The sequence below is a fragment of the Corvus cornix genome, chromosome 13, assembly GCF_000738735.6.
Source record: "Corvus cornix cornix isolate S_Up_H32 chromosome 13, ASM73873v5, whole genome shotgun sequence".
NCBI classification, from domain to species: domain Eukaryota; kingdom Metazoa; phylum Chordata; class Aves; order Passeriformes; family Corvidae; genus Corvus; species Corvus cornix.
In genome coordinates, this window is record NC_046343.1 from 18,617,808 (window position 1) to 18,689,896 (window position 72,089).

Sequence of the window (72,089 nt, forward strand, 5' to 3'; positions counted from 1 at the left end):
AGAAATTTAAAAAAAAAAAAAAAAAAAAAAAAAAAAAAAAAAAGCTGTTTTATTTATAAAGTTCCTGGGCTCTGTCTGGAACATTACTAAGCCAAGCATGCTGGCCATACCTGCTAACCAAGACAAACTGCTTCAGGTCTTATCTGCCCTTATGGCCCATCTAATTTGTCCCATTTTCATGTGAAGTGGGCATAATGCTTTCAGTAGCAGTGCAGGAAGCAGCAGCCAAGACTCCATTTTCAGGTCACTGATAAAAAGAGTATAACACTGCACTCTGCTCAAAGTATCTTTTCAACATGCATTCAATCAGAATGTGTTTTTCTCTGAAAGTAGCTGGGTCAATAATCTACAAGACCTCAGAGGCCTTATGAAGTACCCAAATCTTGAAAATTTACTCAGTGACCTTTCTGTAGTTTACCTTCAAATTCTGTAGTCCCTATTCAAATTGTCTTTTGGCTAAATTTGCTCTAGTTGCTTCTTTTCAAGTTGAGCTGTCTTCTTGCATTAAAAATTACAAAAAAGGTCTCACTAACTCTTTTCTTTCAGATATTGCTGCAAAAGTCAGAAGTAGCATATGTGTTACTAGTCCCCTTTTCAGTACCACTTTAAGTATAGCAGCAGTTGAATAGACATTTGCTTCGCTGGATCAAGTGGCCTATGCTTGAACTGCAGGACACAACAGCCATTAAGCTTCTGTTTAGCTGGTGTCCACAGATCATGGCAAGAACTGACACCTGAGTCCCTCCCAGCCACCCCTCCAGTCCCTTGTGCTGCACAAAGCAGGTACACAATGGAGATGAAGGCTCAAGTTCTCCTGAGGTGATGGGGAAAGACCAGCGCTTTTAGATATACTGTGGATCACACCTCCTGTTCTGTTCAGATTCAGCTAGGGCTCTCCAGCATTAGCTCACTCCTGCTACTCACCCAGCAGTCCTCAAAGGCAGTGCTTGTCTGCTGTGAAGAGCTGGAGTTTGGATTTATCACACTTGTTACATAAACTCAGACTGGCTGGCACATGCTGTCAGCCAGTATAGAAGATTTCTTCAAAAATTTCAGAACTTATCTCTATGCCCATAAAGAATAAAAAGGGGTTTTGCCTTTCAATGACAGGTCCCTGTCCTACATGGACTTGATGATTCTGTGGCATTGTCAGTCTTCAGAAAATGAAGTCACTTAAGAATATTTTTTTTTTACCTTTTCCAGGCAATTAGCATAAGGTGGTCTCTCTAACATCAAGGTCAGGGGACTAGCCTAGAATAGCCTAGGCTCTGTCCTTCCACAGGGAAGGGGAGATCTCACAGTCAAATAGGTTTGTCACTTGGCAGTTGGACAATGTCCAAACAGTCTAGAAAGCAGCAAAGGCAACAAGTACAGGGAAAGAACAACACAGCAGAAAAAGAAAAGGGAAAACAAGTACAAGGGAAACAGAGAGACTGGTGCATCTCTGCATGGCCCTGCAGGTCTGTCAGCAGCCTGACTATGGCTAGGCCCTCTGCCCTCCCATTCATTGTCAGAGCCTCTGCTTTCTGGGAAGAGCTTTAGGTTTCCCTTCCAATTTCTGTTCTCTGCATTTCTGAGTGAAATTCTTATCCCCTTCCCTGAAGACAGCTAATATTTGTTTTGCAGATGAAATGACTGTATATCTGGAGAATCTCATGGGATATAAGTTGGATATATAAGTAAGTCTGATGTCAGAGATTCTATACTCTCTTGGTGCCCTGCATGTCTGAGCCGTGTGCGAATCCTTCTTTAAAAGCCTGCCCTTGGGCCTGGGCTGTGTGGGCCTGCCAGGGACTCTGCATTCCCTTCCAATCCAAGGACTGGGAATGACCCACCTGGTTTTTGACTCCACTTGTCTCTGATCTCGCAGTTCTACCTCTGGTAATCGCAGAATCATGCAGTGGTTTTTAATACTTTCATTAACAGCAGCATGTTAACATATTGGAAAGAATAGAAGCAAAAGAATAAATAGAAAAACAAGAACATTTTGGCTATCAATTTGAATACTCTACATCTCTGAGTTCTTGAACATACTGTTATTTAAGTACCACTTTCCAGCAAACAAGAGCTGTTCTTGGGTTCTTTTTGAAGGAGAAGATATCTCTATGTATGAAAATAGGAGTCTATCTGTAGACTGCCATTAGATAATCTTTTTCCTGCCTTAAGGATGTTCATGTCCCTTTTTAAAGCAGAGTTTGGAATGCTTAACCTAAGCTCAAAACTTTTTTTTTCCCTTCTCAGTCTGTTTTGAATGAATGCTTTCCAAAGAGCCAGTCTGGAAGCCAGGTATTTAGGGAAAATATCTTGCATCCTGAACCTCCTGCTGCGTTCCCAAGTACAAGTAAGATATGCATGTGCAGTGACATCTTGTATAGGACTGAAGGAATTATGATACTTTCTGAAAATATTTACGGAGCTTAGTTTCGATTAATAACAACGACTTTAATACAGCAAAATACCATTTACCTCAACCACTAAATGTGATTGTATATCTGCTGTCTCTTTCTTGACTTTCGTATTGAAGAAGTCAAGTTTGTCACCATCAGATGGGAGATGGGACACAGGCTGAACGGATCCATTGGGGAATGTTGTCAGCTGCTGCCATCATTAGGAGCTGGGAGCAGCTCAGCTTTTCCTTGGCCACAGGCTCCTCTTTTTACTGCTCTCACTGGAGGAGCCCTGGGCCTGATGGCCTCAAGTCAGCAATCAGGGAGGGCAGGGCAGCAGGACAGCCCAGGCTCTGGTCCTGACCCCCACAGCCAAAGTGGTAACTAAGGGCTAGGGCTGTGAGCCAAGTTTATTTTTTCCTTTCAGTTGTCTTTGAGGGTAATAAGGCATTTTTGCTTACTTCAGTGCTGAAAATTTTGTGCTGATGGATGAAATTTATTCCTGCCTTATTTCCTTGTGTTCATTCATTAATGAATATAATAATAAAAATATTCAGCTTTTTATAAAGGAAATAATTTTACCCTGAAAAACAGTCATTCTTACAGAGAATGATAGGATGTGTATTACTCTAAAATACAGTGCAATATTAACAGGGAGGACTGACAATAGCTTAATACCATTCTCTTAATATATGTTAACATTATTTTGGATGTTTAAAGGAAAAAATTCTACCATTTCTTCCAAAATAAGGATATTTTTTCTTTTATTACACCCATCTGGAAAAACTTGGGGAAGCTGAAATATAACTAATAACCTATTAAGACCTCAGCGTGGCATTTCCTGGGTATTCAAAATGCCAGTGTTTGCTAAAAGGAATATTTTAATATTCTGCAATGCAAACAAGGTCATAATGTCATGCAAATTAACTTCCAGATTGGAGAGGTCTCCCATTCACACATTCGTTATGCTTCATTTTCATGGATACTGATGACATCAAAGCTTTCAGTTAAACCCAATGTTTTATTGCAATAACCATCCATTGAAATTATCAGTGGGTATTATACCCCCCTAAGCACATTACTTACTGGCACATCAGCAAAATACATTTCTTAATATGAATTTGAAGGCTTATGCCTATTGAAATTAATGGTGAAACTTTTGTTGGCTTGATGGTCCACAAGACAATTTCAATAGTAGATGTTACATTGAAATGTCTTCTGAAATGAAAAAATACAGCATTGTTGTAATATTGAGCAATAAAGCAGAAAACGTCTTTGACAGTGAACTTTGTTAATCAAAGCTGCAGGGAAAAGAATTGAATATGAAATAAATTATGAATGCTTTTTTTTCCCCTTTTTTTTATTTTCCTGATGCCACATATGACAGCGACTTTAGGAATAGGAGAATAGTAGCTGTTGTTGAGGGTTCTGTAGAGGCATTGGTAAAGGGCTGTGTGATTTCTCCAAACCACCTGTTTGCCAGAAGTCATGAAAATTATGCCGCTGCAATGAAGAGTAAATGAAACTTCATAAATACGTGAGATGCCAGTGAGTTGTGTGAATCTGCGTAGGTCTCCTGTAAGTGAAGTGGAAAGTCATTTAAAGAACAAATAAAAAATCATGATCATTCTTAATTCTATGTAGAAATTTCTGCTTCAGAAAGTAATTTTAGACCATTCTTATCAATTGCTACCTGAACATGGTGGACTTGGTGTGTAGGGAGGTACTTTAAAATATGAGTATATTATTTGAATAGATCTTGTAATTGTGTGCTTCTCTATTCCCTGATTTCTACCCTAGCTCTGCCTGCCTAAACATATTCAAATTCAGAAGAGGTACTGTTAATTGCTAAAAGAAATGTCATTAGAGCCCTTCTCATCAAAGAACTTATGACTGGTTAACTCTGGTTTAAGTGTTCGAAGGATGTCTGCACAAACGGACAAGTCTTGGCGTTCTTTATCCAGATTAATTATTCCTGCTCTGTTTTCTGAAACCCTGTACTGACCACATACATTTCAATTGCTTTGGGAAATAATTATTCTTGAAGGAAAGGATCCCACAGTATTCCAACATCAAAATAAAAAGTAAAGCAAAATCAGATTTATGTACTACAGGGAAGCTGCTGTGAAATTAGTTTTAAAAAATTCTTTCAAGAAATACTAAAATGCTTTCAAAATATCAGGATACAATTACTAAATTTTAGTGATCAAATGCAAATATTGAACAACTACATATATGTAGTTTTCTGCTTACTCTATTAAAAACTTGGAAATTTAGGTCATTCTCATTTAGAGGTGTTAGAAGTATTTGTGTAGAACTGGGAATCAAAGCTGGTAATTTCATTAGAGAAAAGGTTTCAAAATGATGGGTTTGTTCCTTTGTTCCAAGTCTTAGAACTTGTTCTGAGATTCTGACTAGGACTGGACAATAGCAGCTTTGGTAAAAAAAAGCACAATGAAGTGTCTATTGTACAGACCCAAATTGTTGCCTGATTTCACCACAAAGAGCAAGAACCATGTTTTTATGTTCAAAGAAATGGAACTTCTGAACAAATTCTTTGTCTGGTAACTTTATCATATGGCACCATTAAACAAACCAAGTCTCTATTTCTGATGGTTTCACAAACTCTCAGCTTTTGATTAAGAAATAAAATGTTCCTAGAAGTTGTAATGGCCTAGTGTTGCACAAATGCTTTATTCCCTCTATACTAGATACAGGATGGCAATAGAAGTTTAAAGCAACTTACTTTACAGAGTTAAATGAATATTTCTTACATCAAGGGAATCACTAATTATTGTACTGAGGACCCAGTGGCAGGATATGAATTTCTTTCAAGCTCCAATTATGAAATTCTTAAAAAATTTGGAGGCTAGCAGAATGGCCTCCTATTTTGCACAGAATGGAGCTATGAAAGCAGAAGACTTTGTAACATCAAAAGAGGAAAAATACCAAGAATGCGTAGAATTTAGCAAAAGTTATAAAAAAAAGTTTGTAAATAAGATTTAGTAAGTGAAAGAATGAAAATAAGTACTGAATTGATCCTCTCTGGTTTTCATACCAAATTACTGCAAGATTTTTCTTTCTCTGCCAGGCTCTTACCCACTGTTTTCTTGATACAGACTTTTATAGGGACAGTTAGGGCATAAATACATCTATTCTGATGGAAACAGAAATTATTACCCATGACATTCCTATGTCTGTGTGATTGAAAGTCTGGTGGGAGAAAGAGTTTATAAATTGTTTATATATGAAGCTTTGGCATAGAAAAAAAAAATTTGAACACAGATGAAATAGATTTAGAATATGGATGAAATAGGTTTAAAACAGATTACACTGTTATTAATGAAGTTTTGCCTGGGAGCTGCTGCTTGTGCCATGGCAGAAGGGCCCGTCCGCTCATGGGTGCTGCAGCTGGAGGAGGTGGAGCTGGATCCTCTGTGCCCCACGGGGACATTCACAGCATCCTCAAGGCACAAACCCTTGCCAGGGCCTCAAGGGAGGGCAGGCTCCTTGGAGAGGCACAGTTACACCCCTCCTGCCAGGAGGGAAGCTGACTCCAAGATAGCGCTCTGATAATCTCCTCACTGGTGCAAAACTCTTGATTATTTTGCAGGAGGGTGCTCCAGAATCTTCCTCTAGGTGCCTCATCTGCTCTGTGAATGAAATGCTTGATGCCAGACTACCAAAATTAAAACCTGCTTGTATTGGTATATCGTGCTGAGCTCCCTTTCATTTCCAGCTCCAGCAGGTCACCAAAATCCTTCCAGGTGTCTGCAAATTATCAAACTCCAGACACTCATTCCAAGGAAACTGTGGTGGCTTAGGCTCACCAGAGCAGCCAGTCACAAGCTCTGAGAGAAGTTTTTAAAACTTCAGTGTGACAAACAGCACACTGTACTCTTCACAGCAAGTACCATGAGTCTTTGGCTCCCAAAGTTTCTCTACCAGTTTTTTTGCTCTTTTAGTTTCTAAATTATGTCCCCTTCTGATATCCTTGTTCCTTCCAAAACTTAATCTAAGCAAGGCAGGTGACTCATTTTATACTTACAAGGCAAGAAATTTTTGACATTGAACCTATAATGTTTGTGCTGTGAATTGATCCCCAGCATGCATGCAGTTGCATGGGAATTGTATTTAGTCAGCAATCCTCAGGGAAGGTTCCTACAGTTGTGAGCACCAGAAAAACAATCAGCAGACCCTGGAACCTGCTGACAGGGCATTACTTCAGAGTGAGCTGGGCTGGGTGAGAGTTGAAAAGGTTAAATGAAGGTGGAAAGTTCAGGGGAGTTGCACTGCAACCTGGTCTCAGACTAGCATATAATTGCAAGTCAGCATGGGAGGATGTATTTAACAGATGGTTCAGAATATTATGATTTGTGTTGTCTTCTGGATAATGCAGCTAAATTCCCCTTTCCCCAAGTTTTTTTTTATTATCTGAATTGAATCCTAAGTGTTACATTGCGAGAAACACTCTTTGCCTTTACTTAGAATTCCTGAGAGGGAAGAATCTCTTGCCAGGCAATTTTCAACTCCTGCTGGAGCAGGCCGAGTTGTTTATCTGCTTTTTACTTTTCAAATGGTTAATGATAATGAACTGTAATTGAGAATTGCTTTGGGATCATTAATATGCATGTTGTCATCCATTTATCTCCCTGTTTTCTTTGAAATCACCTTCTCAAGGGTTTGGAATGATGTTTCATATTCATTTTTTTCTTCCTGCCTTCCTGTTAATATTCACAGGTTCTATTTTTGTCCTTTTATAGAACTGCATTCTTCTAATTCTTTTTCTGTGTAAGTTTCTGATTCTCTCTCTTTTTTTTTTTTTTTTTTTACTGTTTCTGTAGGCCCCTTGATTTCTAACCACTCTCTTCTAGGTTTCTGAATGTATTTCCAGTACATAAATAAGAGCAGAAAAATCTTCCCAACCTAAAACATTCAGGTACAGCTTGCTTAGCCTCTTGTTATTAATACATCTACTGTTGCTGTCTTAAGATACTACTGAAAACAAGATGTCACTATTGTAACTTTTGTCTTGAGCAAAAACCTATTATGGAGTAAAAATGTTTCTGCGCAAGTGTTCTGGGTTTTGGTTTTATTTTGTGTTTGAGCAAGAGTGCTTTGTTATTGCTGCATACAAAAGAACTCCTGGAGACTCTTTCTTACCCATTCCTGGTGTCTCTCTGCTTCTCAGCCTGTTGGAAGTGCTAGGTTTACACTGAATTATTTTGGTGTAGCATGGACCCGCAGTGCTCATCACCTCCCTGATTCTGTATGAGTTAATGAGTGCTGTACACCTTCGATAAAGAGAATATTAGGTACTGCTGTAATGTTGTAGGGTGCAGGTTGCTCATACTGCTTCCTCTGTCATCCCACCCCCACCTCCTTTCTTTACAAGGCAATGGTGCATCCTGAGGAGCATCCCTTGGACCCACCCTGGGTTCATTTCTAAAGCATCTTCATCTTCTCTACTTCCACGAATAGCAAATCTGCATTCTGAAGCAATGCTCAAAGAAAATGGGAAATGTGAGCTCAGCTCTGAAAGCCTCATTAGTGTGTTTCAATCTGAGTGATCCCACATGAAAGAGGACTGTATCATTAGTAAGAGAAACAAATTTTGTCCATGATCATTCACAGTTAAATGGAGAGCTGAAAATAATAACTGATGAAAATTAATATAAAATTGTGTTTATTCTAGTTCTATTCATTCTAATTTTAGTTAGCCTTATGAGGGTACTTTTCAAACATCAGATTTGGAAGATACATTCCCATCTTTAAGAAAGCCAACAAAATATACATAAAGCAACAACAAAAAAATCCCGAATATCTGTAACTATTTTTATATTACATTGGTGCTTGTTTCCTGAAAGAAGAGTTTAGTTGTATGGTCTTAATGACAGCACTTTATTGTCAGCTCTCCTCCCTTGGCAACACAGCTCCAAACATCAATAGTGAGAGCCTGAAAACCTGCTTCTGAGAGCTTTTGACAAGCACAGCTCCAAAGATGGATTTGACTGTACACTCCCCTGATCTAAAGAGGGTGGTCATTCAGAAATATTAAGTCCTTATCTAATGATTCCCACCCCACTTTTCTTAACAGGGATCCTTTCTGTACATGTTCACATTGTTCAGGCTTCTGACCTGCTACCCATCACCAGGATGCTGGCAGAAAGGGTTACGTGCAAAAGTTATGTTTTATCTCTATCCTAAAGGTTTCCTTTTACTTAAGAACCTGCTTTTAAAAAAATATTTACTTAAAAGGGGTAAATTTAGGTAAATTATTACAGTGTGATACAGCATTTTATTCCATAAATAGGAATGACCAACTGAGAATTTTAGGATGCCATTCAGACAGTGAGTCTGAAAGGAGTATGACAATTCAGAAGGCTTATTGAGCTGCCTAAGTCTTTGTTTCACACCTTTCTACTTTATATTTGTATTAAGTATTTTAGAGTCCAAAACTGCAATAAGGGGTTCTTAATGAACTGTATTTTGAGGGAGAATATTTGTGCTGTGAATACCAAAACCAGCTGTTATAGGTTCTGCTTTGAGTACCTATTTGTTTACCTTCCAGTATTGTCAGGTACAAGTCAAGATGATGAGCAGTGCAGAACACTTTGAAATGTCCATCCAGGTGTGTTTGTGGCCAATGATGGAAACAGAGCTGCTCTGGCACACCTCCAATAAATAAATAAAGCTACCATAGGTTCCTGAATTCATGAACTAGCTGTTCTGTAAAGTGTCTCAAAGACAAATCATGCCCCTTCTGATTGCTGTGATTTATAAAGGAAAAATTTATATGTTTCATGGAATCTAGCCTTTGGCTTCAAATATTTCCTCATGTCATTTCTTTGCTATTACACCACTGTTGTGTTTCTTTGCATCAAATTACTTGACATCATAACTCTTGTCATTACTTTGGTTATAGATTAAGAATTGTTTTGACTACTGTTTCCGGTATGTGATGCTGATTCCATGTGTGCCTTAGTGAGCAAAACTTCTAGTTGTGCCAATTTGCTCCGCTTTCCCAAATGGAAAATAAGCAGGAGAGTGCAATTGCATAATTAGAAAATATACATTTGTCTCTTCTCCCACTGGTCAGAAAGCAGCTTTGCCACCATGGCTCTTGCAGGTGGAAGAGCAGATGTTTTGCAGTTGACATCCCTGCTACCCCTCAGCCAGCTGGCAAGAGAGGGCCATCATTGCCTCCCTCTTGAGTTCACGGATGTTCCTTTTGAGCCATCTTTACGCAGAGGGGGATCAAACTGTGCCAAATTTGGCACTGATGTTCAATCCAACAGGGGAGTTGCGTGTCTGTGAGCTTGTGTTTTGCTGACAAAAAAGCCACAGAACTGTGTCTGGGAAGTCACATGTAACGTAACAGAGACTCAAACAGGCAGATATATAGATTGAGATTCATGTAACTCCCATGGAGACTGTTTTTCACTCACAAAACACCAAAAAGACAGTGTCAACTTCAGTTCTCACGTTCCTGCTGCCTGAATGCTCCTTCTCAGCTTCCAGCAGCCTTGTGCAGGCCAATATTCCACAGGGATTGTCTCCCCTCTATTAAGCTGCCTCAGTTAGACACTCTGTCCAGCTTTTGGGGTTGAGAGGAAAGGAAGAACAAAAGATTTATAAGAAATTTCAGAAGAAGAGAAGAGGAGCAAGCTTGGAAAGATTTCATCCAGTACAGGGCATAAAGCTTACCACAGCTAGCAAAATATGTCGCCTCTATGCAAATTCAAATTAAAGCAGCCAAGTCATATACATGAAATCTCATTTTCGATAAGTAATTCCTGTTTCTAGCAGTGCTTCTGTGAGGAGTTCAGCTGCGATCCCTTGAGGCAGGAATGTGAGAGAGCCTTTGCTTTGGCTGAAAAGCTGGGACATCTCCTGCAGCAGGTACCAAATACTGCACTGCTCCAAGATGGCACTTCTGGAGTTCCTCATGCCTCCTAAGGAAATCTGCATTTATGTGGCTAGGAACAGAAAGGAGTCTTTAAAAATACCCTTTCAAATACTATAGGGTGGAGGAATCCCAGAGCAAGTCATTTTCCTTTCTTTTTTCCACTCCTGAGCTACTAAGCACTGCAATGATGTTTATCTAATAACTCCATTCTCCTTGAAGCATATTTTCTATTAATAGTAATTATCTATGACTTATAATTTGTCTTGAATTCTCCTTACTAGTGCAGCACTTGAACTGATGATGTACTCCCACCATTAGAATAAAAAATGATGTGACTGCATTCTTAATAACAGCTGCATATAAGTGTGTGCATAAAAATATCATATCTTCTGAAAGTGAGAGGTGTTTCTACCCACAGTGAGGTGGATGAATGTTCACCAATTGCAGAATTAGTGGGATGAAGAGGCTCCTGACATCCTCTTTAAAGAGATAAAATGTCTCCTGACATTGACTTGCATGATTTAGAATACTCAAATAATTCTTAGTGTGTTTATATATTGTGGAAACTCAGAGAATTATGGGATGGTACTTAACTGGGAATTTTTAGTGCAATAAACATGTAAGAAGGCACAGACCCTGATTTGAAGAGTTTACAGTGTATGTAGAAGAGACAGAAATCATTACTATGAGGATTTCCCAGATGTAAATTCCAGAGAAATCATTAACTTCTCAAGGTCATATGTGAGATTTTGTATCAGTAAAATAATTTATTGTTTAGTGTATTTACTTGAAACTTCACTATCTAACTGGTGTTCTTTGGGTAAATGAAAATTGGGTCCACACTGCTATACCTGAGCCTGGACTGTAGCTGAGAAAATTGTGTGTTAGTTCCTCACTTCTTCGAATGTGGGAGCAAATCCACCTATTGGTAGGTGAGTGCTATCCTTTGCCTCCTTAAAATCAGAATTCAGTTTTTGTTGAATACGCAAAAGAGGGTTGTAAAATTCCAGCTAAAAGAAGAGCAGGTGGACATTATTTTTTGCAGAATGTTTTATTTTGCAATGGTACGACACTTGGATTTCCTTGTATGGTTATTGTGAGTCTATTGGTAACTATAAAATGTGCTGTGCCACAGAGGAGTTAACTTATGAATTCTCATTTCTTTTCTGTCTTGACTCATCTGACCTTGGAAAATTGCATTGAGATCTGTAATTTTGAATGTCTTATGTCAGCTGAGATGTACCACAACCTTAACCTAAATTATTAAGAATTAGAATTTTCCAGTGCATAGGGTGCTGACTGTCATATTGAGCTGATGACCCTGCCATCTTTGTTTTCTCATCAGTTAAAAAAGGCTAAAAAACCACAAACAAACAAACATCCCCCCCCAAAAAAAAAAAACCACAAAAAACCCAAAACAAACAAAAAATAAAAACCAAAATCCAAAAAACCCTCCAAAAAACAAACAAAACCTCTACCACATTTGCATTCATCTCACAGGAATGATGTAAAATTAAGTAGTTTATATTGAAAAGTCTTCTGAAAAAACCTATTACTAAAATAGTTATGTTGTAAAACTGGCCAAGACCAAAATAATGTGGACTTTCTGAAATAATTGCTTTAATTTTAAGCTTTCTTTAAAAATACATATTAGGGAAAAGTGTCAGGCACTTTGGACCCAAATCTTCCAAGTTTTATGTTCAGAAAGCCCCTTGTTTCCAAAATGGATACTAATTTGCATCTCTTCATTTTATTTATAGACATAATCAATGCCTTTTTTCCAAAGGACATTGCTTATTCTTATTCATTGCAGCTACAGGTGTGGCAGTGGTAGAAGAAAATTGTCAATATTTGGATGTGCTGACTAGGTGAGGGGTGAACAATGCAGGCCTATCTGAATATCAATAGGTGTAGAATTCCCATGGGGAGAGACTTCAGTGATGTTGAGCCCACCCAGCAAATGAAACAATAAACATGAATTTGCATTTAACTGTCTTGAACAGATGTTCATCAACAGAATGTGGGTTTTTTCTTCTTTTAATCAAGAAGCATAGAACAAACATTAGTTTATTGGCTTGGGGGGAAGCAAGGGGGTATGTAAATCCATACTAAGACTAAAACAACTAAAAAGGTAGAGACCAAAAATCAGAGAACACTTCCATTTTCTTTTGAAACAAGCAGCCAGTAGAGTCTGAGTTGCCAAACAAACAATTATGGTTTTTTTATTAAGTAAGTAATTCATAACTGAAGATGAACAAGTCCTATGACCGGTAACTGCTCCATTTGGTGCTACCTGCAGTTACAATATGCTCAAATTACTGTTATATTTAATACATGTATAATCTTGCATGGAGCACTGAATTCACATTAATAGTCTCATCTTAAAAATGTTTAATACAAATGCAGGTTTTTATAATTACATAATCAAAGGTGCATCACGTCGAAGTAAATAAGATTATAAGAAATTATAATTAATTAAAAGGAATTCAACGGCATGCAGAATTTAGTTTTGAAAACTTTCACAATTATCTCTTGTGCTTTCGGAAACAAGACAGTGAACTATACAGCCAGTGTCTTCCAACACTTCCATATTGAGTTCTCATGCTCTGTGAAGATAAACGAAGGGGGCTTGGCATTACTGAAGCCTATTGAAAATCCCCTATTTTAAGGACACAGTGAAAATGGACTATGTTACATTAGATGTAAAATTTATTTATCAACATATGAATTAAATTTGCTTCTTCTAACCTTTGAAAAATTTGGTGGTTAAGTCTCAGAAGTGATGAATGGAACCAGCAGAGAGATGCTCTCCACTCACCCCTCAGGCTTTGCGCCTCTTTGCTAGCAAGAGTAGTACTGAGCACTTTTAATAAGGCCACCAAGTGAAAATTTCTGTGAAAGGTATGTTTATATATGAGTTTCCATAATTATCTTCTCATATTAACAAGTACCTCTGTCAATTTCTCTATTTAGCAAAATGAGTGCAGCCCCTGAGCTCTGTGCACAGTTTTCTTTTAATTAAAGCGGGGCTTTGATACCAGATTTTAGCTGCTAGTAGGTAACTGCAAATTTTGCACAATTTGCAGGGAAGTAATGAGACAGAATTAGAAGACCAACAAGCCTAAAACAGGAACACTGTTCTCTTCACAAAACCCTGTAAAGTTTAGTAACCTGAATTGCTTGAGAATTATTTTCCCAAATAGTGTTTCTTTGGCTTGGAAATTTTGAATACGGGCTGATTGTATAGAAATACTGTATTTTGCACCCTCTTTTTGTCTCATTTCAAATAACAGATCAATGCTGCCAGGGGGGTCTTCATGGTTAGTTTAGGATTATCATAGAGCTCATTGCCTGCTCCATTCCTGCAGTGGTGGGGAATGTCACCCTACAGAAAGATTATATGACATGGCAAAATTAGAGGTTATTCTCTTATGCTAGTGATCAGACTTTCATGAATTTGGCCTGTTTTGGTTTGGTGATTTTGATTTTTGTTGGATTTGTTCTTTGTTTTCATTTTGTGTATATGATGATGCCCTCATCCTCCCCCCATTGTCTGCCTCCCCTTGGCCTTATACTCAAGCAACATTTCAGAAATTATTGTGAAAATACTCTATTTTTACTGTCCTTATGCCCCAAACTGGGGGCAAAATGTCCCACTTGTAAGTTGTGCTTAAAGGTGAGGAAATAGAAGGTAGAAGATGATGGCTGCAGAAAATTAATTTTTTGCCAGTTTATTAGCACTGGAGGGACATTTTAGGTGTACCTAAACAGAAGCAGGTAAAATGTGTCCAATATGTTCTGCAATTTAAGTGACTGGACTATACATATATCTACATTTAGAAAGTATCCCATCACAACAAAGGCTATATAGCAATTTAACAAGTTTAGAAGGAAAAGAAACTTCCTTTTTGTTATTAAATTAGACATGTTTACTTTCTAGAGTTGGTTTTGCTAGTAATGAGCTACAGGTTTAAGCTGTCATGGTACTAATATAATAACTAGGACAATAAACCCATCTTAAAGAGCTTATAGCAGATAGGTGCTATATGATCAGCAGATAGCTGATAAAGAGGTACAAAACTGCTTTCTCTACAATGATAAATGCATCTAAAGGATCAAGCACTTGGGTTAACAAATGTGCAGAATGGATGCCAAGTAGATCAAAACAAGATATAAAAGACACTTTAAAGAAATATTCCCTCAGACCTTCCTCAGCATGACATTTGCAGCCAGATAGTTACCCAAGGCACTTTCTGAAGTGAACCACTTTGCTCTTAGCAGTAGAAAAATGACAACTCCATTTTCAAATTTCTCTAAATATTTTCAGAGAGAAAATACTGGTCATAAAAAGACCAGGTAAAGTTAATGGGTGTTATTTAGACCCAGTTTATCTCAATCTAATTTGATAGCAGACTGGGAGCTGAATTAGACTGAAAATCAGATGCTTAGTGCTGAACTTTTGACTCATCAGTGCTTCATGATGTACTTGAATACATTTTTATATCCTGCATTACATAATGTACAACCACAGCAATAAAACAAGATAGCCCTGGTATATTTAAAATTTACAAATATATTTCTGACAATCTTGTAAGCAATCAGGTAGGGGTTTTTTTTCAGTAAAAGATTTTAGGCATTCAAATTTTTTCTCTGTTTTGAAAAGGACCTCCCATCTCTCGTCTCCTTTACCTGTTCATCACAGATTATTTTACACTTTTTACATAGATAAAATTTAGACAAATAGTACTGGAGAGTTTAATTGCAGTTGTTAATCCATCTGTTGCATGATGAGATGTTTTAGATGCCTCTCAGCATATTTGCCTGTTCTACTGTTCTGACTGGAGACATTTAAATTCTACATTTTCTGCATTATTAATTTGTCATGAGATTAATTACTCTGTGCATTCACCTGGCACATACATACAACCCTAGCATTATTCTATTGCTTAAGTGCACTAACTCAGTAAGATATTGGCCTGAAATACTGTCTGGGTTGCAGCAAACCCTGGCATCTCAGTCAATAAACCAGCATTATGGGCACTGAATTTCATACACTGAAACATCAGATGAACATATGTGTGTCTACAAGGTAAATAAAAGTTCAATAAATTACAGGGCTATCATAATCCTTTTAATCAAAACATTTAATAGTGAAAGGTAGAAATAAACTCTTGGAGAAACTATTATGGAAAAGTAGCTTTGAGTCACTCGTAAAATATTTGTAAGACAAAGTGATGGCATCAACTTGCTAGGAGACTCGTACAAGGTTAAGTAACGGTGAATTAGTATTGATTTACTATAAATGTCTGTATTTGGATGCAATTGTGAAGTGACTTTCACAGAGGGGTTTCTTTCTGTAAAGAGATATGCATTGGATGGGCACATGTTTGGAATTTTGGGACTTGTAAAGGGCCTTGTCCTATTTTATGAAAACTTGAAATATCTCCACTCTTTTAAGTTGCCTCTCTCCTATTTAGAACTTGCTATGAGATGGAGTTAAAGGAAGGACTGTAAGAGTATGAAAACTGAGGGGGTGTGGCGCTAATGAAGAAAAGCTCACTGGCAGTATCAGAGGTGCCATTTTCTACAGTTTGTAGTAGCAGATAATTCATGTTTTAGCAGTTAGATAGAGATAAAGGTTAAATATATAATGCAATTCTTTTTCCATATTGTATGTGTCATAAAAAATTAAGGGGTCATGTAACTCTGCCCATGGAAAATAGTGCTGTATTTAAATAAAACCAAAGACATCACCGGTCTTTTCCTAAGCCTTTCTCTCTAAGGTGGGCTAAACCACTGTTTATGTGACAAATATGTACTATTAAAACCATGTTAATAGCCTTGGATGTGAATTTGCATTAAATTAGTGGTAAGGTAATTAAAGGTCTGTTTAAGATCTCAAATTGCTGTTGACTTTGCTTGTCCCAGTATATGTGCCCTCATGTTTTTGCAAAAACATATGTCTACAGCATCTAGAATAGCATAATGATTTAACAGAATTGCATACCCAAAAAGGACCATGGGATTTAGGGTGATTACTTGTCTGTCCTTAGCTACATAACTGGCATCATATTCTGGAATACTTTCTTTCTATCTTTTAAATAGCTATCAGGAGATATGCTAGTCCACCTTCCTTGTGGGAAGGCATTTATGACAATCTAACCAGAGTACACTGTCCTTAAAATGAACATAGCACACTGGATTAAAAAATAATATGCTCCCAAACTATTTGGTTTATAAAAATAAAAGCACACTAAAACTACTTAGTGCATATTGTTTTGCTATTTCTAGAGCTGGTTAAGAAGTAATAAATAAATATTCATTAATAATGTATTCAGCAGTTGACAAAAATATCAGAAAGCAGTGATTTGTGTTACTCAGCCACACGTACAAAGACTATAATGTGAAAAAAGAGATTAAGTGGTTGTATAAAGCAAGTTTGGGGTTTTGGCATTATGAAAGTCTTCATATTTTGGAACAAAATTCTTGAGTGCTGTTTTAGATAATGGGAATGAGATAGTGGGAACCACACTTGACAGAAATGAGGAAGGAATGCTGAGACTGACTGCTCTGGCCTTGAGTAGATGATAGTAGGTGATGGTACAGCCTTGTCATAAAAACCACAGCAATACCTATCCCATACACCTTAATGAGTTACAATGGAATTTGCTGTTCTTTTCATCATTTTTATTGGAATGAAGTGGAAAACAAACAAAACCAAAAACTGTGTGAACTTCAGCAACCCAGGAATCTGTGAACCAGTTGGTTTCACAGGACTGGAACATTTCTGGATGCCTCCTAAGACAAAAAAAACCTTTTTGGCAGACTCAGCCAGGTAGTTTGATGACTGAAATAGCTGAGGCTGCTTGATTTCAAATTTAAGAGAGAGTCAGAGTCCCAGCTTGTCCCAGCTAGCAGCAGCTCATCACCAATAATGAAGCATTTGCTCCCTCTCAGGGAATGTCTGGAACAGAAGACCTTTGGCTGTCTATGTCAGGCTATAACCACTCTCTGGAATTAGGTCATAATTCCTCACTGTTGTGCATGACTGTCCATACCTCCTCCTCTTAACCATAGACTGAGCAGATTCCATTGCTGGCACCTTTGTGGTGCTTTTTTCATTCAGTTTGTGTCCTTTTGAAAATCTCTTGACACCCTTGACTGTATTTTGTCTCTGTATCTTGGCAAAGTCTGGGATAGCTGCCATGCTCCTCTCAGTCTGTGTGGGTTCTTCTTCTGAAGACCACATGCTTTTTTACACTGCAGTTGCTACACTGGCTCTGCTATGTGGGGATAGCATCAGATATAGACAGTCCTATCAATTTTCTTTGTTTCATCTTCAAATTTGCAGCAGGCACTGCTGTCTCAAATTTAAGGTGTTCCAACCCACTGAATTTCTTCATAATGAAAGGCATGCCATCCCAGGAATAGTATTCTGGATGTGTGTCCTGCATTTTATCATTAATTCTACTGCGAAGTGATCTTAGTGCTATCATTAGGAAAAAAAATAACTTCCTTGAATGTCACTTTTTTACTTTCCCAACTCTCTTGCCTCTGTGATTAATTATAAATAAACTCTAATTTATTTGTGGCAATACTGGTTTTCAATGGAAAATTGGTCTGTTCAACAAACAAATTTTTGTTCACTAGAGAAGGTTTTCAGGGGTTTTTTTGTGAAAAAATAATCCAGCATCTTTAAGGAAGATGTGGTGGGGATGGCGATAGAGTTTGGACCCAAACCTAAAAAATTTTAGCCAGAAGAATCAAGATGAACAAAAGAAACAATTTTGATAACTAATGTTTTGATTTTAATAAAATCACAACTTATGTGAATGCTCTGATTTAATCTGTGCTGATCAAACTCTCACAGGGAGGGAAGGCAGGCTCATTTTTCTGTCCAGTTCTACATTTAAGCTTTCTAGTGCAAGAACGACTTCTCCCGTGTCTGATCCTCAGTCTTTTTTTTCCCCTACTGGAGAATCCATCCAGCAGCCTTTGTGCAGTCCTGTCATGCAGATGCAAACAGCTTTGGCATGGGACAGGCTGCACTTCACAGAAATAAAAACCTGACTCAGAACTCCTCCTAGACAGAAGGACCTGCATTTGTATTAAAAATGGCTTAAGAGGGAATGACACATCTGTGGTGCCACTCCTGGTGACCACAGACTGACCTAACCTATCCAGTTTTCTTTAAACTGCCTAGAAAAGCATGCAGAATAAAATGTGAAATGACAGAGGAAAACTGTGCCCTGACAATTTCTGAGAAAATTTTTTACTGTCTCTAGAATGAAACATTTTTCTTTGAAAGCACAGTTGTGCTGACTTGAGTACTTTCTGCTTACCTTTGTTGATGCTAATTTTTATGTGACATTTTGGCTTCCATGGACAATGAAATGTCAGTGAAAGAACACTTAGCAGCACGTGCTTGCACTGCACTCAAGTCCAAGTGTTAATACATTTCTGCTGCTCCAGTGATTTGAAGGAACTAGAAGGCTCCCTATCCTTCAACATCATAAACAAATGGCTCTTTGCTCCAAGTTTTCTATGTAATCATGCCAAAACCTTTTCAATCTTCTCAGCCTTTGAGGAAATGTTAGTGTGGCCAATCAGGAATACGGTTCAGATGGTAAATGTGAGTTTTAATTTGTCTGTAACTGTCACTGTTCCTTTTTGGAGACCATCACAAAAGACATTTATTTGAATAATCTTAATGAGCAAACTGTCCTTTGCAAAAATATAGAATGACAAAATCCAGTTTTGCCTTCTCATTTTAGTACTTAAATCAGAACAGTTTCCAATTACTCTTTTCCCATTAGCAACTCAAGAAATTATTTTTTCCTTGCAAGGGTGTCATGGGAGATGTTTTGAGTTTGTTGCACCTTCAAACAGAACTTGCAGGGAGAAAAAGTCTTAGCTTGCACATCACTGACCTGGATATTTTCCTGGTGATTTCAGAACATAAAGGTGTTCACTTATAAAATTTGTGACTCTACGATCAGCCCGCAAAGAAATGTTACCTTGTGAGTGAATAAGTTACTTTCAAACCTTAAAATAAAGGCAAGCTGTTGGAGTCATGTGGATCTTAACTTCTAGTGCAGCTGGAATGATAAGATCACTTAGCTATGTTTGCTCCTTATTGGTCCTGAGTAGAGCACATTTACCCAGCGGTTTTAATTTATTTCAAGCACACAATAATACTCCTGTGACTGCTCTATAATGAGCTATTAATGAACAAATCTCAAACATAAAAAGTGGATTTGGATATAGAATTTTTGCATGCAGAAGTACAAATAGGTTCACTCTATATAGAACTTCTTATAAAGACTCTATGTTTCTGAGGTGTTTCTGGCTTCTAAGTTCCTGCACCTGTGAGGGTTTTGTCTTTTATTCACTGTTATAATCTCCTCATGCTGCCTTCATATGGCACATAAACAATGGCTTGGGTTGTTTTGTTTTCATTCTTTATAAAAAGTACTGTAATAGGCATTCTTACTATAGCATTTGCATTAATTCATGTAATTACTTGTTGGGTCCCTTCCCCCCGCCATGTAGCCCTGGGAGAGGGGCCCTGAGGGGAGGCACGGGGTTTCCCTGCCCCTGGTCAGCCTCGTTCCCCATTGGTTGTTTTGTGTTTCCCTGCGTGGGCAAGGACCCTCAACCCAGACTGTGAGAGTTCCTCGGCAGAGCTCTGGCCATGCGGCTGGGGAAATAAACATCTCTGAAACATCTACCAAGAATCCGTCCATATATATTTCTTTTCCACGGGCCTCCTGGTTTGATATATGCGTGTTACAGAATCCCCACTGTAACAAATGGTGGTGAATTGAGAGCAGAATGATCCCTGATCCCTAAGCAACTGATTTGTGTGAGTAAACCCTAGAAACTTTTGATTCCTTTTCTTGTTTTTGTTTTGCTATTCCATATCTAAACTATGGAAGAACCATGGGAAGGCTCTTGGCTTTCAGAGCCGCATATGGACATTTATCTTAAACTTAAAATGATTCTTGAACAACGATTTGTAAATTTTAGCTTGATTCAAGCTCGAAAAGGACTGAAACACTTCCTGGCATGGTTGTTTAAGAACTTTTTCTATGTTTCTTGGGATTTAATACTTACCAAAGACTTTTGGAAGGCCGTTTGGACACAGTTAATTTTTGAGTCAAAATACATGCCGATGGAAGAATATTTTCGTGAATATTATTTAATTACCGAGACTGTTGAGCAATGTCAGCTGTGTCCTGGCAAAGGGAAGCCTGGCTCAGGGACCGTGCGGCCCAGGCCATGTGCACCGAGTGCTCTGTGAGCAGCAGCAAGGCAGTTCCTGCACGTGGGCGGAGTCACATGAACCGCAGTGTCGGTGGCGGAGCGAGGCGCGGCGGGAGCGGCGGGGACCCAGCAGTGCCCGCCCGGCCCCGCGCAGCGTGTGGTGGAGCGAGCCCCGTGAACGCCCGACCGAGAGGGGCGGCGCGCGGGCAGCGGCTGGCGGCAGCGGCGGAGCGGAGCTGCGCCCAGCCAAAAGCGCACTGGAGCAGGGCGCGGGGAAGCTGTCGCTCGGGGGTCCAGCCAAGACATGGCTGCAGGGCTGTCACGATCCGCTAATGCAAGCGGGGGTCGTGATGGTTCATTTATCGATCTCAGAGTGTAAAAGGACACAAAAGAGATTTCAGTTTTAATCAAAACAGTGCACCTTTATTAAGTGCCCACAACCCAGTGATGCAATAGAAGAGAGTAAGAGAGAGAGAGAGAGAGAAACAAAGTAGAGAGGGGGAAAAAGAGGGGCAATAGCTACCAACGGATGAGACGAAGTCCTCGTGGTCTTCCGCCAATAGATTCGTCTTCTTTCCGTGGGGAGATCTCCGATCTCGGTTATTTCAGAAGGTCCCTTTATAGTCCTTTTCAGAAGCGAGGGGCAACTGGCCAAGAGGTTGGAAATCTACAGCCATTGTTACGGGGTCCGTTGCTTTGGGAAGCAGGTACAGGACAGACGTACAAGACAGGTCATTCCTTTCCGCTTCAGCGCAGTCCTTCCCACCTGGGCAGCAAGAACGGCACAGTCCATTGTGACCTGCACTAATTTTCCTCAGGAATGCGTACCAGTTCCCAGTGGGCACACCCGTAGGCAACACTTGGCAGACAATCCCACCTCAGCCAGGCCAGGACTGCTGTGTTCAGTCTCTGTCTTCGGCGATGATTGTGAGGCAGATGAGGGATTTTCGGACCGTCTCTTACAAGGGCCTGGCAGCGACAGCAAAGCTGCGACCAGAGGAGGCGACGCACGGAGAACTGAGCGGCGCGGCTCGGCCCAGCCCGCGCGGCCCCAAATGTGACCCCGGGAAGAGCGCGCAGGCACCAGCAGCCCCGACAATTCCAACACGGGAGCGACCGAAAGAGAGAGCAAAGACGCAGCGAGACAGAAAACAGCAGCCACTCGGAAAAAGGAAAATACCATTGTAGCTAAGACTTTAGGAATAGTAAAATGGTATAACATTAAACAAAATTATGGTTTTATAATGAGATGTGACAACCAGCAAGACATATTCGTTCATAGAACTGCTATTAAAAAGAATAACCCTGAAAAATGCACCCCAAGCTTGGGAGATGGAGAGATGGTAGAATTCAAAATTATATAAGGTAGAAAAGGGTTACAAGCATCGCAGGTCACTGGGCCTGATGGTGTTCCTGTAAAAGGCAGTATATATGCAAAAAATCGTAGTCATGTTAGACAATATCTCCATTATAAGCCCCCCCTACAGTCTCCCTTTCCTAATCCCACCTTTCTCCTTTACCCCATGTCCTATTACCCCCAGTGTATTCCCAATCTGTTTTTTCATCCATGGTTTCCCTCACAAAAGCATGCCTTTGCTAATTGTTTCCCCAAAAATCCCTTTCCAATGCCTAGTGGGGGATGAAAAGGGGGAGGGAAGAAATTAAACCCTCTCCTGCCTCAGTTTCCCCACAAAGCATGCTCAGAGAGTTCTGTCTCCCTTCTGTCAGCCCTAAGATGTTCCACAGAATCTGTTTGGACATTTATAGACTCAGGAGGGTGGCTTGTTTTGTTTTGAAACTGTTCTTGTTATGTTTATCCAGTTTTCAATGTTAAGTTTTACATCTCTTTTGTTAAAAATAAACGGGTGAAATGTTGGGGTCCCTTCTCCCCACCATGTAGCCCTGGGAGAAGGGCCCTGGGGGGGAGACACGGGGTTTCCCTGCCCCTGGTCAGCCTCGTTCCCCATTGGTTGTTTTGTGTTTCCCTGTGTGGGCAAGGACCCTCAACCCAGACTGTGAGAGTTCCTCGGCAGAGCTCCGGCCATGCGGCTGGGGAAATAAACATCTCTCTGAAACATCTACCAAGAATCTGTCCATATATATTTCTTTTCCACGGGCCTCCTGGTTTGATATATGCGTGTTACAGTAATCCCCGCTGTAACAATTACTGAAAGTTGTAGGTCACCCTACTTTTCTGTAGCTGGTCTTTTTTAAGGCATCTCAGTCTAAACTGATTTATGTAATTTTTTTTTGTAATAGTTGGTCTATATGAGTTGAATAATGCAGTACTATTACAACTGAATTATCAAATAGGCTTAAAACCTGGTACTTAAAACAGCTTCTTATATTTGTCACTAGTTATTTCCTTTCACTTTGGTCTTCCTCTGTCTGCTTCACTAGAATTACTCCACTATTATTGTGTTGGAAGTGACATCAGATTAAAGCCCTTAAGTAGTAAGGGCAAAGCTCACAGCTGCATCATATTGATTTAAAATCAACCATTAAAACCATGAAGTCTGACTTATTTTTACTTTTGAATACATTTAAGTTGCAAGCAGACATGTCATGCCAAACAATTAATGTTGGATTTTATGTGAAGACTGTACCAGAAAGGAACAGTTTTTACTAATTTAAAATGAAAGGTGTGGGGGGTGTGAAGTATAATTTTTACCCCACAAGGAATTTATAAATTACTAAATCTTGAGAATGCACATTAATTACATTTATGAAAAAACTTCAACTTTTTATTCGTACAAAGATGTTCCTGTCTTATTTTTTAAAAGTTCATTTCAGTGAATTTTGAATGCAGTCGTAGCTTATTTATGATCATTTCTAGTTGCTCTCACCATCACTATTCAATCTTTCCAATAGACTCATCTATGGAACACACAATTAATATAACTTCCTCATGTGATTGCAAATGCATCGACTTAAATAACAGTTGAGTTAGATCATTTAGTAGACATGAAGAGGATGAAATATTTTAAAGTTTTGGTTTTTTCTTTTACTATGATTTGTTTCACATGCAGATAAAACCCATGACTTGCTTAGACCCCACTTTTAAATCTCACATGCATTCCCTATGTCTCAGTTGGGAAAACCATGACTCCACATAGTTTACATCAGGGCACGAAGTTTATAGAAAAGTCGACTTCTAACAGTTGCTATTTTCTAGCTTTTTTTTTAAATGTACAGGAACAGCAGAAATAAATATTCCTTTATTAGTTTTATTTAGTTTTAAATTATGAAGTATTTTTATCTGCTCCATGAAAATGTTATTATAAACAAAGCAGGTATACAGTGGGGAGAAAAACTTTGCTGTAGTACTTAAATATGTAACTATATATGGCCTAGAGGAGGTTTATTGGCTTCTTAAGGTATGTAAAGAATGTAGTACCTTAAAACTATTAGAGATTACTCTTATTTATGGAGAATAAAATAGTCTAGTCACAACTGAGGTTAGATCATGTTTCCATGAACTAATGACTCCTTTAAGAGCAAGCCAAGTGTGTTGCAAAGTGATTTAGTACAAATGTATGTTACATGGTTTATGAGATTCCTCGATGCCTTGTATTGTCTTACTTTTATAGAACTACATTAAATACATGGTTTAGGCGGTTTTTCTCTAACTGTGATTGGAAGATCATATATAATTTGGTTTGGGCAGGAGTAAGAATAGTTTGTTTTTTAAGGACTCTCAAGAGGTATGGAATTCTGTTTCCCACTTTACAGTTGTGGAGATGCTTTGATTTCTCTGGATTCCTTCTTTTCTCTTGGTCAAATTTTCTGGTTTATGACTTGCATCTCAAAGTGTGGCTGAGTCTCATTTGTGCTTTGTCACCAACTTCTATTTCCAATATACTTTCCTGACACTGAGTTGCTGTGTGTTGCATCAAACTGCTGCCTGAAAATGAGCTTCAGAGCTTTATTCTTTGTACACAAGCACCACTCCAGTGCTGGCTGAGGGATGATTTTATTGAAGTAGTGATGCAGAACACAACAGTTTACTTCTAAACTCCCTACCCATTCTGACTGTGGATAAGGACTTTTTCCTTCACAGATTTCTCCATAAGGCCAAGTGACAGACATCATTTATGCAGAAAGTTGGAAGGCCTTGATTGATTACCAGTTAGAAGAAAATCCTCCAAGAATGAATTCTTTAGAGAAGGCAGATGAGGAATGCTGCTCTTGTTATGAACTGGAAGAGAAACAAGAACGTAATGAACTAAGTAATGACAAAGTCACCTCTGAATTTTATTTGCATATAAGAGAAAGGCCTTGAGTTTGTAACCTGACAGGTAGCATCAAAATATCAAAACACTGGACAGTACCCTTCATCAAGACTTTTTTCTTCACATTTATGGGGTTTATGCAGCTCCTGCTTTAGCTGCTGGGGAGGACTACCCTTTGAACACAGAAGTGGATGGTCTCAAGGCTGATCTTCTGTGTCATTGTTTAGTTTCTATGTCTTAAAACTGCTGGGTTTTTAGTTGGCCTAGAAATTATGAAAACACTAATGGGGAGGAGAGCCCAGATCAAGAATAATAAACTTTTATATGTAATTGAAGGTTCTAATGTACTATGACATAATTTTGTACTTGTGTTCTTAGTCATCCTGTTTCTTGCACTTCTGATCAAGCAGAACATGCCAAAACTGAATGTAAGCTACATTTGGTCACTTTGTGTGGGATAAAACCAGAGCATCCTTTCTACCAGGATCCATAGAAAGGTAGGTTGGTGTTGAATAATGGAATATCTCAAGGTAATTGCACATCTTCTCCCCGCAGTACCCTGTTTAACACATAGGAATTCCCATCTTAGAGCAACTTTAGCTCCTGCTCTTCCTATTGCAGTAAAGGCAAAAATACTGGAAGAAACCCATATCCCTTTATTTCCTTTTGATTTGTGCTAAGGAAAGAAATATATATAATTTATTATAGTATTATTTATTTATTATTTATATTTTCTACAGAAATACATATGTATATATGCACACAGAAATATATACATAAATATATAAAACCTTTTTCTATTTAGCTGCACTTTTACTTGCTTGGTTGGTTAGTGTTTGACCATAAACAGGATTGTTTAAAACTGACATTAATTGTAAGTAATTACATTTATTCTAAGATACAACTTGACATTATTAACATTATTGATTACACCTGTGTCTCTACAAAGTATGTAAGAGGAAAAATACACATTTCCTTCCTACCATTCAAAAAACCTGAGGAGATCCAACCCTCCTCTGTCATATTCACATTAAAAGCTCTTCGGAAAAAAGGATGAGCAGTCTTTGTGCTCATGTTGAAATGTGTTGTTAAATACCAAGAGCTACTACAACACTTTTAAGTTCCTTCCTAATCACGAAGTTACCACCATTTTATGCGTTGAAATACTAGATTTCAAGGAAATAGTGACTATTTAGCAACTCTCTGTATCTCCTGTAAAATTATATGCCAAGTTATACCATTTCAGAATCAGCTGAGTTTAGAAATCCTTATTCTATTAAAAAAATCCAAATCCTTTTATTGATGTTTCACATAAATGTAAACATTCAATTGTTTATGAATGTTTTAGAACAAATGAACATTCTTTCCTTTGACAATTAAACAAAATAATTTAACAAGAATTTTTGTAGTAGAATCACTGTAAGAAATCTTAAGAAAATATTGTTAGAACCCTAAGCAGTTTGCAGCTCTTGATTTGTCCAGAGTTTGGATCCAGGTAATGCCCAATGTAAGTATTTCCTGTTTGAAAACTGAAAGCACCTGTGGACAGACAAATCCTTTGAAGTTTCTTCAATCCTCGGCGACCTTGAGTGATTTCTTTGAAATCTTGAGCTGTTCTTCAGTTCGACTGAGGGTCATTTCGAAAATGCATTGCAGAAGGTTCAAAAAACTGGAAGAAAAGTTTAGAGAGAAGTTTAGGCTGCGGTTTGGTAACCATTGTTAACAACAACTGAGTTAACCAACAAACCTGTGTGATTTCGAACTCTCTCAGCAAACTCAAAATAGAACTACATTACAGGGGAGAATCCTCTTAGAATTTGATGCTCATTACCTGGATCATGAAAGCTCAGTTGTTAAGTATGTATGGCAATGACTGTTCCTCCCAAACTTTATTTTTCCAATATTTAAACTGAAACATGATGTAACAATGGCACTACAAGCTTTATGAATATCAGTGTATTGAAGCTAAATACTTTTCCTGCTCTTGTTTCCTTCTCTGTTCTTATTTCTTCCCACTTGACATCATTAGCATCTTTGACTTATTATGTAACTCTTCTCCTGCCATCCTGCTATGTTCTCTGCATCCAAATAATATCCAGGACTCAGCAACTTTGGTCCATTCAGTGCCTTTGTATCTTCCTGTGCTCCCCAACATTAAAGCTGACCTCTGCTTCTTTTTCTGAATTTATCATCAAAATTTTAACATAATCTCCTTATCTAGTTTGATTCACTCCATCATTCCATGTTTTATTACTTGAGAAACGGGAATATAATTTTACATATAAAAATTAAAATAGATAAATTTAGAAATAAAGTGCATAAGATAATGTTGCAGTGGCAGATGCATTGTGAGTTGTATGGCAAAGCAGAAAAGTACTTGCAGATCTTTAAAATGGGACTCTTTGTACTCTAAATCAAGCAGATTTTAAAATAAACTAAGTGAGCAATTCACCTACCAAGGTCACTGTCATAAATTAGCATTCAGCTCAAGGATTTAGTAAGATTTAAAACAGAAAACAAAGCAAAAAATATGCTGTATGATAAAATAAAAAGCTAGAATGTCTTTTTCCTCATTTGTCAGAAAGGTTTGTTCTTCTTTCAAGAATTTTTCTATTTGACTAATTTACACAAATGTGTCTTGTTTTTTACTGTGTAGAGCTTCTTGTGGATGGCAGATATTACTGTACTCTACAGAAGAACATGAACCATAGAAATGTGCCTGTTCCATCCCCCATGTATAAATCATGGGGATGCCACATCTTCAAACCATCCACCTAAATTAACTGATCTTACATAGAGAGGGAGTAAGGCCTCTTAGAGTAACTCTGATGCTTTATTTTTTCCATAATATAAATAGCACGGTGATATCACTATAGTTAACACCTGTCAGCATTAACTTATAAAACATTCAGAGAGAAAGGAAAGCTTATCTTACAAGTATCTCACAGCATTTTCTGCGGTCTAAAAACTAGCATCTGTTATTTCATACATTTTGTAGTTCTTTGGTTATATCAGATTCTACCACTACACAGTCAAACAAAATGGAGACAGACAACTATGCTAGTTTAATTTCTTTGCTTTGACCAATACAGTTTTTGTCCTGCAATGCTATTGCTACTCCCCAGTGCAAACCCATTTACACTGAAACATCTTATGTAAAAAGTTGCATGGTGGATGACTGCTATTGAATATGAATGTTTCCCATTTGTTCCAATGGAGAATCGATACCTTTATTTAAATATTAAGATCAGAAGATTAATGTTATCCCCATCCATGTATAAAAAGCATTCAGGTGAATTACTTGATTTTAACCTGGATTTTTTTTTCATTTTTTTTCTTCAGAGAATGATGCTCTTTTGACTTAAAATATACAAAAATATTAATCTTGCAATGAAAGTTTGCTACTAAGCTTCCTGGTTTGCAAAGCTTGACTTGGTGCAGTATGTATGGAAGTATAAATACAGAGTTCAGTCTAAGATACTTTTGCTGTCTGTCCAACCCTGACTGCCCCTCCCTGTGAGGGTGGTGAAGCCCTGGCACAGGTTACTCAGAGAAGCTGTGGATGCCCCATCTCTGGAAGTTTTCAGGATCAGATTGGATTGGATTTGGAGCAACCTGGTCTAGTGGAAAGTGTCCCTGCCATGGGAGGGATGTGGAATTCTATGATCTTCAAGCTCCCCTCCAATCCAAACCAGTCTATGATGATAACATTCAAATGTTTCAAGGTGTACATTTTATTAAAAACACCTTCTTCTTTATATAAACTTCCAAATAAAAAAATTTCTGTGTAATTTATGTACTCTTAGTTTACACGTATAGTAAGAGAAAAGGTGATTAACCTGAAGAAAAAAATTATTAAATGGAGGGGGAAGAAAAAGTTACGCAAGCAGCACTTTGGAAAGTACTCAGTCCTCAAGGTTCTCATAAATCTTTCCAGATACAAAAATGACTTTTTCATTTCTGTAACATATAGTCCATTATTTAAGCCATAAGAAAATTGCTTAGTACTGTACAGAACTAGTACCAAACAGCTCAAAAAAGAGCTCCTCATTTCATGCAACTCTCATTACATTACAACTTTCAGACATTAACAAGGCTGCTCATTCCAGCTGAGGCTCTGAATCCAGAACATGAAGTAAAAAACTGTTCTTGCACTTCCTTCAAAGCCAAAGGAAGAGTCTGGCCAGAAAATAATGATAGGAGTTGAAAATGACCTTTGATTCCAGTGATAATAACCTGCTTTTACAAACAGGTTCATGAAATGCCTGATTTATTCTCTCTGTACCTCCAAAGACAGTAGGTAGCTGTTCGGTTTAAGCACATGAATTGGTGAATGATCTTCTGCACTCCAAACTACACTACTAATAAAAATCCTGGAAAGCTGCACTACAAGAACTGGTGCACTGGAAATTTGTTTACTTCAATTAATTAATTAGGTTTTTTTCCTCTTTTTGTTTTTTAAACAAAAGCCACATGTACTCTAAAAAGTAAATTTAAAAAGCTAATATACCTGAAATAATGCAAAAAATGCACTTTTTAAATTGAATGAGCTGAATAATACTGTAGCGACATTAAATCTATTGGGCCTGAGGGAGCCAAAGATTAACTGCCCTTGAAGCACACCATGCTTTGTTCACCTAACTTTTTGTATCTCCTCTCTTTGAAAGGAAAAGATTTACATATTTTTAAAATATTTTTAAAGCAAAAACAATCCTGGTTGTTGAAAGTAACAACTGGTGCTACAACATTTGAATTAGAAACCAAGCAGTGTATTTCACAATTACTATTAATTATAACTGAATACACAAATGGAGAAATGTAATTTGGGAAGAAGAGCTTGGTCAAAATTTACATAATTGTTTGTATTCTTCATAATTCAAAACACCCCAGCTGTCAATACCATTCTCTTTTCTAAATCTCGCTGCTGGATTTCTGTCATTCTGTAACACTACTACAGAACACAATTTCTGAGCTTCTGAGCATGTTTGTGAGCTTGCACAGTAGCATTTAAAAATATTTATAGTCAGCACTTAATCTGAGACTTTGGAAGTATTTTAAAAGCCTGGTTCTAATGTTAATATACAAGGTTTCGTGTAAATATTTCATCACTACTAAGGGAAATGGAAACTATGTTCCAAATATTTCTAGATCCAAAATGTGAACAGTTGAATGAAACCACTGGAGTCTCGGCAAGCTATGCAAGCTGAGGATCTGGCCTCTAAACAGAAGCTGTAATGATCAGACATGAGTTTTTTCAGTACTTCCCTTCTCTGACTAAGTCATTTGCACACATAGTCAGTATTTTAACAGAGGGATCAGTAACTCTGGCAAAAATGCTAAATTTAGCACTGGGCAGGGTTGGAGTGGCCAGGAGTTGGCAGCTGTGACCTCTTGAGAGAGACATCTGCATGAACATTTGTAAGAGACAGTGTCTCATACCTTCCTGCCCTCACAATTCCATAGAAGCTGCTTGGCAGCACACTCCATCTCTGAGAGACAGCATTTTCCAGATCATACTGGTAGCAAAAATCAGCAAAATTAGAGGCTGGTAGAGCAGCAGCCTTCTAGCAGAGGCAAGATGCCACCAATCAGCTGATCAGCATTGTCTTGTTTCCTCTGAACTGCAACATCTCTTGGCTGCCCATGAGATTTCCCTCAGCCTGCTTTACCTTTAATCTAGGCAATAAAGGTACAGCCTGATCCCCACTTATACCAGATTTCCAGACTCTGTTTTTGTTGATGTAGGGACTTTGTGCATTTGGTGCTATCTAAATAACATCATTATCTCTCTAGCTGTCCTAAATAAAGCTAAATGTACCAATCATATTGACTGCACAAAACTCTATCACAATGAGGCAAAGGAATGTATTTTTTACCAAGGAAATAGGACACCATGAAATGTATTTAGGCAAAAAAAGGGAAAAAATAGAGATTTAAACCATTAAAGACTTAAAGTTTAATGACTGATTACTGACTGGTTATTCTAGATATGCTCAATTTGCAGGGCACATGTCTCTTCTGGATCTCATGAGTATCTAAAGATGTAATCACTCTCTGCCTGATTCAAACAAACTTAAGCAAAGATCTTTCAGCTTTATCTGCATAAGACAGTACAGTTACATGAAAAAAAATGGGAAAAATGTGTTGAAATGTACAAAACGAGGGACTCTTGATTCACAAACTTTTTACTGCAGTTATTAATCCTTTGTTCTAAATAACAAACATTTTGGGGAGACGTATGGTACTAGCTCACTGAGAAAACCTTAGGATATTAAAGTTCTTATCTGTTTCACTTCATTTCTTCAACAGACATTTCTACCATTCCTTACTGCAGGTTAAGAAATAGAAGATTTAAGATCATTTTGTTTGCTGAGAATGACATTCTATGTTGTCTTACAGAGCATATTCTGCTCAGTGCAGCATGGGTTAAAGAGGTGTTTACATTTCCCCTCCTCAAACAGCCTTTCTGCATTGTTCTGAGTGCTACAGATGATTTTTTTTGAGAAAAACATTCTAGCATTCCTCAGAAAGAACTGATTAACTGAGTTGCAAGAGTAAATGAACAATTGAAATAATGCTGGCCAAGTAAACATATTACATATTATAAACAAGTATTCAGAAAATTTACTACTCACTTCCATAGTGTCTTTTGAAAGATAAACAACCCAGTACACCAGGTTGAATCCTGCAAACGCCACTGGAAAGAGGATCCTGGAATACTGGTCTATTTTACTTGCACCTCCAATAGCTGGTGGTTGCGGTGGGGCTTGTGGAGGAACAGACGGTGGTTGACACTGGGATGCAGTATTTGATATTACGCTGGGTTCAGGAGACTGCTCTGCCTGAGACGTTATGGAGTTTACTCGCTTCTTCAGGTTAGAGTTGGAGTCAGAATGCTGTGAAAGAAAAAAGAAGAAAATAAAGGGTGATCTTTGGATACAGAGTCTTCGGTTTTGTGATCTTTAGACTTCTTTCTGCCTTTTAACTTAACCTTCTGACTTTATTGTTGCTTCTCTGCTATAGTGCAATCTCAGAAAATCACAAAAATAATATCTACAGAAGGATATATATGTTTATGGCCTAAAGCTTTGTTGTAAAACCATGAAAGAATATGTGCTTTTCATATTTTTAACATTGTGATAAGTGGAAGCTCCAAAAGAGAAAAGATGGGGCTAAAAGGAAAAGAAGCTAATGGTGTATCTAAATTGCAGTAGATTGGTATGACTGAAGTTTGTGTAGATATGGATCAAGATTAAACAAAACAGCACATATGGGCTGGCTCAGGTGCAGTCTTCCCTGGCTGAACCCATTGATAAGTTATGTAAACACTGAATGGAGTCAAGCAGTCATGCAAGAACTAGAAAACTGCTGCGCAAAAGGCAATGGACTAACTTTACAGCTGCTGAAGACATGAATGCTAAATTGTCCTCTTGGTTTTTTCCAGGATAAAATTTCATTTTTAAATATATCTCATAATTCCCACAGCACTTCCATACATACAACTGAAGAAAAATATACTTATCTATAATGGGACTATTTTTATTTTCATTTATGGTAAAATGAAACCAAATTACTCCCATATTTTGTGCAGTATTCGCAGCCGGGTTCAATTACTCTTCAGAAAGCTGTATGAAAACTCTTATGAAAGTTCAGCCAGAACTCAGGGACATGTGGAGCTTACCTCTTAGTTACTAGGCTAACATGTATATTCATTTTGTACATCTGTTTTATTTGGGGCCAAGTTGCCATTATTTTATTTTCACAAGAGTAGAAGTAATAGAGTTCTTCCCTCCACAAATGGCTTAGGAATAGGATCTACCACAGGCTCTAACCCTGCTCTAATGGATATCGATTACCCATTTTCACAGTAGTGTCAAATAGGAGGAAGTAGTCAAAAGCCTTGCTGCTACTGCCATATCCCAGGATGGCCATTAGTGGATGCACAGCAGCAGCTGTAAGATTCATCTGATGGCTGAGAAAATACAGAAGGATGCTGAGAGTGACTTTTTTGTTTGCTGTTTGTTTTGATATGAAGTCAGTTCTGTTAATATAGAGCTTAAGCCTAAAACTTCGTCCATAAAGGATTGCAAAACTCATTTCCCAGATTATTAATGGAAAATCTTGTGCACAAAATCACACAACATACACAGATGTTCTTGGATTTGAATACAAAGCTTTTTTGGTCAGCAGAACAATGACCAAATGATTGAAGCGGATGAGGGAAGTCTTGGACAATGTAAATAACTCCCAATGTAACAGCACATACATCCATAGTAAAATGGAAGACTAACATTGGAATGATTTTAAGGTAGAAAAATGCTATTAGATAGGCAACTTCCAAAGGTATTCTTTTGGAGTGTTTTAATGACAATCATTCACTTAAATGTAGTCTGCTGTCAGCATTTTTGGGAGGTATCTTGCAGGACTTCTAAGCACGGGAACAGATTTTAGTCAATCGGATAAACGACTGAGTCACTAAAAGGAAAGGAAGCATTTTCTGAAATACATTGCCTACTCTTGTACTTGGGCCACAATTTCCAGATAACAGAATAACCTAGCACAACTGGTGTATCCTGGGTGACTTAAAGTAGTTATAACAGGAATTATCCTTCCAGAAGTCATTGTTACTGTCAGAGAATCAGAACAAGTGACACTTCTACAACAGGATGCCAAGTTCTGTTCATGATTGAATGGACTAGTATCCAACTAAAATTAGTGAGAGATGGGATTCCTCACAGCTGATTTTACTCTAAATAAAAGGTGAAGAGACCATCCTCTTACCTTAAAAGGAATAAGGTACTTTTTCGGTATGTATTTCTCTTATCTATTGCCCTTTTTCTTCCCCCTGCAACCAATCATCACTTACAATTTGCCCTCTATACATTATATGACTGGTGTCATGGTCTGAATGGGTATTAAACAGCATTCTATCTCTCTGCCTATCTGGAACACAGATGTTTCGTTTTGTATTTTCCAGTAACACAGCAAACAACAGAGAGATTTAAATGGAGGAGGATCTACAGATGTGTCACAGAAACAGAAAGAGCGTTATCCATGTCCATTTGCACTAATCATAATAATAATCCCACTCTATAAACAGATTGGCTAGTTGAGCCTGCCTTCCTACTTTCATTCAAGTTCTATTCCATTTTGCCTGCATGCCCTCCTTTGAAAAGAGCTGTACAAGTTGTAAGGTATCTTGTTTTTCAATTTACTGTGGAACAACTTGACCTTTTGTGAACAACATGTGGTTCCTAAAAATACAGGTGTTGAATCTTAGCCTTTTCTATCTAAAATATTCTGGTACAAGGTGGGTCAAATTCTACTCTGGATTATTCAAGCATAAATCGGGAGTTACAGTGCTGAGGTGATGGAGTTAATAGTAAGTAGAACAGCTGTAGCATATGGTATTTGGAAGATGTTTAGTACTGAACATATTTAGAACGTGGAGGTAGTAAAATCTTTGTGATCATTTGAATAGGCCCTTGGAAAAGTGTAATCCTGGTTGTTATTTTATTTATATTTATTAAATCTCATTCCTATAGGAGGATTGCTAAAGTAGGAGGATTATCTCAATGTGATTTCGTCTAAAGAAAAACCCTGAGTAGTTCTTTACACTGTCTTTAACACTCCAGGGTCCCCGTAACAGCAAAATCAGGGTCAAGTCTATTTTCTTGTAAATCCTTTCTCAGGATATGGAATTCTAAGTCCAAATTTATCTCAGATGTGTAATGAGGATGTTCTCAGTATGGGAACTGCTTGTAGACCAGACAGCTGTCCCAGAACCCCACCTCGTATTTTTCATTGGAATTCACTGGTAAACCAAGAAGAGGAGGGAGTCGGGAGACCATATAATTTCTTATTACAATTGTTCTGAAAAGTAGCTACAGTAATTTGTCTGCTATATCTAGATTTAACTTCTCCTTTTGACAAAGATTACATACAATAACATCATTAAATGTTAACACAACACAGAGAGAAAATGGAAATGAATAGCCTATTTTGCATAGCTCACAGAGCCAATTGGTCAAGTAAGGACTGTTTTACAAGTAGCAAGAACAAGAAGCCTGAGGCATGGCACACTGTGTCATAAGAAAATAATGGATTTTCTTAAGTTACTGAACCTTGATTCAGAGGAGGACTATTGCACTCATGTGGAATGTTAGTCCACCAGACAATTAAACTTGCGACTCTGTATGAGTAGGCAGTGACACAGAACAGATTGCCAGTTCATTGGTTAATGTGAGACACCATCACACTGGACTAGACAAACACTGGTATGTAGATGGCCTTCTTATATAGTCTGCCTTCTTATTAAGCTTTTGTAGGCAAGGTATCTCATCCCCTGCAAAGCTCACAAAGCACTCTCATCCCATCTATAAAGTTCTGCTCTCTCACAACTCTCCTCAATATCACTAGAATTTGCTTATACTCAGAATATCTCAAGAGGCTTTCAGCAAATTTCTTGCCTTCCAGATCTAAAACAATACAGCATATATAACCTTGGAGTAAACAGAATTCTTTGTCTGCTTTTTCTGATTTTTTTGCTGGATGCTAACTGTGATTTATGAATGCACTTCGTTCTTGTGTTTCTTTCCCTCAAGAGATTTCTGTAATTCATATTTGTACAATTGTCTTCTCTGTTGCCTTGTACTGCAAATGCATATTCTTACTATCAATTTAGTTTATGATCTAACAGTAACATGAGCATCTTATATATGCAACCCAGATACTGGCTAACTTTAAACAAATGAATATCTGTATGTCCTTCCTTATCTCTCTTTTATTCACATCTCTTTTTCCTACTAGCAATCCAGTAAAAAGAGGTTCATGAGAAAAAACTCTAGAAGTTTAGATAAAAATAACATGTTATTTCTCCTTTTCTTCATAATTTATTTAAGACACTGAGCTTTCCTCATATCAAAACACACACACACAAACCAACCTAGAACCAGAACTCAGTGTCTGTAAAAGGCAGAATGCTTAATTAAATATATAACGTTTTTGCCTCTGCTCATTAGTAGATAGTTTGAGTAATTTCAACCATTCATATTACAGATATAACAGCACATGCTAATGACTTATCTCCCCAAGGGGGTGCTAAACATGGTTGAGCCCCTACATCCACCAGTGTGAACTGTAAAAACTCTCCTTAGCTATTGAACAATCCATATGCAGCAACTTACAGCAAGAAAGTTCATTATGGTATGTAACATCATCTTTCGGCCATGTACTAAGGAACCTCATCCAATACAGTCCTGTGCAGTTTCGGTATCCATCTCATGACAGAGATTCATTTTAAACCCTAATTTAGACACTTCTTTGCATGTCTCATCTGTGGGATCTGATACAAAAAATGTCTATTGCAAATGATGTGTATTGTTTATAGATATAAACAGCGTCCTGCATAATCAAAAGCTGAATATAGTTTAGAAGTCATTAATAACCCTAGCTTTAGGCATCTCTTTAGGAATGTTAAGTTACGTTTGCTAGAAACACTGAGGAAAAACATGAAGAGTTGTTTTCAGCATTTTTTACTCTAGTAAAAGGGTTAAATCACTTAGGTTAAATTACTCACTTGAAGCATGGGAAAACCATGTTCAAATTCTTTCTTAACCTCCAGGAACTGAAATTCACTTCTCTCAGAATATAGCCTAAACATCAGGTGAAGGTGAATAAGGGGAGAGGCTGTTACCTTATTACTTCAAAGCTATTTTAATTTGCATGGAAAAATCTATAGAGGCAGGAAGCATAACTGAAAAATACCCCATGCCCATTTTATTAAAATTACTGTTATATAAACCAGATATGCAGTAAGGAGAGCAGTGACTGGAATCCTGGTCATTCTCTTTTCAATGGGGATGTGCTATGGTAGAGCTTCCTCCTAACATTTATTTGTAGCATGCCAGAAAAAACATATAATTGGCACAGAGCCTCTCTGCTGTCAAAATATGTTTTTACATTAAACAGATTTAAATTTTCAAAGTCATGTTTGGCTCTTAAATCAGTGTCTGCCCATATGTTTTTTTCCTATAATTAAACTTACTTTATTTTGTCCTTACTACACTCCTGCAAAAAAAGTACTGGGATTAGGCTTCAATGTTCTCAGTCAAGACTTTAAAGCATGTAGCTGTTTCTAGGATAATACCTAAGGGGTGGTTGATAATCCAGATAGAAGTACTCTGTTACACCAGGATACTCATTAAACATACTCAATATATTCTGACATAATTATAGGAAACTAAATCCTCTATATCAGTGACATACGGCTGCTCTGCAGTTGGCCAGGGTTGTCAAAGAAAATGAGAATCCTTTCCTGCCCAAGCCATGTTGTTTTGAAACACAAGGCTGGAGGGAGAAGGAAGCTCTCCCAGAGGTATTTCACTGCTCTGTGCTGATTTCTGTCAAAACAAGAGGTCTTCTAGAACATAACTGTAATCAAGCTGTTAGAGGGTGGTAATCTTTTGTCTTTTACATGTAGCCTCTCACATGGAAAGGATGTCTTTTGATCCACGGGGTTACTCCCTGATCATCCCATAAAGCATTACTGCCAATGTTGTGCTCCACAGTATCACCAATTCCCTTCCCCTGCAACTTCCAGGATTGGGATCTTCTTAGGTAAAGAAAGTCATCAAGAGGAAACAATGCGATTGATATAGAAAATATAGAATCGAAATGGATTTAAAAGCTAAGTGCCATTATGGTTTTATATATGTATGTATAAGATGTTTGGTTTTGACATGCTAAAACTAGCTTGGCCACCATATGAGTAAGAACAGGTTTGTGTCAGGGTCCAGATGACTACTCAGCTTGTTGCCATCGTGTTCTGCAGCGGAACACCCATAGCTTTGTATTTCACACAGGGATTGCCTGCAGCTAATGAAGAGAGCAAGCCAAATTCTGCTGTCAGTTAACTGAGGTAAATAGAGAGGCTTTCCTGGAGCCAGCCCAGGCCTGCTGGGCTCTCAGCTCTCCACTGAGCTCATGGGCATAGCCTCATCTCTCTTACTGAACCCACCACAGTTCAATGGCTGCAGCATTTTCTCCTACTTTCATTATACAGTAGAGCAGAATTTGGTCCTCTGACATAATTCTTTTCTGAGTGTACAGGTTTTTTGGCTACATTATAAATATAAAAACATGTGTGAGAGAGTTTAGTTTATTTGAATAAAGTAAAATTTTAAATAAAATTAACTAGACTGAGGGAAAGGAGCCTGCTTGATAATATTTTGAAATTTTTTGTTTGTTTTTGTTCAAGAAACATTTAATCTGGAATTAAAAAAAGAAACAGGAATATATTCTGTAGATATGTTTATCTTAATTTTAGGCCCTCACTCAAGCAGGAAAAGTTTCTAACTGGCTATTTTGTAACTCTTTTCTATTTTCATTTATACCAAACCTGTCTCCCTGGGCTTTTCTTATGCAGCACTGGGTCTTCCTGTCATACAAAAAGTACTACTAGTTCAGACATCCTAAGGTTATTCCCACCACAGTTTTCTTTATTCCCCTCTTCAGGCAAGTTAAAATAATAGATCATTAAAAATATATAGTCTGTGTGTTATTCTTAATGTTGCTGCTGGTAGCAGAGTTCCACTGGCAGTTGTACAGCCATAAAAATTCTCAAGTAAGTACATTTGACTTTTCGTTTTAGAAATGGACTCTCTGAAACCAAGTAAACTTTTAAGTCCTCATCTAAAAATATCAGCTGACTTCTAAAAATGCTAAAGACAGCATTTTTGACACAATTTGCTACTCTTCCTCCTATACTTGTGCCTTCATAGACGTAAAATTCTAGCAACTTTCACGCATTGAAAAATCACACATAAAAATATTATAAAATAATAGATGGAAAATTTTACTAGGCCATATAAAGAGTAAAAAAGAAATTAAAAAAAAAAAAATCATAGATTAGAAAAGAAAAGATACCAAAGTACAGGGTATGAGAGATGAAAAAGATTTTTTTAAAATCAAATAAAGTAGACTGTTAAAAACGATGTATTAAATATGGATTCTCTTAAGCTTTTTTTCCTAATAACTTGGAAAACAATATTTTTAGAAAAAAGACAGAGAAAACGAGGAGAAAAGAAAAAAAAAAGGTAAAAGAAACGTAGGAGAGGTAAGATAAATTATCAAAGAATAAGAATTGGGCACTGTAGCAACCAAAACATAAGAGAAAAATCTCGAAGGAAAAGAGCTGAAAGAATTTAGAGGCAAACAATTGGAACAAGTTGGGGAATACAGGGCAACAGAGTAAATTGGGACCTCAGATAGGACTTCCTAAATCTACACTAAGAAAGAAACTGAGTATTATGCTGTGTGCCTTATTTAAAAATAACTGTCCTAAGACCAGTAATGTAGCTATAGAAGTGCAACACTCAGTGAGAATGACAGTCCTGAGGAAACGGTCATATATTCATGCAATCAGCCTGTGTTAAATACATTGTTAGCATTCAAATTAGACACTTCAGGTCTGTTTCAGCTGAAATTATATCACTGACTGCAGCACATCTATCAATGTGACAACATACAAAAGTTCCTTCTCCCTTATCTCTACCACCGGGGGAAAAAAAAAAAAAAACTGAAAAAGGAAAAGCTTCTTAAAATCTGTTATCCTGTAATCACTCCTTTTTCCCAGAATGCCTTTCTGGAAGGGAACCTTCTAAATCCAATAGCTAATTCTTCTAGAAGCCTTTTTGACTACATCATCTTGCCTTCAATTGTAAGCACCCTTCATTTTTATTATCTCATTGAATTTCCTCTTTCTATTACCGCAGTATGTTCTCATAGAGAACTGGTCCTGGGAGAAAACAGTGGTGGACATATAGGGCTTGAAAATTTCTGTCTTGCTTTGAGCAAGATCAGGTCTATAGAATTTTGTGGACACTGTGGCTGTTTCAGAGACTGAGTTTACTTTGGGACCTAAATGTTACGGGATTTACTACTCTTCTAAAAGTGTATGCTACATTACATCAGCTAGATGTAAATAATTTTCTTGAGCAAATGGTTGCAGTGTGCTTCCTAGATGTGTATTTTATTCCTAGATGCTTATTTTTTTGCTGGTTATTACTTGGAAAATCTAACAAGTTAATATTTACAAAATAGGAAGGAGTGCCTTGAGTTTGGCTCTTTGCTTGTTTATGGCTGAAGACGTTGATAAGAAACTTGAGTCTTTTAACTTCTTTATCTTTTATTCATTTGTTCAACAGAAATTTTATATTTGTTGCTTAGCTTGGTCTGCCATGATTCATAGACCATGTAAATCCGGAGGAGCCCTATCATCAGGAACAAGTTCTTAGCTTATCTGGGCAGAAGCAGATTATTTTTTGGAATGATTGTTTTCCTGAGACTGGGAATGTGGGGGGGGGGGAGGGTGGCAGTGGCTGTGAATGCACCAGCAGCATGTGCAGAGTCAGCCTGTTTTCATATTGCTTAGCAGGGACTTCAGTGAAAACAAAAGTAGTATATTTTGGTTTAGTTTGGTTTTTTTCTTTCTAGTAAACCACCTTATGATTAACTCAAACTTAAATAATAAAGTGTGTGAAGGACAGATCCAAGCTGTTATTCCTCTTCATCATGTAGTAGCTATCAGTATTTTCCTCGCGCTATATAAAACCAGGTGAACTTTTTGGGGCTTTTTTCTGATAGCTTGTCCTCCAAAAAAGAGTCAGCAAAACTTATCAATTGTGATTTTAATGGTTGGAAAGTACTTAAATGTTGTTACTTTAACTGCTATTTATCAGCAAATGTAGAAAAATTTCTATATGGTGGGTAAGGTGTTGTCTTGATACGGGCACCTCTTAGACTGACCTCCTTATTCAATTACAGATTCAGAGGTTTTGCAAAATGTTGTTCAAATTCTGTTATTACTCTAAAAATGGAAATTGTGGTGGTAGTAGAACTGATTTTGAAACTGGAAGACCACAGTGATAAATATATTAACATATGTTGTGAGACAGCATTCACGATTTAGCATGAGATGTACAGAATAATATTTGCAAGCAATTTTGACACAGTTTTTTGATACTAGAAAGACTTCCTGTCTTTCACATATACTAAAATCTATCCTTCATTCATGGTTTTTTTCCCCAAGCTTCCACCAACACAGATTTTCATAAAACAAACAGATGCCAAGTTTATGTAAAGGCTAATTACCCATCTTCCAGATGACGCACTTACGGTATGTGCCCTTGTACTACAGTGATCCCATAATCATCTGGCCAATGCACATGTTTTTTTCATGGTACACCATCCCACAGATTCTGCAGACTTACTGAGAACCACAGTTGCCTGACCACACTGCCTACAGCATTGCTCAGGAGAAGTATCATGGGTAACAGTCTAAGAGGTTTCCTTAAACATATCGCCAAATAAATATCTCTCTAGAAAATCATACTGCAAATTTAAATAAACACTAAAAATAAATGAATTATATTCATTTTCTGGAATCAGAACAATGCCTTTGATAAATAGACATGATCTGGTTACACAATCTGTTTCAGGTTAAGATCACTTTAATATTGTTTTACATTCACTACTTCAGCTGCCTGTTCCTATATGATGCTTATTATCAGAAAAACAAGCAATTACCGACACAATCTCGTCCTCTGCCGGTACAGTTGCTGCTGATAGTGCTGCTGCCAGTGCTGCTGCCCTGGCTGCCTTCCTCATCGCTCTCTGAGTCTGGAGATTGGTGAAGTAGTTGACAGCTGCAAACTCAATAAGTGCAGAAAAGACAAAGGCAAAGCACACAGCTATGAACCAATCCATGGCGGTGGCATAGGACACCTTGGGCAGAGAATGACGAGCACTGATGCTTAAAGTGGTCATTGTGAGAACTGTAGTGATTCCTTGAAAACAAGAGTAAGAAATGGGGGCATTAGAACTTTGCTTCAGGCCTGCTACTCTTAAATTCATATATATGAAAGAAACCAAAGCACAACACTCTTTTTGGTTTTAGCTGTCACCCTACATCCCAGCTAACCAACAACACTCCTAAGTATTTTGTATCCTTAAATAACTCATGCATACTGGATTCAGCATGTAAAAGCTCTGGAAAAACTTCCTTAATGCATTGAGCAGACTGGAAAGTAAGATAACAACATTCTACATGGTGCAGCTGCCTAGGATTGTGATAAACATGGCTATGAAAAAATCCAGGCTTGAAATACAAAGGATCCTTGGGGGGTTGATAAGTGGAATGTTTGGCAGAAACCTGGATTCACATATTGTCATTCCCCAACAGCGATCCTCTCTTTCTCCTGTTGTTGTACAAGACAGACCGTGGCTTACAGAACCCTGACTAAATCAATCAAATTCTACATTAAAAAAAGTTGGAACCTGATCCAAACATTTCAAGTAATAGCACTTGGGTCCCCTGAGCTGTTGTCTTTAATCACTGGATACATATTTTAAGATTCACTAACAGCATCTTGATTTAAAAGTGCCTGTAGTTACAGATAGGGAAGGACAGAATAGCTACTTCTCTAGAGCTGCTTATCTATTTTCACAGAGCAAATCTGGTCATGTAGCTCATGGGCACCATGGTGTTCTTCACATGAATTCATGAATTTATTCTTTCTGTGTTGAAGTGTACAGTATTAATAATGTAGGAAATATACTTACTTCCTACTGCTGCCGGATACAAGCAAAAAATGCAAGAACAAACTCAATCATTTATATAGAAGCCTCTGTGACTCATATTTACTTATGCCTGCTAGAATGTAAAAACCACGGGTATTTAAAGACAGTAAGGTGGAAAATATCCTCGTTATTTTCTGCAGTTGGGAAAGGGTAGGTGGGGAAGTAAAAGATGTTTCATGTCATATTGTGATGGTCATGTTGAATTGATGAAGTAATATGCTGTGAGTGATGCTCGGAGGAAAGGACTGTCATAGCATATAGCAGCATCCAGACAGGGTGACATTATTTTCAGAGTTTCTCTGCAACTCTTTCACATGATGTGGCTTGCCAGCTGTCTGAGGTTAACTACGTCCCAATGTCATTACCTAACATGTTTTAATGAAATACAAATAGGAGATGGTATAGAAATATGTAGGACCCCTACTTCTCCCAAATCTGCCAGACTCATTTTATGATATGAATACAAGTATGCTGAGATACATTTCAATTTCAAAGGTCCAGAATGAACTTTTCAAAATGATGTGTGATTAGATTACAATCTGTCTATGTGCTAGTTTGTAATAAATTTATATATTCTGTGTCTGAATAAAAACTTTCTGCAGCAAGAATTTAAATTAGGAATAGGTCTCCTATTCTATTACAGGTATAGATAAGAATTTTCTCAGTGTGGAGTGAATATTGATGAAATGCTCTGCACTGTGGAAAGCTGCTTTATCAAACTGAATACCAAATTACAGTTGGTAAACTGTGCAACTGTGAATTGTTTACCCTTGTCTCTATACTTTGAACACTTCTTGGTAAGTTTTGAAGGATGTGTTATATAATGCAAACACTGCAATCTGATAACTGGCATCCATTTTGGAGGTAAACACAGTCCTTAAATTATTTTGTGCTGAGAAACTGGTTTAGGCACATCATTGTTCTTCTACTATTAATTTCTCTTCTCTCAAGCTTAGTTTTGGGACTTACAAGTAAAAGTGAAAATTTATAATTTAAGTATTTTTAATATGATGCATTTTAAACCTTCTCCATTTTAAAAAATTTTCACTGAAAAAGACTGGAAGTCTTTTTTTGTCATAAGGAATTTCCTCTTCTTTTCCTTAGATTAAGGTATTCAGAATCCATGGGATTTTGAACGAGTCAGGACTACAAATTCAGACTGTGCCCTGGGAGAAATACAAATGGGAGAAAGATTGAAATGTTCTTTTAAAATGCTAACGTTACTATTTTCCACAATACAGAAAGGTGTCTGCTTTACTGTTTTCATAAAATATTTTCTCAAGTCTGTGTTACTCTTCAGTACAATACCTAAGAGCTGTTATTCCAGTGTTTGGGGTATTTATATAATTATTACCAAATCAGCTACAGACCTACTTGCACATCTCTCAAGCATGTACAGTTACCTTCTGTGACCACTATGTTGCAAGTACGTTTTACTCAAAATGTAGAGGATGTAACTCAACAGTCCAGAGATGCAACATGAAGCCAAAGCAGGTAGCATCATATTTGGAGTATGGACCTCATATATGTATGAACCAGGAGACTTAAAGCTTTAAGAGCATTAATTCAAACACTGGAAAGAAAAGCCCTGCCATGCAATATGGATACATCTTTCTCATTTTAAGTCCAACCTGTGCTAGGGACATTATTCAGCTCTCTGATCTTTATCCATCTAAAGCCCTTGTTAGTTGTTTAGATACCTTTGTAGCCAAGGGAAAGAGAGCACTCCAGAATGGGTGTTAGATGAGGTACCTTATGTCAGATAATAACTCCATTCCCTGTGATTTTTTTTTTTTTAAAGCTTTAACTCATGTTGGTTTCACAAGACAATAAACCCTTAGGTTAAAAAAACCCTCTTTAAAAAATGAAGAGGCTGACACTTACTCTGAAATTGTCCCTTCCTGCATACAAAAATATATTGCAAAGCATCACAAACAAGTCTGGGTAAACAAACATTCTGAGTCAAGAATTTTGACCCTCATAGGCAAATTGTCTATCACTTGGTTTCACTTTAGTATGTACTTTTGCTGACTGAAACCTACTAGCTGCCTTTCCTAATCCCCCCTGGATTATAGTATCTGATTGATACAATGGATTCAATACAGTGAATGAAATGAAATGAAATGAAATGAAATGAAATGAAATGAAATGAAATGACAAAAGGAAAAACACAAATACCAGCCACGGTTCTTGCTGGAACAGATTCTTTGTTGATCCAAAACACAACTTGAGACAGGACTACAGTCATGATGCATGGAATGTATGTCTGAATGAGATAGTAGCCTATTTTCCTTTGAAGATGGAAGTAGAGCAGCTGGAGTGAATATTCGCCTAAAACAAACAAGCAATGAAAGGAAGGAATGAATGAATGAATGGTAGATGACACTGAGCTATTCAAAGACCTTAATGCAGCATACCAAAAACTGTCCTGGCTGGAACAGACTCCTTGTTAATCCAGAAAGACACCTGAGAAAGAATGACTGTCATAATGCAAGGAGTGTATATCTGTATCATGAAGTAGCCCATCTTCCTTTGCAAGTGGAAATAAACTGTCATGATTACATATTCACCTGTTAAGAGACAAGTATGTCAGCGTATTTTGGCAACATGTGAGCAAACATTACTGGCTTAAACCCAACATAGTATGTTCTGATGAAATCACAGACCTCCTAGTGCATAAAAATAAACTGCTTAAAAAAAGGTAAAGTGACCTTATGGAAACAGATTACAATAATATTCATTTTATGTATTCTTTTTACTGGGGTGGGGAGGCAGTGGGAATTCTTAAGAATCTCATGAAAAATTCTGTGTTTGACAGGACTGTATTGAAAAGCTGTCTTTTAAGAGACAATGGTTAGAATGTGTCCGAGGATTTTACTTTTTAAAATGGCAAAAGATAATTAAATTAATTTCATTCTATATGAAAAAAAAACCCTGTAATTTATTATCAAGATGTTTCGTAACACCAGTAGTTTCCACATGGCTCCATCTTACCTGTGTTAGATTTAATTGTTTCACTAGATACAGTTTGTCCTATGAGGTCATACTGGAGAAGACTGGAAGACTCCTGTGGTACTTCTACTGAATGCAATGGTCCTTTTTTCCAAGTATAAATTATTTCACTTTTTGGATAAGCATCTGAGAAACAGAGGGGAAATTTACCATTACTAATTACGTATTTTATAAGTAATTGAAAAAATAAGCAGAATAATCCCTTTTGTAGCTCAAATGCCCACAGAAACATGCATCCTACTCCAGTAAGTTCCTAAACTCATTAATTACAAAATGAGAAAAAAAAAAAAAAAATCCACAATAAGAGAATGGCTGAGACCTGAAAGGAACTAGCTTTGTTTCTTAATTTGCTATAAAACATACACACCTATTACCGCAGCTCAATGAAATATTTTCAAAATTGATTACCACAGACTATATGTTTTCAAAATTATAAGTAATATAGCAAATGTAGCAGAGGTTTTATGACTTGTTGAAGGACCAACTTTGACTACCAGAAGTGTAAGAATAATAAACAATAAAACATGCTTCAACAGTCATCCTTCACTGAATAAATCCATGTCCATATGAATGGTCTGAGTCTCAGAGAAAAAAGTAAAATTCTAGTATAAAAATACAGTTAAAAATTTCAGCTATGTCACTAAGCAATATCTTAGGATCTTCTGACCTTCTGAACAAATGTGTTCTTTTAACAAACTGAAAGATACAGAAAAAACTTACAGCTTCCAAATTTCAGCGGACAAGCATGTCCATCCATTGGGAAGTTCACCAACCGCATAGGACAATCAGCATTAATGGTTAGTCTAGAATACATAATATAATGAAAAAATGATAATGAAAAAATATGGTATGTAGAAAAATACTGATAGAATCAAAAATACAGATCAACCAAAAGCAGAAGAACAAGCTCTCACCTCATTGTGTAAAGAATAGTTCCATTCTGCATAATTCTGAAAAGTTTGTTAGGAGTTGTCATATTGTGAGCAATTGATTTTTTTCCATTTCTAAAAAATGTGTCTGGTGTCCAAATTTTACTGACCATTAAATTGTTCAACCTCAAAATTTCAGTTGGCCCACTAAACTTCAACCTCTCATCAGTCCATGTCTGACGAAAGAAGACATCCATTGTGTATTCCTATGGAAAATAAACAGGGGTTGACTTCTGTGCAGTGGTCAGCAATAGCAAGTGGCTGTGGGGACAGTAACTCCATGAGACAAACTAACACACATGTCAATGGCATTTCATTTACTGCTTAAATACTCAATCCTATTACCATTAAGTAGTTACTAAAAAAAGTTGTCCATGAAAACATATCCTATTTTCTTACTACTTGAAGAATAGTTACAAATGAATCAGTGAACAGGTAATTTGACATGAGTAAGGAAAAAAAAAACAACCCTCATTGTCCTCTCAGAAATAATTTAATTCAAAGTGACTGAGGTCTAAGGAAATACAAACATCTACCTTTCAAATTGCAAAACCAAACTATCAATGTTTAATTGTCAGAAACAAAAAGACATGTTCAGTGAGTCTTCTGCAGCTTTCTTTGGATATTTACAAAGTAATGACTGATCTGAGTCACATCACAGTAGGATTATGGTGTCAATTTATTATTAATCTATGGGATTATTTTCAAGAATTCTTAGTAATATTTTCACAAGCCTTCAGAAAGGACCTCTGCAGAACTTGCTTAGGAAACAGAGGTAAACCCGGCCAGGGGCAAATTTTGTAAGAATTAATGCTTACGCCTTCTCTTAGACTGACTGATGAAGAGCAGCAGAAAAACTATGGTAGCACTTAGAGCCCACAGTTCCCTGCCTGCAAACTGGACTGCAGGCTCAGGTGAGCAGGTGTCTGAGGAGTGCACAAGGGCAAAAATAGCAGCCCAAGTCAATCTCCAGAAAGAGAACGGCAATACCATCCTCACTTCCATTACTTAACGTGTTCTTGGGGCTGCTGCTGTAGCTGCCAGAGTTCACCCAAGTCCGCAGCTGCCTGAGCTTGGGGGCACCCAGCATGACCAGTGGCAGCCGTGTCAGCAACGGCGCCATTCCCCTGCAGCTGCTCATTTGGTTGCGTCCTACCAGGCAGCGTTCTGCGAAGCTGTCCTGGGACATGGGTGCTCACCATCTTCTTCATAGGGTTAAAGAGGCATCTTTCACCTGTGGCCCATGCCGTCACCTAAGGCTGTGTGCGCCCAGCCCCAGCTGGCGCTGCCGGGAAATAGCTGTATGCAGCTCCGGCCAAACTGCTCTGCTGGGCCCTAGAGATTGTCAAAGAGATTAAGCCTCGTAATCTGCTTTAATGACGGTCAACTCAGATGCCACCGTAATGAATCCCGGGAAAAGAGAGCACGGGCGGCGAGTGGGGCCCTTACCATCTCCACGTCGGACACCGGCCCGAAGCTCGTCACGTAGATGTCCGTCTTGACTTCTGTCACGGAGCCTGCGGGACACAGAGAGGGGCTGGGAGCAGAGAGGGACAGGGGCTGCGGGGCCCCTCTGTTCGAGGGCAACGGAGACGCCCCGCAAGAGCCGGGAGCTGCGGGGCACGGGCAATTTTGCTGCTTTGCCTCCCCTTTTGGGGTTCCACCGCCTCCCTCCTGCCATGGGTGCGGGACGAGCCGCCCCTGCCTGGGGCAGCCAGAGCGCTGCCGCTCGCCCTTCCCCGCCCGCCGGCTCCCCGAGGGGACGGGGCTTCCCCGCTACCTCCAAATCCCGGTCGGAGCCTGTTGTCGTAGCCATCCAACAACTTGTCGAGGATCCGAGTGATATTTTCCGAGTAGAGGTCCGCCCCGTCGCCCTGGTCCCCCAGCGCCGTCCCCACGCTGCGGGGAGAGGCGAGTCCCCGTCAGTCCCGCGGCCGAAGTCACGCCGGCCGAGGCCGAGGCCCCGGCCCCGGAGAGCGCAGGGAGGGAAGAGCGTCTCGCCCGCTCCTCGGGGCTGCGGGGAGCCGTCGGGGATCGGCGGGGTCTCACTCACCTCACAGCCACACAAGCCCAGGCGAGCAGCAGAGCCATGCCGCAGGTGTGTGCGGGGGTGCTTTCAAACCCGTCAGCTGGAGCCACTGTCGGTGTTCATACTTCCCCTGGGCCCCGGGGCTCGGCCGGGTGAGGCTCTGGGAGAGCCCGGCTGGATCAGCCCCGGCCCCGCGGTCCTGGGCCGGCCTCTGCCCGGGGTGGGGACGTGCGGGGTATCCGCGGCCGTGCGTGTCCCTTGGATTCACCACCGCAGTTCAGCCTCATCTGACTGTTCCGGGGGGGAATTAGGGTTTGAAGGGACGGTGCGCGGTCGGAGAGCAGTGACAATAATCGAATAAGGTATTAGGGAAGATTAAAAGGAAGAAATCCACTGCTAGTTTTGGCATGGAATTAGCAGGCACCCGTTAGGAAATCTGGAAAAGCATTGGCATCTTGCTGATAGAGATTATGTTAGAAATGGCCTCAGCTTTTATTATGTTTATGGTTCACAGGGAGATTATTATGCAGCTTCTACATCATTAGAACTTTCGGGGGGGGGGGGGGAACCCTTGAGTTTACAATTTACTGGGGGGTTTAACCTTTCTCAACAGTTCTTCAGAACTGTACAGAGATCTCCAGTATCTAAATGTTGATATATGGAGATTGAACACTAAAAGTTGGTTCTGGTTCAGATTTCTAGATTTGTTTGTTTGTTTTTCTTTTTTTATTTGGGTTTTTTTTTAATACTAAGCTGTTTTGGAGGGTTACACACACAGATTTCACTCAGACTTTAAACCAAGGCATTACCAGGACTTTTGTTAGAACAGGAGCTCCTTACTTTTAAACCACTGGGATTATAAATCATTACTAATTTTGTCCTGATAAGTACTGACTGGATCATTACTGTCTGTTCCTTCAGTAAGAGTGTTAATGTAGTCAGCCCTAAAGGAAAAAAGTTCACGCTGCTCCGGCTTTTCCTGTGGCCTTATTACTTCTCAAAAAACTGGTGAATGATGTAACAGGTATGTCATTTAGCTACACTTTAACAAAGGAGTTGGGTCAATTTTCTTTCCATGGTAATACAGAGGGACAAATAAATATACCGAAGCAAATTAATTGTTTTCATACTATTTTGTTGCATAAACCTCATTTTCATTACCAGCTTCTAAGAAAATTTATTCATTGTCAAAAAATGGAATAATGTATTTGCATGAAACTAGGAAAACAATGTATTTATTCAGGAGTAAGACTAGATTAAGACCAAAACTGGGGTTCTGTGCTCTAGTTTTGTGTTTTGTGTTTAAGAGAGACTGTGATGCTACAAAACCAAGAGAATTCAATGATGCAATTAAAAATACAAGATACCCTCTAACACTGAGTCCCTTTCCGTGTTGTCATGAGCAGTAATGTGATATAATCCACACAGGTGGGCTCTGCACACTGACAGAGTTCCAGGTCTGCCTTTGAAGAGTTGGAAACATGAGTTCCCGGAATCCCTGGAAATGTTCTCTGAATACACCAAAGATGTAACCTCTCCGAATTCATCATGGGCTGGTATATCTCAGGGGGTTTTTTTGATATTCAGAACCATTTATCTGCATTAATTCATTTCAGACAATACAACTGCATCTCTGAAAAATCAAAGGTTTGTATGAAATACTAAGTGGAACAGGGAAAAAGAAGAAAAGGGAACTCAACAAATCAGAACCTTCTGGGGTTATGTTCTTCTCTCTGGTCCTGATTAAAACTTACCACTTGAAACTTTACCCCATTTTTCAAGTATGTTTAATCTTAGACACATTTGAGTTACTTGTGTGCATCGCTCTTCTCAGAATATTAAAACTGTACTTAGCATGTAAACACCATTAATATCTATTTTTGTAAATATGCTTCCATTAGTATTAAATATGTAAATACACTTAAATGTTTAGGGCTCTTTTTTTTTTCTTTTCTTTTTCTGAATCCATTGGATCACTTTATTTACTTCTAGGGGTTCTGTGTTCCATGTTTTACCTTGCATGTCCTCTTGGAATAATGTCCTTTTTCAATAAAGGAAAAAGAAGTCTTGGCAAAATACAGGAGTGTTCAAATTTCCTTCACAAAATGTGCAAGAAGAGCTAACTTTATAAAATTAAGCATATGCTGTGTCACATCAGCGTGCCCCAGCTGAATAGAACATATCCAAATTGTCTTCTTTTAAAAAGTTTATTTTAGCAGCTTCTTTTAATAAGCATGTCCTGGGTATTAAAAGGCCAGTGCTGCATAGGGCCAATAACCAGTCCTTACTTCTTTTACTTCACTCTGCTTCGTTGTGAATTAGATAAGTCACATTTTCTGTTAATCACATAATTGACAATTGCCTTTTTTTCAATAGCACCCTGTTCCAAACTAGACTCCTATTGTGTAAAAACATAAACAGTCTGTCTTCACTAAGAGTAGATTGGGATGTGAGTCAGAGAAATAGAATTGTTTTATGTTTTTTCCCCCTCACCCTAGAAATTGGGGGAGTTTAATACATTTGCTTTTTGGACCAGGTTGGGCATACATCCCAGGTTGGGATGTTCTCTGGACTCCCTTAGTTGTCTATTATTATCTCACTTCTGAGTCTAGCCTAGCTGTGGATGAAAACATGCAGCTAGCAAGAATTTCTCTTGGTTCTTTCCAGTCCCGTGAGATATTTTTCTCTCTCACGGAAGATATTAGTAGAGTTCTATAAACTATGAACACCTGCGACCTTGCAAAGCTTTGTTTATAGTACAGTAGGAAAATATTTTGACAATGGATGTTTTAGGATGTTAGCCAATCACCCCAAGGGGGTGGCTGATCCTCTGACCAATTAGACTATGAAGAAAAAAGTCTATAAAAGAGTTTGAAAAATAATTAAATAAAAGAATCTTGCTGCACAATTCCTGCCTGTTGGATCTCTCTTCTCCTCCCTACCACTGCGGGATACCGTGATACCTAGCAATTCTTGCATGGCAGCAAGGATCTCTGATGGCAAAGCAGGAACATTGGGCAGTGGACTGCAGTCTTTGAAATAGTTGTATAATTTCAGTCTGGGGCTTCCCTGAAAGAAAACGACATGATAATATTCTTCATAAGAAATTTGCAGTTAGAGTCAAAGACATTAAAAAAAAATCTTTAAGCCACTCAAAATATTCCAGCCTACCTTCTAAAATGCTAAAAGTAGCCTTTCCATGGTAAAGGCAGTAGAAGGGGGCTTTACTGTCGCAGAGCTAGATGATTTCAGGAGCTGAAACAGGCTTTGGACAGATTGTTAAATCTAATTTATCTCGACTTTCAGTTAATGTTTTCTTTTTGTGGATTTGAAACTTTCAAGAGTGAAACAGATATATTCCCCTTCTCAGCAGTTTTGAACTTCTTTGCATGAAGAAGTTGCATACTCTTGTATTTGTTTTCTGTTTATTAAGAGAAATGTTCACACTATGAAATGCACAAATTTCTCTATCAGAGAATGTCAAACCAGCAAATTCTATTGAGACTGGTTATCAAACCAGTTTGAAAATAAACATAGCTGAGAAAATCAGTTGGAAATTAGAATTTTATAAGTGAAATGAGCACCCTTTAAAAAGGAATAGTGATCATGGAGACAGGAAGAAATGTTTCTTGGTAGACAAAGCTCTCATGAGAATAATGAAAATGTTATAAAAGGCTTGTCAGCAACATACGCTTTGGGCTTTTAAATAAGCAGACAAGTTGGAAATTTGTTGAGAAAATGGCATGAACTGAACAGTAGGCTTGAAAAAAGTGAATGGCAAATTGAGAAGTATGGTGGCAAGATTATACTTTCCAGCTGCTAATTTTATCACCTTGTAGGATGTCATTAGCACTGAGATGAAAGATCAAATTTCTGATTCATTCAGGAATACTGTTGCTGAAAATTAGATCATTAGCAACAGCTGAAAACTTCTTGAGAAATGTGTTTGTTTTCTTCTTGAAACTGAGGAATTTTGAAATGAAAATAGTCTTCACAGAAATGAAGTTTCTGTGGCAGCTGAGAAGTTAAAATATGACAAATTTGGCACAAAGACTTACAAGACTGCAATTGATTCTCTCATATTTGCAGTTAATCTGATACTTGCTATCTGTTCAGCCCCTGACAAAGAAATGCGCCCCCCTTTTCTTTTTGTTCAGCATCTACATAATAGATAAGAATAAATAAGATTTTATGCTGTGCATGTGATTATAAATTAACTCAAGGGTCATGGGGACACTTTATTTTAAAACTGCCCTTACTTTGTGGGAAAAATTTGCATTTCAATGTTTTGTTGGCTTTTCTTTTTACAAGCTTTTTTTCCCAGTGAATTAATTATTTTTGTAGGGAATATACAGGTGAGATATAAGTAAAATATTTTTAACGTTGTACAGTTCTATATAAATGGAATGCCTGCCAGATTACTATTCCTTCATGCTCATCTTGCTGTCAGTGTTTACTCTGTTTACCCTTTCAAAATGTTTCCTCTGCCTTCCAAATCCTTCAGGGAGAATGTATGCACATATTGTTACCTATGCTGCTGACCTCACCCTGCCACAGATAATTCTGAGTGTGGATGAGTCATTTGCTCACAAATTGCCTATTGGTACCCTATAACACCAGGAGCTGGTACAGGAGAGAGCAGCTCTCAGAACTGAGGGAACACATTAAGGTAAAGATGCTTCTGTCCTACTTATTCTTGTCCTGTACAAAGTTCGACCACAGTAAAATGTTTCTAATCGATACATACAAATTTATGCACTTGCAAACACATATACAGACATACATTCTTATTTTTCATATTAAATGCTTAAGCATTTGATCCTGTATGAATAGGAGATTGAACCTGAGTTTGCTTCTATTTCCAGGAAAGTCAAAGGTTCAAACAGACAGAAACAATAACATTTCAAATCTCAGGCTGATTCTTAGACATATTCAATATGCAGTCTAGCATAAACACTTCAGTAATGGAAAGAAGCCTGCTTTTGGCAAATCTACTGGGCAGAAAATGAAACAAATTCTTTATTAAGCATTTTTGAAGAATATGGGAAAGACTGCTGTTCAGTTGTTAGTACTTGTTCCACCTACCATGCAGGTATATAAATGGCATTTCAAAGTACAGATGGAACTGGCTGACATCGTGTGTACAAATCGATACAAGTATTGTGTGGTTTCTTGTTTTTCTTAGGATTTCTGTCATCATAGGCATTAAATATTTCTGGGAAATGTAAGGTATCCATGAATCATTCTTTGAAAGCTGAGGGCTCTCTCTAGATGTATATTGAGGCATAAACAAAGCTGAGGGCTCTCTCTAGATGCCTGTTGAGGCTAAACCAAACTGAAGGCCTTAGGCTTCTTCCTTGCTGTACAGAGGTGAAACACCACAAAACAAACCTGGTAGAAACCACATAGGAATAAACCATGTAACCCCCCTTTGCCCCAGCACTTGAAATGATGCCTAATGATTTTTGCCTCATTTTCTTTTATATATTCTCTGTATTCTTTACACATACATTTGGAGGTCTATAGCCTATTATTGCATCCGTAGCTAGTTTTCCCAGTATTTTTCCCTGCCCTGATAGGCAGAAAGACAAAACATATTCCAAGACCCCTATGCTATCTTGGTTCTCTTTAGAAACCAAGGTTGAAAAACAGCTCTTCAAGACACATTTTCATCAACAAAGTTCAGTTCCATCTGAGGGGGGAGTAATTAGAAGGGGCTTGAAGTGGGAGGAATTGAATCACCACTGGTGTTCCTAATTGGTGATTTTTGTCAATGATGCTTATTTACTAAACTTATAAAACTGTATTCACCCTATAGAGGGCTGGGCTTTTGTGGACATTTTCCATATCTGCCCCTGAAGGCCTCCAACAAAGATCAACCTTTATATTTCCTCCTGTATTAATATTATCTTTAAAGTGTGTGTTGTTTCATTTATAGGTTCTTTAAGGCATCAGAAAGACCTTTTATTTTGCCGGCATTTTTGCCACGTGCCATTCCAGTCACCTCTCAATATTAACAGACAAGAGGGCAGCAACTGTTTCCTATTCTGAACTGCGGAAGGAAGGAATCAGGGAGTGACAGCAATACTCTCTAACAGTCTGTCTCATCATGTACTTCTATGTGTCTCAGTCACCTGATTTTTAAGCACCATCACCAACAGCAGAGCTGATGGTGGAGTGATAATTCTGTCAGTGAACTTTTTGAAGCCTTGTTGTCTCTCCAGATCATCTCATTTATGTAGTCAGGTTCCAAATTTTCTTATGATGTTCCAAAAGTGTGTGTTTCAAAGACAGACCTGTTCTTAAAGAGGATATTCTCTTTTACCTCAGAGATACAATGCAGAAAGCAAAAAATCTGATTCTCTGGGTTAACTGTAATTGGTAGTAACCATCCATTATTATTTCAATTTAAGTAATCTTTACAGAGCCATTCACAACTAAAGAATGAGGCTTAATGTTAATTTGTCGGGAATAATATTGTTTATGTGAGGACAGAAACTTATAGAAGGCAGGAAGCAGGTTCTACTTCATATTCTCTGTTTTTCTGAACTTGCATAGACTTTGCTAGCTTGACTGTATTGACAAGTGTCCAAGCCCTAATCTAGCAGAAGCAAGTTCTCCATATGTGTCGCGGGTTCGGTTTGTAACCGGGCGGAAACACCAATTTAGTGTAGTGGTTTGGTCCAAAATACTCATTACTGTTTATCTGCTGTGAGATAAGAATTAGGAGAAATGCAAAGCAGGCACCAAACTTGAAAGAATATAAAGAAGTTTATTAACAGACCTAAAAGAGGGGAAAAAAAATTATACCACCTTCAGAACTCTCCTCCTCCCCCCACCTTCCTCCCTTATCCCACTGACAATGTAAAAAGACAACCTTTTAGATGTTCAGTCTGTTTACCACTTCCATAATAACCTTGTTCAGTCCATTTAGAAAGAGAAGTCTCTTCTTGCTCATGCTATGGAAACATTATCACAACGAGACAGCCGCCCACTTCCAAATATTGTTCAGTCCATTTAGGAAGAGGAGTCTCTCTGCCTGCATGTGAGTCCTTTCCCCCGACTTGCAGCTTTTCCCGCAACTGCTTTCGAGGGTCCACTCTTGAAGTTTTTTGGGGTACAATTTTAAGGTTGAGCCATTCAGAAACAAAAACAGAGGCCCTTCTCCTTCCCTGGGAGCAAAGGGTCTTCATCATCTTCATCGTTAGGACTGTCTCTGGGAGCATCTCTAGGAACTGAGGTTTTCTCCTTTCCCATTTGGAGCAAAAGTCCTCATCTGGTTCATCTCTAGGGACTGAGGTTTTCTCCTTTCCCATTTGGAGCAAAAGTCCTCATCTGGTTCATCTCTAGGGACTGAGGTTTTCTCCTTTCCCGTTTGGAGCAAAAGTCCTCATCTGGTTCATCTCTCCCTGTCCAAACTTCTCATGAAATTACAGCTGCGTCAGCATCTGCCTATCTCAACGCAGGTGCTTTTGCTTACGAGTTGAACACTCCACCCCCCATATCTTCATGGAATTACAACAGGATACTCTGATATATCATAGCTTCACAACAGAATTTCAGCTTTAAGCATCTCCTCTCTCTCTTCCCTCAGGTTTTCAGCTCTTCACAGCAATAAAAAGGGTTAATCTCACCTCGGCCTTGCAGCTTTGCAGCTGGAATGTTGAATTTTTCTTATCGCAGTGGAGAGTGGGGAGAGCCGAGCCGCTCCGGCTGCCCACGGCAAGGCAGTGTGGCGGGGGGGGGGGTGTTCCATGGCTGGAACAGGTCCATGGCTTCAGGATGGCTGTGACCCGGCCCGGCCTGGCCCAAGCAGGGCCTGGCCGGGCCCGCTGGCCCCCACTCGGGGCCTGCAGCCACCTGTCCCAGCACCAGAAACAAGAGAGAGCTTGGGGGGGAGTTTGTCTGTTCTTAAGTGTGGATCACAGAGGCGGTCACAACTTTAAGTGGCTTAGAGAATTGTCCATATTCAAACTGGCCAGCTGATAGGTTCTATCAGTTCCCAGAGGAAACTGTAAGCACCCCTTAGCAAGGACGTCCCTTCCGGGACTATGCTTGCTAACCTATGACAATATGTAACTGGCAACCCAGAACACATTGATGCTCTGATTGTTTGGATAAGTTTCTAAAAAAGGTGTTTGGTACAAGCTCCAAATGAGAAGGAAATCCTTCTTTAGCAGCAGTACCTGGGGTAGGAGGTCCTGGGAACTGCAGGCTCACTGCACCTGAATTGGTGTGAAGCTTAGCAAATTCGACAGTGTTAACTAATAGTCATGCCTGTGATTATATAATTGTAATACTGGTGGCAATGCTTTCTTTTCACTCAACAGGAACTGTTTGATGAGAGAGAGATGGTTTCTAGCCTGGCATCCTTCACATTTGAAGAATCAGTAAACACAGATTCTTGACATTTCTGCTTTTTTGGAGGTCAGTTCTGGTTTATATCACCTAATGCTGAGCCCAAATGCACAGTGAAAAAAAGCCAAATAAATCCATGCTGGCTTTCTGTTATTTGTGTGGTAGTAGTTAAATGGGTTTCTGTTCAGTCATGTAGGTGGTGGGCTGGCAAAGATGTACAGATAGAGCATAGACACATTCAGTATCTTTGTCTCTGATATCAAGATAAAGCTGTCTGGATAAATATATGCATGGCTGCACAAGATACATAAATTAGACAAATTATTTAAGAGATTGTAATATGCTGGTTAATATTCTTTCCTTGAAGACATGTCTTTAGGAGTCCACATTTAGAAATTAGCCTAAAGGAATAAACCAACTTTCAGATGTGTGTTTAATAAGACTTTGCCAACTATTTCCTAATGGGGTTTGTTTTATTGTAGAGAATTAGGATTAAATTTAATTTGTTTTCGCATAAGTTTTGGATAAAGGTAACTTTCTTATAGACTTAATTCTGAGATATGGATATTTCTCTACATGATTTTTCTTCTAAAAATATTATTAAAAACCTTCAGCTCATTTTAAACACAAAGGAAGGTGAAAAAATGAACTTCTGATTTAATCTTCAGTGGGTTTTGTTTATTTGCTTTTACATGAGACTTGACTGTGATCAGAGATTGGATTTATGTCACTTCCCTGTAGGTACTCACCTAAGCACTTTAGCAAAATTAATTCATCTATATTTGTCTCTGTTTTATATATTCTCTCAAAAATGGTTATATAATTGAAATACGTAATTTAAATGCGTAAGTTCCAAAGTCATGCACTTGTATTTCTGTGCATTTAGGAATGTGTCATTAGCTGGGTGCTCAAACAGAAAGCAAGAGCCTCTTGTAAGTTATTTGGCAGTCACAAGTTAGACCAGCTTTTAAATAGTGCATACGGTAGAGCACCATTTATACAAAATCCGTTCAGATAAACATTTGAAATTAAAATGTTTAATTGTCCCTTTTATTGTGGCAAATAATTTTCCTGTAATTACAACCATCAGTCTTTCCCTGCTTCCTTGCCATCTCAGGGGAAAAAAGGAGGGGAGGGGGAAGAAGCAAGATTTCTGAAAGTATTACTTGTGGATTATTTGGTAATCCTTAAAGGTTTCTCCTTATTTTCCTTCATTTCACAATATTGAAATTTCTTTTACCTCCCATTTTGGAGAGTATTTCAACCTTTGTACTCACCCAACCTGCATATTAATCATAATATTGAATGTGCTTTTTATTTTACATCAGTCCTAACATCATGAAAGTTATGGTGCTGTAAAAGATTAACTCTCCAAACATCTTGGAAAATGTAGCCTGTCTTTGTAAATCTCCTGAGGTATTTTACAGTCAATTTTTTTGCTTACCCATCTGTAAATATTTCAGACTATCAAACAGATGCACTAAAATATTAATTTCTCATACTGCAAAAAAATTTTTGCCCCTTCTTATGTTGCAAGTAAATCACTATATATTTATATCCAAGGTGCTGCATTTGTTTTCTAACGGAAGTTGTTAGGCCTCTCAGAGAACGTAACAGTTTTAGTGACTTTACTGTGCACATCTGTAAAGATTGTCCCTAAATGCTCCCCTGGGGAGGGCAGGTTCGACACTGTCCCTTGCAACACTTTGGATCTGTTGCATCATGTTGCAGTGCTCTGGTGCAGGGTCTGGGGACCCCTTTGGGGGGCCTTTGATGGGCCATGTCACCTCCTCTGCTGTCCTTCATGTGGATGCAGCTTTTCCTGGGGCACAGGGGCCCACAGCTGAGCTGGTCTGCACAGTGGAGGATGGGCGTTCACTGCCTCTCATCAGAGGCTTTTTCACTACACACCCAAAACCTCTCTCCCCACCACCCTTTGGTGTGAGGGTCTGTTCGAGCCTGGCAGCTGATAACCCCAGGGTTGTGGTCTCTACCCCAAGGGTGCTAAACTTGATCCTTCTGTGAGTGTACTCTTCTTCCCCCAGCCCAGGCCTGAGTCGCTATCTTATCTTCATCAAGGAGTAGTGGAGGTCAGAAGGCCTATTCAGAGTATGGTGGTCTTTTCTGCAGCTTTTGTAATACAGTTTTGCTATAATAGGCATCAATCTTTCATGAAGATGTTTAAGGCATAAATTATAACATTCAGTCTCTGATAATGTCTCACTCTAAATGGGAGCTCACTATCTCAGCCAATTGACATATGGATGAAAGTTTCAAATAAAGCCTAATACAATGCAGTTTAAGGAAATATCTATTTTTGTATCTTCTCTTTGCTTAAAAAGTAAGCATTATTTACATGTAAGTGTTAAAAAACAGCACAACCAAAATTATAGTGTGAGCTGCTGGGAAAAAACCCAAACACAACAAAACAGAAAAATGTAACTTATTTGTAATAAATATAATAAGTCCACTTTTCCAATGCAATCCTGAATAAAAAGATAATTGAAGATGCAGGTTTATTTCAAAAATTTCATGCAGAATTATTTATATAGAAAATTACATGAATCAAAAAAGATTATTACATTGGTCATGTATTTGCCACATATTTAATGTAAAATAATTTTTGTTGAATTTCATAAACTCACATAGGCTATCAATATTTTTATCATGTGCTGTTTAGCAGTCCTCCAGTTCTTAAGAATTTTGAATCATCTGGCTCTCTTTTACAACAGCCTTCAAAATTGTAACTTACTGTAGTTTTTTTTCCTATATTCAAAGGTTTATGGTACTGTATATGCTATTTACTACTATTTTTACAGTAGATAAAATTGTATTTCTTTGATGAGCATCTTGAAATCAGTAATTTGTCACTGGTTATAAAATATACAAATACTATTTAGAATAAGTGCTTTCTAGATATTTATAGCCTTTACTAGAAAGGGGATCTGGCCGTGGCTGAAATGAAAGACAGAGAGAAAGAAAATAGAAAAATTGTTTGCTTCAAATATTTGCCAGGTATTCTTTGACATGATATGTAGTAAAAGAATTAAACATATTCCAGAGTAATTTTATTATAATAGATATAATACTCAGAGCTTTATCAGGTTTCTGACACTTCTACCTTAATGAAAAATTGATCCTTTCAGTCTTTAAATAGAGAGATAAATAAACACAGTGTCAGGAGTGGATTGAAGTGGATTTTTGATAGTTCTTCATATATGCATGATATTCTAGCCCTGTTTGTATGAACTCTCCTATCTTCTATTATCATCATCAGGACCCTTGCAAATAAAGAAAAGCAGACAAATCTTAGGAAATCCGATCTGGAATGTGAAATCTCATCCAGAACATTCTTACTGAAAGACTTAAGGAAGGAGACATGTAATCCATAATTCCTGGTTTTGCTGAACATCATGAAGGCATGGCAGTGAACTGCTCTGTGCAGAGAAGCTCTAGACCTTGGGTACAGAGCACCTGAAAGAGTTGGGTTGTACTTTAGAACCTTGAAGAAAGAAAGTCAGCAGTTATGTTGTGCCTCACAGCAAGACCAATATAATGGCTATGACTACTAACAACAACCAAAATCCCCCACATGTGCTTTTATCCAAGACTGTACAGTATTAATTTGCACAGGGAGTGGTTGAAGCATAAGCATGGACAGTGGATTTTCCAATCAAGCAAGGCTATAGTTTAGTAGATTTATTACAATACCTGCTATCCTATGGTTTTATGGGACTGTGCCACTCTGTTCCCAGTAAATTCATCTCCTCATGCTTCACAGTTGATAATTTTACTTTCCATAGTCTCATTCAAACTTCATAATAGTGAAATAACCCATCAATTTAAAATTAAATCCATCTGAAAGTACATATTTGCTTTACCTAGATGGTTTCTATTTCCTCCACTGTTTTTTGCAGTATTGTGTTTATTAGTTCTTGTATATAGTAGGTAATATTTTTTTACATATAACCATATAAACATACATTCATCAGCTGTAGCATCTTTTCAAATATGTGCTAATACCTGTAATATATAAGACAAAATAGTTTAGGCAGTGGACAAACCCCATTATGTTGTAGGACAACTGGAAGAAAAATAACAGTTTAATGACAGCTATTTTTATCTTCTTTATCCTATTTCCCAGTATAATTATTTCTGGATCAGTGTCCTCCTTTTTGCATGCTGGCTTCTGTGAAAATACTGGTGTTTTTTTTTTCCTTTGCTCTAATGTATCCTTTCAATTTGTTTTCCCCAACTTGCATAGCAACATTTTCTCCATTTCTCACAAAAGTATTTATAACAGTTAAAAAAAAATCTAAGTGCTTATATTATTTTAATTTTGACATGTCAGCACTTTCTTCCCAACAGTATTGGTATTTCTAATTAAATCTTTAACATGATTTCCCTATGCAAATGCTACAGTTGTAGAAAATTAGGTACAGATGCTGTTCCTCTCAGTTTAATCAGTGTGTTGGTCGCAGTGGCCTTAAGGTCTTAACATAAATTCAGCTTTCTAAAGTCTGAGTGCTTGAGCGGATGGGGAGGAGGATATTGGTTCTGTTTGAAATGCCTTGAAATCTGTGGGTGAAACTGGTGATCAGTGGATGAAAACTGTTCTGCATAATTTCTGAACTGATGAAGTGGTAATATTGTGTTTTCTCTAGGACGTGTGGCACCTGGGTTGGATAAAAAATAGCTCCTGCCAGAGGCTGCAATTCCACTGCTTGTACACTCTATTACTGGGCTTATTTTTTATGTAATTTTTACCCAAAATTTATGTGAACAGAATTGTCCATCACCAAACTCCAAACTTTTTCCCAGGTAGCATTTGCTTAGTAGTGCCTGAAGACTACCGCAGCAGTAATTTTAGATTGACTTTTGCCACCTTTTATTGTGTCCAATGAATTCCATCCTCCTTTGTATCCCAGGAAATTAATGTCTTTCTGCAGAGTCATCATTTTACATTTTGAAGCCTCAACTACTTCTGATTTAGCTTATCTACATCAAAGTCTGAAGTTATTAGTGGTGTATTTATTTGGGTATACTATTCTAATTTTAATATTATTGAGTGTGAATCTACAAGAACATATATTTAAGTTCACATAAGTGCAAGAAAATTGATTCATGAGAAAGAACTAGTATATGTAAATCTTGCCTCATGAGAAAATTACAGCTGACAAGAAGATATGGGAGTCTGTTAATGGCCCAGCTCTTACTAAAATTTGTTTTTATGTACAACTTTCTATAAAAGTCTGTGACCGATGGGTAAAGCTTTGTAAAGGGAAGCTCTGGTGAAATCATGGCTCTGGCCTGTTACTTAGCCTAAGCAGAAATGGACTGTGGGAGAATGACTCAGCTAGAATAGAGGAAGTGAGACATGCTGCTTGAATGCCTTGTGCCTGCACCGTGCTGTATGGTGGTTGGTTAAATTTGGTTTGTTGTGCCTTAAAACTATGTAAACTAACAACCAATCAATGGCATAAAAAGGCCGGGTTTTTTTAAATAAAGTTCCTCCTCTGCACCTGCCTGGGGACTTCCCGCTGCTCCATAGCGTTACAAAAGTCCACACTAGTGAAGAAGGATAAGTTATAGCAATAGCCAGTTGGAAAAATTATAATGATAATAAAATTTCTTATTCATGTCTTTTTATTAAAATAAATACTCTGAGGGAATGCTCAAGTTCTGTCTCAGCTGCAGAGAATCTTGGACTTCTTCCTATGAGGAGCATCTGTTGGCTTTGGAAACTTTTCTGACCCAGGTCCTCAGCAGGCACATTGTCTCCTAAATAGGGGAACATGATCTAAACCTGCTCTAAGGACTTGGTCTTTACAACAGCAGCTCTGAACACTTGCCATGTCTTATTATCTGGGCTCCCATTAACCACAGATCAGGAAAACTCTCTTGGAAGGCTGCAATGGAGTTGAAGTTTTGCAGGGAATATCTGTGGTTTTGGATATTGTTATCTTTCATAAATCCAAATGTCAAAATCCATTGCAAAAAAACCTTTGTCTTTTCTCAGTCAAAGGTAATTATGATACTGCCTTCCTTGTCCTTCTTTTCTCCTACATATCTGCCTTTCTGATTTAGATGATATAGCTTGCAGAAGTCTATGATAATCTGAGTTTCTGCAGTGCTGGTACATTTGGCTCTTGTGTTTCTACATGACAGCCTCCATTGACGTGGTAATCCTTATCTGCAGAAGCTTTGAAAATTATTAATCAAATGCCTCACAGGAATTGCTATCTTTCCTCAATAATGTATGTTTAAAATCAATGACAGATAAATTTCAGTCAAAAATTCTTTCTGTGGGAGTATTGTTGAAAGTCTGTCACTTTCAGCAACCAAAGACTACTAAATAATCCGAGTTGTCATTGTCTGACAAGTAGCTTTTTATCAACAGATAAAAATACTATTTTTACTAGCATTCCTACCCTAGTAAAATATTATTCTGATTATTTTCTATTATGTCCTAAAAAAAAAAGAAAAAAACCCCCATAATTGCTTACTTTTTCCTTGTATTATTATAATGGTATTGTTATCTTCTCTTTTAGTATATCTGCGATAAGAAAAGGAACCATGTGCTTTCATAAAATCCTAAAATAATTTAGGCTGGAAGGAACTTCTGGAGGTAATCTGTTCTATCCCCCTGCTCAAAGGTTGGATCTAGGTTCAATGTCAAATCAATTTGCGTATGCTCAAATCTGCCTCAGCTTTGAGTGTTTCCAAGGATAGACTTGCACAACCTTTTTGGCTAGTCTGTTCCAATGTTTGACCAATCTTCCCATGAAGTTTTATTTCTATTTATGTAGCTGGAATTTCTGTTCTTGAAGTGTGTTCTGTTTTCTTCATGTTTTATATTAGTGCATTAATACTGTTTACTAGAAAGTAAAGAAAACTATTCTCCATGTATAACAAAAAACTTCTCTAGAAATGGGAGGAAAGGTTCGTTCGGGGTTTAGTCTTTCTGTCCTGCACCAAAAGTTCATCCTCTCATCAGAGGAACTCTTACTGTGTGTGAAACTTAACCTTCAAGTTAGTCAGAGCATGATGCTGGTAATGCTGAGGTCGAGGGTTCTATCACTGTACAGGCCATTCACTTGAGATTTAGACTTGATGATCCTTCTGGATCCCTTCCAACTCCAACTGTTCTGTGATTCCTCCCACCCCCTCTGATCTACCACGCAGGTGCTGCCAGCCTGCACAAGGTACCTGAAACACCAGAAAGAACACAACAACACAATCAGCATTTGACACAGTGAACGACAGGAAATAATAACAGTCTGTGACACAGAGTTTAGCAGAGAATGTGGAATTACAGAGGGAAATGGGAAAGGAGAGGAATGGGACATAATAATCACACAGTAGCAACGAGCCTCCTTTAGGCCACAGTGCAGTTTCAAAAACATTCCTACTGAATGGGGGTACCTGAGGGGGAGAGAGTATTCTTGGAAGCAACCGTAATAAAAGAAAACACAGATCCAGCTGGGTTTTTCTATGGCTCTGAAAAATGCAGATCCCTAATTGCACAATGCCAGTTCTCAGAAGTTGACCAGCAGTTGCTTGCTGCATCCATCTCATTTGTTTTCCTGTCTCCATCTGCTGGAGGCTGCACGCACAGTGGCTGCACTGGAGGGTGGTTACCCAGGCTTTGAGACTGCCTTAGCACCCAACTAAACTTTCACATTATGCAACGTATCAAATGTCTCCTAGCGCCAATTAAGATAATTTGCATGAAAACCATATTCTTTTAATTCAAATTATTGGAAAAATCTTATTTTCAGCTTACTTTGCCCTATAATATATATGCACAATCTTATGGAGAGTAACGTTCAATATGAAATCTATTGATTTTACAGTTAATGCATCACTGATTTTTATTAATTGGTTTTGATCCATAGCATTAATTAATTGTGTTAGTACTAATGTGCACTTATTAAATCTTTCACAAAAAATTTATTGCAATGGGGGTCTTTAAAGTTTAGCAGTTTGGTTATGACTACAGCAGCAAATATTGTGGAATTTCACTCATAAATTCCCTAAATTAGAGGCATTAGTGCTTCAAAATTGTCCTAATAAAATATTTATTATTTTCTATACCCTTATCAAAGTTGCTTTATCTTTTATGTCCACTATATATTTTCATTTGCAAAGTTTGATTATGTTCTTTTGTTTTATTATCCACAATAGGCTGAATTTCTATTTTGTAGGTACAGAAGAAAGAAGAAAGTGGGGTTTGACATCTTTAGCTCATTGGTTGAGATTTGCATGATTATTGGTGATCACCTGTTCTAGAGGTACTAGAAATTCCTGGCAGAGCAGCTGCCGCTCTTGAAGTTTGCTTTTTTGTGGTACACCAGAATCCCAGTTTGACTGAGTGTAGAGAACCATTCAAGAAGAATATCTTTGTTTCCAGCCTTTACTCTGTGCCATATTTTACTAAAATATTTTATCTGAGAAAAAAACTATGTACACAGCTGCATGTGAATCCAGCCACCCATCTACTCAACACTTGCTTGAACTTCCCAGATTCTTTTTACTTTTATCTGAACATGGTTATGTAACTTTCGCTCATTAGGAGGACTGATCCTGGGGTATTTTTAATATTAGGAGTCTGAAAATTTTGTTACTTATTTCAAGATGAAGATCAGGCTACTATTTATGTGCTTTCTTCTATCTGAACTGTGCTGAACTATGATCAAAATCAAGTTTTGATGTGCATTCATTATATCAGGATTTGTTCATTTTGATCCAAAGCCAGTAACAATGATATAAGGATGTTTAAGATATGAAGAAAATTATATTGGTCTTTCATTGCCTTGTGCTGAGTTTTTCAGTTTATTTTAACAATCAACTAAGTTGGATGTTATATAACCACCTGAAATGCAGATTGTCTTAATTTATATGTGTATACTACAGGCAAGTAAGTATAGTAATTTTCTCCTACTCTGCAAAACCTGCCCTATCTAAATCTGAATCTTTGCATAATTCCTAAAATCTTGTCATTTCATGCAGCGAGAGAAGTCTCAAATTTGTGATTACCTTGTTAGCAATGTTTTAATAAACTAAAAAATTATTTTAGTAAGTTTTTCTCATATTTTGTCTTCTACTAAATCTTATTATCAATTTTCCATTATTACCATTTTTTCCAATAAGAAATGAGTCTTTAAAATTTTTCCAGATTCATAGCACAAATAAATCATCCCATTTAATGGAACATTAAACATTAAGTTTAGGTGCAGTTTAGTAAAATCATTAGTTGATCTACAGTAGAGATACATGATAATGATTTAACTTACAATCTGTGGAGTCCTTTTAGGAACCACCTTGTCTTTTTCAGTACAACTCTACCAAAAGAATTGGGATGGGGGGGGTTAAATGTATTTTTGTTTTCCCCTAATCTTTTCAGTTATTTGGATGATTATTAGGGCATACAATACCGAAATTTCTTGAATAATGACAGAGATAACTGAGGAAGAAAATCAGATCTTTTGGAATAGTTCTGATAGTGCATAAGACTATGATTAAAACTAAAAAGAAGGCTGCAGGTGGACTGAAAGAAAAATGTTTGATGTGTACAATTACACCTGTAACATGTACTTCATTCCCTAGAAGGACAATTATTTCTTTCAGCACACTCACAGATCTTATGTTCAATACAGGGTGAGCATACCTATGTGTATGCAAGCTAATTGATTTGTCTCAGCTTCAACATCTCAAGTTTATGGTCTTTTCTTAGTTCTTGCAAGTGATAAATTTGTCAGTTTTGTCAGAAAATACAGTTTAGGTACTGAAATTTTTTTTTAAGGTAAATGAGAGAGATTTTTAAATGCTAAAACTGTGTTAATGGGGCAGAAGGAGAACTGATAACTCAGAATAACTTTTCCTTATTTAGAGAAGACCTCCATTATGTGAGAAGAATTAGAATTCAGGAGCCTTTGCAACATAGGCAAATTCTCCTTACAAATCTTTCTCCCCTTCATTTCTAAAACAGTGACTATGAGAGAACTCACTAAGGTAGGTGAGCAAGCATTGGATGTTAGTATTGGTTTTATTTTGGAGCTCAATAATATAATCACCAGAATTAACAAAATTGTGTTCTGCTTTGAAATGTCCAAACTGAAAGCTAAAATATAAATCAAGGGAAAACTACCCCTACAGTAATTAAATTGGAATTCTCGACCTTATAATCTTTTGCTCATGATTTCAATTTGATTCTCCTGATCATTTTGAAACCTCTAAATTTGTTGCTTAGAAAAAATAAGGTAAGGCTTCCCCTACTGGTCTGGTTTTTTTACTTTTTGTAATGCAAGTAGGTTAAGCTACAGATGTTTCATACACAGTTTTCCTGCCATTTTACTTATGACTTCGAATGTAAAAAAAAGAAAAAATCCAGAGTTCCAGAACTACCATACTACAATTCCAATTCTTGTACCAATCAATTGGACTGTTGATGCATTGCTATCCTTCCCTTCCACAGGCTGTGGTATCTCAAAAGTGTCCAGTTCCGAGAGTCACTTTCTCCCTGGCATGACCAGAATGGAGCATGTCTGTAAGATGCTCAAAAAAAATGTGACTAATGAAGCTCATAAATGCACTCAAGATGAGCATTATGCAGAGATTTACTTAATTCTAGCTGCAATTATATCATCAAAAGATAATTTGAGATAAATAACCACTGTTTGTATCAGTAGATAGGGTCACAGAATGTGAATATGTGGAGATTTTTCCAGTATTCTGGAGCACAAGGTGTTGTTTTAACATTTTTTATTTAAAACATTCTCATTACTCCAATTTTTAAAGCACATATCTTTTTCCTGATCACGGGAAAATTTGACAGCAGAGGTTCACCAGTAACAGCAAAACTTCATCACATTTGGGTTTATAAGCTGTAGTAGAATCACCACTTCCCACCAGTGGGCAAAACCTGCAAACATGTCTTTAGATCTGTAGAGTTATTCTTTTGTCAGATGATGGGCAGCAACTTATTTGGAAGGAGAAATTTCATTCATGGCTGCCAGAAGTATCTACAGGGAAAGATGAGTGGAATAAGCAAGGCCTTTCGGGTGAATGTGTAGGATCAGAACCTAACTTTGAATAGTTAAAGTTTTCTCTTGGAGTTTCAGGGAGCATTAGAAATTGCTTCTCTCCCTTCATTCAAGTGGGAGTAAGAAAACCCTTGCAAGGGAAAGCCATACATGATACCTAGAGTACCTAAAGGGTATGTATTTTCATAATCTTCCTTTATAAAACCAAAACATCCTTTTAAAAATTGTTTTAAGAAGTCACTTAAGAATCCACTGTACTGAGTTCTCAACAGTTTTCTGCTGCCTTTCACTTTTAAATTAATCTCCTGATAGCAAATATGATCTCTTTTATCAAGACTTGGACAGATGACTTTAAAAATTAGTAGGCTTGTTAATCGCAACTCATGCATTTCACCTATATTTCAAGTCCTTCTGGGTAACCACACTTGATTATTTTCTTTACACCATTTGAGTATGAAGTGTTGACTCTGAGTGACCATGTACAGGTGAATGGTGTTTAGCTGGTTTTGTCCCAGTTCTGAGGATTTCCATGGCTGGAGACAGAAAGTCCCATATATATAATTGGTCTCAGCTCAGTCATGGAGCACAAGGTGAAAGGTACAGCTGGAAAATAGTTTCTTCTGTTGCATTAAATCTGTCTGATAGGAGAACATGCCCTGACTTTTTCCTATTTTAAGTATCATGATCTGAAGGAAATTTTGCAGTGGGAAGTAAAGAGGGGAGGGATGGGCATCTGGCCCTTGTAGCAGGGAGGGAGTCAGGGATGCAGAAGCCATTCTCCTCACATCTGTCCCATCAGCTCCCAGGGCAGACCCTGATGAAAAAGATGCCTTGATACATATTCTTCTCTCAAAAAAAACAGGTCCAATGATAACAAAATAACTTTCTTGTTGATTTGTAAGTTGAATCTGAATTAAGAAGTCCATAAGTAAATTGCTCTCTCATATGTGTGTTTATGATAGTCACCTCTTCCTTTCTTCTTACTGTTTTCTCCCCCCTGGGGACATCATTTGGTATAACATGACCCCCAAAAAAGTAATGATGAAATAAATGTAATCAAATCATTGGAAAGACATTTTATTTTGAAAGCAGTGAAACTAAATGAAGACTTCATTTTGTACAATGAAGGCTATGTAGAAAAATTTGACAGCATTCTGGTTTTGAATTTGAGAGACTTCAATGGAATATGACTTCTGGGTTGCAGGACACTCTGAACTTTTTAGTTACTTCAAATAATATCTCCAAATAACCCATTGCTTCTTAACATCTCAAAGTTGGTGTGATTGCTAAGCAAAAAGAAAATATCTTTAACAACTGAGCACATTGTCCAGCAATACTGAAGATTAAGAGAAGCATTTACTAAAGAAAGATCTATTTAGGTGCTTTGACGATACAGTCAGATGTTTAACAGAATTATTTAAAGGCAATTTAGACAGCAGTATCTACTTCCCACTGAATTTCTCTTAGTCACTTCTATAAATCCCATATGCATCTTCTACATCTTTAGGCACTTTAAATATCTGGCCCAAAGGCAGTTGAAAATCTGTTAAAGCTATAGGCAGACTTCTGTTTTCTGCTGCTAGAAGAAAATCACATTTTTAAGGCTAGTCCTTGAATTAAGAAGAATTTCAGCCTTGGAGATGGTTATTCAATGGGAATATTAAGATTATTTGTGACATTTAGTCAGTATGGCCTGTTAGAAACATCTGTGCATATTACTTTTCATTAAAATAATTAATTTTGTAAGAAATGTAACCACAACTGCAGTGCTTTCATAAGCTTTTCTTTTTCTCATTTCTTTTTTTCCTTTAGAAACGGAACTATTAAATGTTCCTGGCTGAATACCAATTCTAATATTTTCTAAACTTAAATAATCATAAACCTAAGTAAGTATAGCTGTTTCCTTGTAGGAAGAGAATTTGCTAAGTAACAAACTCCTACAGAATGGGAGACATAAATTTCTGTTTGGTGTTTTCTTTTGCTTTTAAATATATATTAAGCTTTTCTACTTTTAAGCTTGCACAGTAGTAGGGACTAGGGATGAGTAAAGCCCCCACTGCAATGTTTTTATTCTAAAACAAGTGTCCAAATAATTTTATGGATTTATTTAACAGATGACACATATAGCCAACACAATGGGAAGTACATCTTCGTATACAGTCATCTGTTAAAATGATATGCCACAACACAGAAAGGGAGAGTGGACAGTGTTTTGCTTTCCAGTCTCAATTGATGTTACCATTTGTTTTTCTTAATAATATTCAACTGAATTCATGGAACAGGGTTCCAGATGCATCATATAATGCTAAATCTGTGTGCAGTATATGCCTGGATTTATAATAAGTACAAATCTTCACTCTTAAAAATGTAGATATAAATAACAGTTAAGGTTAGTGGGAGTGCTGGTAGGGTCTCAGGCCAATACTGTTTATTCATTTTTTAAACATCTATTCTTATAATGAATCAATTCATATAAAACCCATAAACTTAGAGCCTTAACATTAATATTTTAATGCTGAGCTTTCAGGCTAGGGAGTTTTCCATAATAATAATCATTAAGGGTGTTTAAAGATATAATTTCATATAAAACACAAAATATTATCCATGGCTGGTTGATACCTGGATTTCAGTAAGAAAATCCTGTTTGCAAGACTATTAATGAAAAGGTAGCACATAAATTTGACAGCAGGTGACTATACCTGGTAAATACTTGGATGCTTTCCAATAGGTTTTGGGATAATCTATTCAGGAAATGAAAGAAATAAGAGGTAACTCCAGTGATGTAGGTAAATTAACTGAAAGGTGTAAAGGGTTGTTCTGGTTTGGCCAAATTTAGAAATACATCCTCTGAGAGAAGGCACAACCACCCCTCCCCCCACCAGGTTCGGAAAAAATAAATTTTCCTCAAAGGAAAGTGAAAGAGATAAAACTATTTATTTAACAAACACACGGGAAAGGAAAATAATGCTAAATAATAAAATCTCTCGCTGTGGAGAAAAAACCTGGGAAAGTGTTAGAGTCCTCCCTTTGGTCTCCTCGGAGCTGGGGCTTAGCCCAGGGCCAGGCCCTCTGTGCTCAGTGGAAAGTCCTCCCGATGTGCTCTGATGTTACAGCAATCGAGCAGTCCAGTAGAAAAGGGAGAAAATCCAAAATTCCAGGGAAGGAAAAATTCAACTCTCAGTCTCTCTCCGGAGAAAAAGCAGCTGAACCACTGGCCAAAAAAACTGTCCTTGGGAAACAGCAAGCCGGGTGCTTCCTCCCTCCCCTGTCACAGCTGGGAAAACCAATTGCTATCTGTGTGTGACCTTGAACAAGCTGCAAACTGCTTTGAAGAAGTTTTGCTCAGTTTTTCCTTCCCCCTCTCAGGCTCAGTTTAGAGGCATAGAAAGGCACAGAAATCAATTTCTGGGCATAGGCAGCGATATGGGATACACATCATAAGGTCACCCCAAGACAAGGGTGAACACATAAAGCAACAGCACTTAGTAGTTTATAAGTAGGCCAGTAGCATTTCTTCTGCATACACATATATAAAACAGAAGGTGGTTAAATAGTCATGGCTTGCAAAATATTTTATTAGAAGAAATAATAATAATGTATTGGTCATTTACATGTAAATATAGAGTTGTAAATGTTTTAGCAGTTACAAACAATGTGTAGAGGAGGGTCTTCTGAGAGAAACAGCTTATGAATGACATACAGTGATAGTAAGTGACCTTATTAACTCTTATCATCTGCTTTTGAATGCTTAGGCCCAAAAGTGGTTCCCATTTTATTTGTATTGTTTCTTTCTCTGCTGTATTTTTTTTAACATGAATTGATTGACCATTTTAAGTGATTCTGCGGCACTGTGAAACATTCTGGAGATCATTATTAATAAATTGACACCCAACTCTAAAATAAATTTTATCTAGCCCAGATCTTACAGCTGTGTTAGCTAATGATTAGAAAACTCTGGATAAAAGTGAACTAGCTGTAACTTACTGAGATTAAAGTAGGCATTGCTCTCCCCTATGTGCCCTTACAGACATGCATTTAAATAAAAACCTAAATGAAAAAAGGTTATGAAAAAAAGGGTGGAATACAGCAAGTTGGACAATCTTTGATAGAGCAGGTTGCAACATGTTGCAGGTTTAATGTCTTCATACACTTAAATGCTCTGGTGTGCAGGGGTTCTTGGGGTCCTTCTGACATGCAGGATGAAATGGAAGCACTGCAATAGATTTTAGGGCAAGAGACTTGTCCTATCTTTTGCAATCTCCAGTGAAACTATACATTATCC

The 72,089-nt window shown here is 37.8% G+C and overlaps 1 protein-coding gene across 3 annotated transcripts; it reads right to left on the reverse strand.

Moving 5' to 3' along the window:
• Positions 1–25,662: 25,662 nt before the first annotated feature.
• On the reverse strand, positions 25,663–48,736 carry GABRA6 (gamma-aminobutyric acid type A receptor subunit alpha6). 3 transcript variants are annotated; one of them, XM_039559859.1, is made up of 11 exons: positions 48,429–48,735; positions 48,156–48,274; positions 47,825–47,892; positions 46,361–46,581; positions 46,167–46,249; positions 45,429–45,572; positions 44,852–45,004; positions 44,613–44,765; positions 41,382–41,641; positions 31,430–31,690; positions 25,663–26,463 (listed from the first exon to the last, which is right to left on the reverse strand). In XM_039559859.1, exons 1-11 carry the CDS (start codon positions 48,464–48,466, stop codon positions 26,413–26,415), a joined length of 1,551 nt encoding a protein of 516 aa, XP_039415793.1. In that variant the 5' UTR covers positions 48,467–48,735; the 3' UTR covers positions 25,663–26,412. The 3 variants fall into 3 exon arrangements, with proteins under 3 accessions (XP_039415793.1, XP_039415795.1, XP_039415794.1); XM_039559861.1 differs by lacking the exon at positions 44,613–44,765 and having other exon boundaries at positions 48,429–48,736; XM_039559860.1 differs by lacking the exon at positions 44,852–45,004 and having other exon boundaries at positions 48,429–48,734.
• Positions 48,737–72,089: the final 23,353 nt, after the last annotated feature.

Coding starts and splice junctions, on each gene's coding strand:
- GABRA6 (XM_039559859.1), bottom strand. CDS start 48,466: ATGGCTCTGCTGCTCGCCTGGGCTTGTGTGGCTGTGAG. Junction 47,893..48,155: donor GCTCCGACCGGGATTTGGAG/GTAGCGGGGAAG, acceptor TGTGTCCCGCAG/GCTCCGTGACAGAAGTCAAG. Junction 44,766..44,851: donor TCCAGCCAGGACAGTTTTTG/GTATGCTGCATT, acceptor TGTTTGTTTTAG/GCGAATATTCACTCCAGCTG.